Genomic DNA, 72,089 nt, shown 5'->3' with positions numbered 1-72,089 from the left:
CACAAACACTATATACATATCTGCATATTTGATTCTTAAACTCACATATATCATTACAGAACTAACAAGCCTTAAACAGAATGGATCAAGCAGATATCTAAACACATGTTTATAACCTCTCTCAGAGAGTAGATCAACTCTCAAAGGGGTTAAGAGAGCTACAATTGGAGAATCAGACACTTAAAGATATAATTAAAGATACAGCTGCCCCCAAGCAATTTAGTCTTGACTCAGTAAATGAGCCTGTTGTTTCACCACCTGAAATTTTTTATGGTGACAGAGGTCAGTTCACGGACTTTAAAAACTCTTGCTATTTGTTATTTCTTAAGAGCAGAACCTAGAACCTGGGCTAATGTTTACTTTGATCAAAATTATCCAATATTAGAACATTTAGAAGCATTTTTCCATGCAATGGGCCTATTATATGATGATCCTTGTAAACAGCTGACTTCTGAGAATATAATAAGAGCTCTCAAGCAAGGTAAAATGCCCGTTGAGGACTATATTGCTGAATTTAAAAGGGTTTCAAAAGATGCTCAATGGAATGAAATATCTCTGCACAATCAGTTCAGACTTGAACTCTCTGAAGCTGTAAAGGATGAGCTGTCAAGAACTAATTTGCCTACTAGCTTGGATAACTTAATGTCTCTCTCAATCAACATTGACAGACGGTTAAGAGAACTTAAAAAAGAAAAAATTGGAATAGAAACCTACTCTAGGAAAATATCACCAACAGTCTCTTATCCAATAAAAACTACTGAAGAACCAATGGAAATTGGAGTTCTTAGAGGACCTTTAAGCCTAGAAGAAAAGAAAAGAAGAAAAGATAGTAACTTATGTCTATATTGTACAGCAAAGGACTACGTGGTAAAAGATTGTCCTAACTTACTTAAAAACAAAAAAAGGTAAGATTTACAAAACAAATGTCAATAATCACCTTACCTCAAAAAATGTTGCTCATTGTTTACTTTCTATTTCCCTACAGTGGGCTACAAGAGAGATAACTATGAGGGCACTTATTGATTCTGGGGATTCAAGCAACTTCATTGACTCAACAGTTGTAAGAGTGAATAAAATAGCAATTATAAAAAACAAACTCCTTATGTGTTGCATGTCTTTGATGGTTCAGAAATAATTAACGGTCCGATCACTCACCAAACAATTCCATTATTGATAGTTACACCAGAGGGACATAGTGAATACCTTAGTTTCGATGTCACACCTTCACCATTGTTCCCAGTTATATTAGGTATAAGATGGTTACAACTACATCAACCACACATTGATTGGTCATCATTAACAACACAATTCACTTCTAAATACTGTAAGGACACATGTTTCCACACTATATCAATCACACAAACTACTTTTGAAGCAGGCAACACACTATCCAAGGTACCCAAGGAATATTTAAGTTTTTTAGATGTATTCGATAAAAAGGAAGCAAATACCTTACCGCCACATAGGACTTTCGATTGTCCTATTGACATATTGCCAGGTTCACCTATCCCTTTCGGTCATATGTACCCATTATCACAATCCTGCACATGTTCTGGCAGTGCCCCAGGATTGGACAATTCTAGAAGAGGGTTGTCTTTTGGATTAATAGAATCGATGTGGAAGACATATTGTTTCTTTCTGACCGCTCCAGTCAAGGAGCAGTTTTACAAAGTAAGATTTCAAATACAATTATATTACTGGTTAGACATTTAATATTAAAAAACTGGAAGACCAAAAAGATGCCAGGTTTCCCAGTGTTCATTAAAGCGATTCAGATGCAGATAATTTTTGAGTCTTTTCATCTCAGAGAGGCAAATGAACGAGAAATCGAAAGGTTCTTACTGGTATGGTTACCTATAATCAAGACATATTCAGAAGATATACAAAAGACAATACTATACTCATTCTTAAGTTCTGAATGTTTTTATGATCTGGTATTATTAGGTGATTTCCCATCTGAGTGGGTTTCAAGTTATAGGTAGATATATTAGAATGGTCATGAGAAGCATGGTAAGGAAATGGTTACGGCAGACAAGCCAGTGTTATAGAGGATTGTCAGCGGGGCAGGGCGGAGAGCAGGAGTGGGAGTGCTCAGAGTGCCAATTTATGTTTCTTTCTTTTTCTCTTTTCTTTTTTTTTTTTTTTCTTGTGCTTTTCCTTCTCTTCTTTCTTTTTTTTTTATTATCTTCTCGCATAAAATGAGCTGCCAAGGCCAAAAAGATGATATAATTTTTGGCATGATATTTCCATGGCAAAAGGGATAATATAGATATGTGATGTTCATATATTATTTCATTTTTGCACGTTGTATATTGGATTTTTCGAATTTTGTTTTCTGCTGTCAAAGACATATTATGTTTTCACCCGGCATGGTGTTTTTACTTTGTAACATATCTAAATTGTATGATTCTTTTCTTGGCAGCGTCAAATAAATAAATATTTAAAAAAAAAAAAAACTTCCTCTCCCATTGTGAATGACTTAGTGAACACTCTCACAGAATTTTCAAAACTTGCAGGAAAATATTAAGCAGGCTCAGGCTCAACAACAACATTTTTATAATCTAAGACGATGTCCAGCACCAGAATACAAGATTAGTGATCTGGTTTGATTGTCCACTCGTAATCTAAGAATACCTGCATCCACCAGAAAAATCTACCAATTATTCATAGGTCCATTTCCTATAATCAAGATTATCAACACTAACGCTGTGAAGCTCAAGTTATCCGACTCCTACAAAATACATGATTCCTTTCATGTCTCATTGCACAAACCGTATCGGCCAGTTAGAGCTGAACCTACAAGAGTTTTGAATCCTCCTGAGAACCCTCAGCCCCAATTGGATTATGAGGTATCTGACATTCTTGACTCACAACGTTCTCATGGGGAATTACAGTATTTAATACGTTGGAAAGGGTATCCGCCTGATGAGGACTCTTGGAAACCAGCATCTAACTTGATTGCACCACGTTTGGTGTCTTTGTTCCATAGAAGATATCCGGATCGACCCTCGCCTTGAAAACCTGGAGGTTTTCTTTGAGGTGGGGACCTGTCATATATTTATATTAGGTACTTTTGTTGTGCTTCTGTACTGTCCCTTTAAGACTTACTTTATGCTCCCTTTATAAGCTGCTCAGTTCTGCAGCACATTGCTTGTTATTCACACTCCTCCTCTGGGACTAGTGATTTCTTCTATCAAGCCTTCCTGTGTATTCCCTGTAACTCTGATCTCACATCCTCCAGCTGAGTTGCTCTCCGGTCAGGTATTGGAACCACTCCCTTGCCTCTTCAGCTGTTCGCGGTCAAACACTGTGCAGCTTCAAACTTGACTGACTTCTCATTCAGCTGCTGGATTTTTCAGTAAGTACTTACTGCAACATTTATTTTGCAATTGCAAACGTTTGCCATTTATGTTTTAGTTCTCACCAACCTCTTATGACATTATTCTCTAAGCACTCTGATATCTTGTTTTATTTAACAGTGACTAAACTTAAGTTGTGCTCTGGAACAAGCTAGATTTAGAGTTTGGCGTTAGTCGTCAAAACCAGTGTTAGGGGCTCCTAACGCTGGTTTTGGGCTACAGCTTATGTTTAGAGTCGTGTAGGTAAAGGTCTAACGCTCACTTTGCAGCCGCGACTTTTCCATACCGCAGATCCCCCTATGCCATTTGCGTATCCTATCTTTTCAATGGGATCTTTCTAATGCCGGTATTTAGAGTCTTGGCTGAAGTGAGCGTTAGAAATCTAACGACAAGACTTCAGCCGCAGCAAAAAGTCACGAGTTAAGAGCTTTATGGGCTAACGCCGGTTCATAAAACTCTTAACTACTGTGCTCTAAAGTACACTAACACCCATAAACTACCTATGTACCCCTAAACCGAGGCCCCCCCACATCGCCGCCACTCTATTAAAGTTTTTTAACCCCTAATCGGCCCACCACACACCGCCGCAACCTACGTTATCCTTATGTACCCCTAATCTGCTGCCCCTAACACCGCTGACCCCATATTATATTTATTAACCCCTAATCTGCTGCCCCCAACATCGCCGCCACCTACCTACACTTATTAACCCCTAATCTGCCGACCGGACCTCACCGCTACTATAATAAAGTTATTAACCCCTAATCTGCCTCACTCCCGCCTCAATAACCCTATAATAAATAGTATTAACCCCTAATCTGCCCTCCCTAACATCACCGACACCTAACTTCAAGTATTAACCCCTAATCTGCTGACCGGACCTCACCGCTACTCTATTAAATTTATTAACCCCTAAAGCTAATTCTAACCCTAACACCCCCCTAAGTTAAATATAATTTTTTATCTAACTAAATAAATTAACTCTTATTAAATAAATTATTCCTATTTAAAGCTAAATACTTACCTGTAAAATAAACCCTAATATAGCTACAATATACATTATAATTATATTGTAGCTATTTCAGGATTTATATTTATTTTACAGGTAACTTTGTATTTATTTTAACCAGGTACAATAGCTATTAAATAGTTAATAACTATTTAAAAGCTACCTAGTTAAAATAATTACAAAATTACTTGTAAAATAAATCCTAATCTAAGTTACAATTAAACCTAACACTACACTATCAATAAATTAATTAAATAAAATACCTACAATTATCTACAATTAAACCTAACACTACACTATCAATAAATGAATTACATAAAATACCTACAATTATCTACAATTAAATCTAACACTACACTATCAATAAATGAATTACATAAAATACATACAAATAAATACAATTAAATAAACTAACTAAAGTACAAAAAATAAAAAAGAACTAAATTACAAAAAATAATAAAATAATTTACAAACATTAGAAAAATATTACAACAATTTTAAGCTAATTACACCTACTCTAAGCCCCCTAATAAAATAAAAAAGCCCCCCAAAATAAAAAAATTCCCTACCCTATTCTAAAATAAAAATAGAAAAGCTCTTTTACCTTACCAGCCCTTAAAAGGGCCTTTTGCGGGGCATGCCCCAAAGAATTCAGCTCTTTTGCCTGAAAAAAAACATACAATACCCCCCCCAACATTAGAACCCACCACCCACATACCCCTAATCTAACCCAAACCCCCCTTAAATAAACCTAACACTAAGCCCCTGAAGATCTTCCTACCTTTTCTTCACCACGCCGGGTATCACCGATCGGTCCAGAAGAGACTCCGAAGTCTTCATCCAAGCCCAAGCGGGGGCTGAAGAAGTCCATCATCGGGCTGAAGAGGTCCATCATCGGGCTGAAGAGGTCCATCATCGGGCAGAAGTCTTCATCCTATCCGGGCAGAAGAGGACATCCAGACCGGTAGACATCTTCATCCAAGCCGCATCTTCTATCTTCATCCCTCCGGAGCGGAGCGGAGCTATCTTCTTCCAGCTGCAACAGATCCATCCTCTTCTACCGACGCCTACTCGCCGAATGACAGTTCCTTTAAATGACGTCATCCAAGATGGCTTCCCACGAATTCTGATTGGCTGATAGGATTCTATCAGCCAATCGGAATTAAGGAAGGAAAATTCTGATTGGCTGATGGAATCAGCCAATCAGATTCAAGTTCAATCCGATTGGCTGATCCAATCAGCCAATCAGATTGAGCTTGCATTCTATTGGCTGATCGGAACAGCCAATAGAATGCGAGCTCAATCTGATTGGCTGATTCCATCAGCCAATCAGAATTTTCCTACCTTAATTCTTAAGGATTCTATCAGCCAATCGGAATTCGAGGGACGCCATCTTGGATGACGTCATTTAAAGGAACTCTCATTCGGTGAGTAGGCGTCGTAGAAGAGGATGGATCCACGTCAGCTGGAAGAAGATGGCTCCTCTCCGCTCCGGATGGATGAAGATAGAAGATGCGGCTTGGATGAAGATGTCTACAGGTCCGGATGTCCTCTTCTGCCCGGATAGGATGAAGACTTCAGCCCGATGATGGACCTCTTCAGCCCGATGATGGATCTCTTCAGCCCGATGATGGACTTCTTCAGCCCCCGCTTGGGCTTGGATGAAGACTTCGGAGGCTCTTCTGGACTGATCGGTGATACCCGGCGTGGTGAAGATAAGGTAGGAAGATCTTCAGGGGCTTAGTGTTAGGTTTATTTAAGAGGGGTTTGGGTTATATTAGGGGTATGTGGGTGGTGGGTTGTAATGTTGGAGGGGGGTATTGTATGTTTTTTTTTCAGACAAAACTCTAAATCTAGCCGTATGTTTGCAACATGTTTGTAACACTGTGAAAACCTGTGTATCTAATCTGAAACTTAATCATCCTGCTACATTATATATTTCTAATATTTTGCTACACCTTAGTTCTGGCATACATTTTATTCAGTAGTAGTGTTTCAGCTAAGACATTATATTTATACTACCTTCATCAAGTATATATATATATATATATATATATATATATATATATATATATATATATATTTCTGTGATCACTGATCCACAGCCAAGGTTGTTGCAGCATGAGTTCAGCTGTTCAGCCAAGCAGTGGTATATTAACTATACATGGTTACCTCCACACACAAGTACTTGTTCTGGAGAATACTAATGTTGCACATAAATATATTTAATGCACAGATAAAACCAAACACAAACACAATATACATATCTGCATATTTGATTCTTAAACTCACATATATCATTACAACCGGTCATCTGGCCATCTAGGTGGGCATCATCACTCACTCATTTTCCTGAGTGGTGCAGTGGAGAGTGCAGAGTCCAGACTCAGTGAGTCACATGGCACGACAGGCATCCCACACTCAGTAGTCTTAGGTGGCAGACAAGCCCAGCACAAGTGAGCTCCACACCACACACCCACATTTGTTCCCAAACAAAATAGCCGCCCGGGCCTGCCCTTCTGGATCATCATCTAAGCAGCAGCCAATAAGTTATCATGTAGCAGGAAATAAGTTGCAGTGAGCTAGCTACGCCAGGCGATAAAAAAAACCCCAGCTGCCTATACTGCCTTATACAAGCGCCGGCCCTGAATTGCAAACAACCAATGGGAACCACACTATGAATGGCTCACGGTGGATGTGGTGTCTCTGTATTCCACCATTCCCTATGAATATGGTATTATGGCTATCGATAGCTATTTAAGTACGGCCACTAGTCTTTCATATGGCCAAAAGGAATTTGTGCGATTGATCATACGTTACCTTCTTGAACACATTTTTTTCTGCTTCAAGGGAAATGTTTTATCTACAGAGATGTGGCACGGTGATGGGGGCAAAGTTCGTCCCGTCATATGCCAACCTATTTTTAGGTTGGTGGGAGGCCGTGCACATCTTTGGAGATAAAAATCTGTATAGGATATTCATTAAAATTTATAAAATTTTATTGATGATTTGATTTTTATATGGACAGGCAGTAGAGAAGAGGCTGCATTATTTTTAAAATATTTGTATGACAATTCTGTAGGCTTAAAGTTTACCATAGAATTTGACCAGAAGAAGATAAATTATCTAGACGTATCCCTCATTGGTGAGAATAATAATACAATTGAGAGTCAGTTATACAGAAAGCCAATTTTAAAAAATACCCTGTTACATGCAACTAGCAATCATCCAACACATGTTCCCTTTGCGAGGGTAAAGAGAAACTGCAGTAATGTTGACGTATATAAAAGGGTGTGAATTACTCACTCAGCAATTAAGAGACAGAGGGTACTCAAACAGAGTGATAAAGAATGGTAGAACACAAGCAGACCTTTGTACCAGAAATACCCTGCTAACTGATAAACTAAAAGTGATGGATAAAGATGAAACCAAAACTACTATTGTGACGAGCTATAGCAATCAATATTCTAAGGTGTGTGAAATTGTTAGGAAACATCTCCCAATTCTTTTGGCAGATAAACTGAAAAAACATGTCAAACTGGGCTGTAGATTTTCATATAGGCAAGGAGTCACATTAGGGAACATCCTTTCTGCTACACAACTCCTACAAATTACTGGAGGAATAGCAAGCTCATTGTTAACACACAATGGAACCTTTAGATGCAGCAGTTCCATTTGTAAGGCCTGTGACTTTATCCAGGTCATAAATAAATTTGTCTCTTATTCTACGGGAAAAAAATATACCACATTACAATGTGTTAATTGCTCTATGAGCTATGTGGTATACTTAGTTTTCTGCACATGCTATAAGATGCAATACGTGGGCCTCACCTCTAGGGAGGTGAGGTATCAGATTAGAGAGCACCTCAAGAATATTGACAATGGGAAGGAATGTTCAGCACTAGCTATCCACTTTATAAAACGAGCATGAAAAAAAGTGTGAACTCCGAGTGGCAAGCCATTGAGAGGGTGTTTTCCCCAAAAAGAGGGGGAGATAAGACAAATATCCTATATCTTAGGGAGGCTTTTTGGATCTTTACATTAAAGACACGCCTCCCAAATGGTTTTAACTCCACATTTGACCTTATTAACCATTGGGAATGAGTATTTCACTCCTAAGTTCTTTTTGGTATTGCTTATTCCTCAGGAACTAATACTATAATGGATATTGTATTTTCTGTGATATTATTCCTTATTTGTTTCATAGGACTAGAGTAATTACATGAAATGTCCTAAGCAGTTGAAATGATGATGATGTTGTTATCTGGACTTCTAAAGGTTGAAACATAGTGTGGTATATCTTCTGTTACTGTTAAAATGGGTAAAATTGTTAAAACTGTGATAAAATATACCATATGTAGCATATTGAATACCCCAAATATGTCCCATAGGAGAGTTTATATAAGGATCTGTATTAAGAGTTAGGAATAGGTCCTAAAACAACAATATAATGTAAAAACGCAAAATTGTTAATTTGTATATTGTGCAATTGATTTGCGATGTTTTTCATATATATATATATAAATATGTTCAAAAGCTATATTTGATTATTATTGTCTTAAGTTTTGACTTTTGAATGACCGTTTTGCTAATTAGTTAATGCTGTTCCAAATTTTTGTGATTCTAAGATCGTTTAATGTTTATAGATTTTGAACGATTACTTTAAGATTAAGGTGTGAATAGTTTAGTGTAGGCTACCAATCAGTTCTTGTAGTTTTGGAAGTAATCGATTGAACAGCCTTAAAGGGTGCCTGAACAGATCCCCAGCTAAGCAGTGAACAAGTGTGCATGCACACGAAATGTGTCTGTGTTAGGACCTGTTCAGTGACTGGTTGGATTAGTCACTGCTGGCTTTTTCGTATTTTCCTTAGAAAATTATTTGTTCTTTATTGGAACATTTTAACTTATGAATAAATATTGGATGTTTTATATTTACACATGCTTTGGAAGTGTTTATGTGTCCTGGATATAGAGCACTACTACTTTGGATATAGAGCGCTACTACTTTGAGAACTATATGTTTATACATATGCTCTGCTGGGTTCCTAATCTTAATTTATATAGGGTAAAAGGCATTTTGGAAATTAGGATCAAGTTTGTAATTTTGCCATAAGAGTGTATCTTTCCTTAATATCCATGTGACAGCCGCACCTTTGATTATAGGTATACCATTAAAATGAGGCTAACAACTATATACTCACCTTTAAAAGGAAGAGGGAGGCTTAGTGGTGTCATCTATGATTACGGGGAAACCCTAAACGCGTCAGTGACATCACACGGACCGAGGTCATAGCCTCAGTTTTTTTAGCATAGCAGTCGTTTGCTTACTTGTTATGGTCTTTTGTATATTTTTTACGTCTTCTTAAATAAAGTATCCCCTTTTTTACACTTTAGTTTGAGACGGTCTGGGATTTTTTTTATGTATATCCCATATACAGTGCTAGCACAAGATCTATTTATATAATTTTCAAATATATAGTTGGTAAGACCACATGATTGGTTGTATATGAGACTATTTGCAGCAACTCTGTTCACTATGATTGCAGTCATCTATGCCAGAGGATGTATGGCTATATAAACAAAACCCTTTTGTTCCCATTTCATCAAAAGAAATTGCTGTCAGAGCTATCTTTGGAGAGATCATTTTAAAAGGAATACATTCTTGCTGGGGTGTGAAGCTGAAGTTCCTATCAGATGGTGACTAAACTTTTATCATGGCCCTAAACATTTGGTGATCAAAGAGATGGTCATTTACACTATGTATTACAAATTCTTAATTCAGACATGGCAGACATTGCTGAGATACATCAAGATCCAGCCGGAACTTTTCCTAAACACTCAATATGCTAAATTATGCAATTGTATAATCACAAAGAACTGAAAAATTAACACAGATTTGTAAAATGATTCATGCTGTGCAGGGAGACACATTCTGGGTCTATGAACTGGATAAACAGGTAAAATTCTGAATACACAGTGATTAGCATAGAGGTGTTAATTGCCCCTGAAAATCAGATACACATCTGTGCTGGCTAAGCAGAAAGCATGTTAAGATGTAACTTTGAAATGTACAAATAAAATATTTTTTTTAATGGATGCCTCAGAATGTATTAAATATAGAAATTTGGGAAATTGTCTAATTCTCTATTATTACATGGGTATTTACTAAACGTGGTAGGTAACTATTTTAGTCGGTCTAAAATGTTTAATAACCTCTGTATTGTTTTTATTTTTCAGACATATAATTTCAGATCTGCATAGAAATGATTAATGACATTTATTATTTTTATTTCAGATGGACCATAGGCAAAAATTCCTGCATCCAAGAATTGTTGGAGACATAGAACATACTATATTATGTGAAAACATATATAACAGAATGTATAAATGCCATTAATTTCAGAATAGTTAGCAGTATATATTGCTTTGATATAATATAATGGTGTTTGATATAGAAATGATCAGAAAATTCACAATATACTACCCTATCTAAAATTAATATTGTGAGTGATTGATGCAGGAAGTTATGATCAAATGAATAACAATTTCATAGAAATACTGAATTGTTTTAAAAATGTTGCTTAGGTGAATCTGTTTTGTGTTTGTCTGCTGCCCCCCGGTGCTGCGATGCGAGAACTACAGGCAGAAGGCTTTTTGGCTGTTTAAAAATGAAATTTCAAAGGGCCAATCCGAGACAAGGTTTCCGTTTGGGTGTTTCCAATCTTACCTATGATGGAAAAGCTTATATAAGTAATGCAAGAGAAACAGAAGGGACAGATTGTGCTGAGCTGATATAACTGGTGTGCTGGGCGTGAGATACCAATTTTTACTTTGGCAAAGCTGATCTACTCTTTTCTCATTGATTGCAATATATACTTAGTGGTGATTCTGAGGTGATATAATTCCTATTAAGAAACATTGGAAACTGGATATCGATTTGTTGATTTGGTAAAGTATACAAAGGTTATTGGTAAGACCATTTTTAAATTATAATTAGAAGATTTAAAGGAGCACTCAGTGTTTTTAAACCGTATTGCATAACCTTAAATAGCTTTTAGCTTGCCTGTTTGTATGCAAATATTTAAAGTAAACATTTATTATTGCTGTATGTAGCAGATTTAAATAAATAGTTTGTAGTTCAAGTTATTATTTCATAGCCTGTATATTGTTAAACATATATCTTGTAGGCTAAGTAATTTATCTGTAAAATTTCTGATGTTTTAAATTAGAATTGTGTTAGATTAAAGTGTGGGTAAATAGCTGAGTATATTACTTGGAATCTCAGTGTGTTAATTGAATGAAAGGCCATTGTAAATCAGGCTAGTTTTAAAGGTAAACTGTTATAAGCTTTTTAAGAAGTATAGCATATCTTAATAGTTGTTTTTAATGTGTATAATATTGTTTCATATCCTGGTATTACAAATATATTCCAATATGTTCATAGATATTAACTAAATAAAAAGTTTTCAGATATTTATATTAATTTTATGGTTTTTAAGTAGATGCATATTGATTGAGGGTTGATAAATTTAAAGGATAATTATTAAATGTATTGTATTATAACCCTGCCATACACTGATAGATTATTTGGAGAGCACTACTAAAGATTTTTATAAATATACTGACATATTGTATGGAGGCACTTGCATGAGATTTATTAATATTAACATAGTGATATCATATATTTGTAGTAAATAGAAATTATTATAAAAGAGAGAAAACATTTCATATTTCAAAATTAATATTTTGAAAATGAAAAGTTTTTTTTTGAAGATTGAAATATTGATGTTCATATTTCGAGATTGATATTGATATTTTGAAATATTGTTAAAGATTAATTTTTGAAAAATTGATAAAAATATTAATTTTTCATATTTCAAAATTAATAAAAAATATTAATTTTTCATATTTCAAGATTCATCAAAAATATAAATCTTTCATATTTCAAAATTCATCAAAAATATTAATTTTTCATATTTCAAAATTCATACAAATATATTTTTTTTCATATTTAAAAATTCATAAAAATATTTTAAAAAATTAATATTTCAAAATTAATATTATTATTTTTTTTAAAATATAATTTTTTTTTCTTCTCTCTTTTTATTGGTAAAAATTGTATTAGCGTTTTAATTTAACTAAATACTAAGCCAATATAATAATGTCTGTAGCCAGAAGTGACTCATTTAATTCTATACATAGCATGGAAAATGGTCCCATCACAATACCCCTTACTAAAGTTCAGGTCCTTAAAAAAGACATTATAGGCCACATTAGAGAGAAGTTTAATATTGTGGGTGAATTAAATGATTTTATGGATATGCTTGAAATTAGGGCTAAAAATATTACCGTTAATAATAATATGTGGAATGAAAAAAATGAATTTTTCCAAGAATTATTAATGATTAATCAATGCAAGACTCTCAAAAAGCGAGACAAACTAATACTGAAATCTTGGCCCCTTATAATATGCATTATTGACGAAATGTCGCTTTGTGTCATAGACAAACAATTGCAGATACTTGAGCCAGAAAGTAGTATTCATTCCTCACGCAGATGCGAAGAGGATGTAAAAATAGCCAAAAATAAAATGGATGAATTTGCCCAAAACCTAACCGCCTTAGATAAGCATAACATAGACTTACTCGAACAGATACAAGAATTAAATAAACAGCTTGCGCAAAGCCAGAGAGAATTAAGTGATTTAAATAGGTCATATGACCATAATGAAAACCCCTATATTAACAGTGAGAATAATGCAGATAATGCTAACTCCCTTAGAGAATGCTTCAGGGACGAGGTACAGAAATATATGGAAGAGTGTAGACAAATGACCCCTAATGGGTCAGAAATAGATTTCCCAAATAGACAATCACCTCATGATGTAAATCCAGAGAACTGCTGTAACTCAGCTGGTGCTGGTGAGGGAAACTCTAATAGAGAATCCCAAAGTAAGTCTAATAAGGTCTATGATTCCCATAAAATAGTTACTTTCATACAGGGTGCAGTACCTATATTCTCCAATAAGGGAACAAAATCTGTAATTGATCACTTAGAGGCTTTTGAAAAAGGATTAGCTATAATGAATGTTACAAGTGAGAAATTAAAAATTGAATTTCTGCCCTGGGTATTTGACAGTAAACATCACAAATTCTTTACTTCACTAAAGGATATGAACATTCACTCCTGGGGTGAAATAAAACGACAATGCAGAAAAGAATTCGGGCAACATCGCACTAAAACTGCTGCGAAAATAGCGGTATATGGTTTAAAATGTAGTGCGAATCAGAGTCCCATCAAATTCCTTTCTGAATTGAAAAATGCGTACAGTATGGCTGAAGATAATCCCAGATTTGATTGCTCAGAATTTGTAAATTTATTTTTTGAAGCACTGCCTACACCCATCAAAATTAACTTAGCTAGAGATTTTGATGAGGACTGCTCATTGGAATGGCTGATCAAAGAGAATACAAAATTATACTCTATTCAGCAGTCCAGTGAGCAGGGGGCTAAAAAGGAATCAAAACCCAAAATTGTAGCAGAAACTAGGGTGTCACCTAGCCCCCTCAATTTGGAGTCTAAAAAGAAAACCTACGCGGAGGTGGCCAGTCAAAACGGGCCATCTCCACAGAGGTTTAACTCTGCCCTTTCCCTACAAGGGCTGAGGCGCAGAGAGACTATAACCACAGTGGGGGATATAATCAGGTGAATAATTGCTCACAAAGAGAATACTCACCAAATAATTGGTACCCACGCAAAGGTAGATACAATAGACGGCGAAGATATTCTCAGGGTAACCAGACACCCCAAATATATACTGCTCCCCAAAGTCATAACGCTGAACAAGCTGAACCCCAGGAGCAACTATGCCAGAATAGAAATAGTGGCCCTGATCCTGAGGGAACCCAATGGTCCAGGAATCACTATTATGGGGCATCAAGAGATAGGCCCAGGGGTAGATGTAACTTGTACAATCAGGTAGATATGCTTTTTACCCAGTTAAATCGGTTGAGCGAACAATTCGCTAATATGAGTCAACTTTCTACGGCTCAGCAACCAAACTATACTTTTTTAGGGGTACAGCCAGTGGTCAGCAGTGGACCACAGGCACAGTCATAAATACTGCAGTATCACCTGAAAGGGAGGGGAGAGATAAACAAAATGTAATAATAAATATCAATGATACTAATCATGTTCTCTCCCCACAGACCGGAAATAGACGATTTAGCCGTGATGACAAGCAACCTCATCCGGGAAAAATTAACAAATCTCTTCTTTTGCAGCACTCTCTTAACCTTATTTCCACAGATGCGGTACACAAAAATCCAGCCAACCCTATCATAGAGGGAACCGGTAGGTACGAAGTTCCTTCTGCATGGGAGAACATGGCGGATTCAGGTAACATGTGGCGAAGCCCACAGATGTATGATAACGCAAATTTTATGTATGAAATGGTAGAAACTGCAAGGAGATATTATGTATTAGCTGAGCTGCAAGATTCAGTCTCCAACCCTATCAATGGGATTAATTGATACTGGGTCTCAGGCAACTATTTTATCCCACAGGTACTACACACAGCTAAATGAGCTAACACCCCACAAACCTAAAATAAAAGAATTTGATGATTCTCTAATAGGAGTTGGGGGTGACTCCCTAAAAGTTTACGGTACTGCTTGGTAAAAATTTAAATTGGGGAACAGGTTCATAAGACACCCTGTCATTATAGTGGATATGCCTACTGATCGTTTAATTATTGGTAGTGATCTCCTGAAGCGATTAAGCACCATAATTGATTGCATAAATAATGTAATTTGGTCACAAGTTAAGAGGCCTATCAATTATGAGAAATCTGGTATATCTCACTCCCGGCATAACTGTCACGTGGTGGAAGAGAAACCAGATGCTGTGGAGATTCATTTCAGGAATAACTCTATACCTGAAATCACTATTTTACAAATAGATGATCAGACTCCTTTAAGTGGTTCTGATGGTAATACTTTTAAAATTTCGCCTGGAAAGATAGCGAACATTTCCTTAGATGGCAATGTATTAAACATATCACTCCACAATGGGGATCATAAAATCCCTAAGGGGGGGGGGCACGCTCAATACCTCACAGGGATTGAGAGAGTTAAAGAGGATCTATTTATCCCTATACAAATGCATGACCTTGGTACAACAAAATATGCCAAGTTGAGTTTAAAACAGGAAGCTAGCTTTTTAGCGCAGATAGCTGGACCTAAAGTGATTAAATATCTTTCTCCCCAAGACCACTGTGTTCACAACCTGGATGACAGGTTTGAAAGCTATAACGTCACAGCTAAGTGCTTATTATTTGTCTCTATAGGTAATAAGTCAGTGAAGCACCTGTTTTTAGTTTTAAATACTCCCCATAATCAAATATACATTGGCAATGATATCTTACATAGATATGCCATACAAATAGATTTGATTAACTTTTGCCTCTGGAGCAGGTTAAAGGGGGGACCCTGAAGTATTTCAGGATGAATGTGCAGCCCTGAAATCAAACCAGCAATTGCCATATGCTGTGAATATACAGGTGTCTAACAATGTTGTAATTCCTGCAGGGGCTGATAAATTTATTTTACCATTACAGGTAAAGAGAGGTCAGAAATTAAAAACTTCTAAAACACTAATTTGCCTCTCCCATAGAATACAAAATCTAGGTGTTACTAGAGCCCACACTCCTTTGGTGAATATTGGAACTATTCCAATACATGTTATTGTGCATAACATGACCCCACAGGATATAAAATTATCTAAGGGAACTACTATAGGATATGCGCTGGAATCAAGATATTACACTTTTGGATTCCAGAATAATGTAATTGGGCTAATACCTGAAGGATACTTAACTGAAGAACAATTAATAGAACAATCCTTTACATCTATGCCAGAGGGTCTATTTAATATTCAGTCTATTTATCCCTTCAGCTCAGAGGAAGGCATCTGTAAAATTGAAAAAGCCTCTCTAGTGTTTGATCAGCCGATCAAACAGCAAGATTACCCCAATACCCAGAGTCATGGGGGCAATATAAATTATAATCAAGGGGATCTCACCTCTAGATTGGAAGAGGCCTATGAGATAGGACAGACGGAAATCTTTCCAGGATTTCAGCAAATAGTCAAACAGCAAATATCCTTAGCTAATGGCTGTTCCAGCGATGATGAACGCCAACAGCTGCGAGAACTCCTGATGGAGTACAAGGATATTTTTGCTAGGGATTCTTATAACTGTGGTACTACAGACTTGCACATTGCAAGAATACAAACAGACCCCGATGCACCACCTGTCTTTGTTAAACAATACAGACTTCCTTTAGCCTCATATGATTCTCTTGCAGAAATCATAAGGAACTTGGAAGAAAGGGGTATCATACGACAGGTGCACAGCTCTTATAACAATCCTATTCTAGGTGTTGTTAAGCCCAATGTACAATGGCGTTTATGTGCTGATTTAAGACACATGTCTGGCTGGCCTGTACCTTACATTGACCAGTGCCTTGCACAGATGCATGGATCCAAAATATTCACTGCCATTGATTGTGCGCAGGGATATTGGACCATAAAGGTACATGAGGAGGACCAGTATAAGCTGGCATTCTCATTCCAAAAGGTCCAGTATGCATTTCAAAGACTTCCTTTTGGATACATAAATTCTGGACATGAATTTGCTGTATTCATGCATAAGGCTATGCCTGATGCACTGGAAAGGGGGACCTTATCTTATGTTGATGATGTTTTGATCAAAAGCACAGACTTTGAAAAACACATTGCAGAGCTTAAACACGTCCACAGCCAACTTAAAAGGGCAGGTGTCAAATTATCCCTACAGAAAGCTCAATGGTGCCGCACTCGTGTAAACTTCTTGGGACATGAAGTTACTTCTGAAGGGCTAAATCCTCAGACAAAAAAGGTGGAAGCTATAGTAAATTCTAAAAACCCAACTAACTTAAAGGAATTGAGATCCTTCCTGGGTATGACAAATTATTCTCGCAAATTCATTGATAATTATGCAGAATTAGCTAAACACTACTACTTCTTCTAAAGAAGGATGTGAAATGGCACTGGAGTGAGTCTCAAGAGACAGCCATAAAAGAGCTGAAGAGAAAACTCACACAAGCACCTTGCTTAGCATACCCTGAAAGAGGTAAACCTTTCTTCTTAGAGACAGATTACACAGATGTAAGCATGAGTGCTGTTTATATACCAGAAGCATGATAATTTAAGCAAAGCCATTGCTTATGCGAGCAAAACTCTATCCCCAGTAGAAATAAAATTTAGCGATTGTGAAAAAGCCCTCTTATATACTGTATGGGCTCTACAAAATTTCTGCAGCTATATACAGGGCGAGAAAATTATTGTAGAAACGGCCCACCAGCCTTTACTATATTTGCAAGTGAGAGAATAAGAGATGGGAATTTGTCCAATAGCCGCATTACAGCATGGACTCTTTCCTTACAAGGCTGGCCCTTAGAAATTCTCTACAAGCAGAATAAAAAGAATCCAGTTGCACAGGGGCTTGCTGAACTCCACAACTGTACTGCTAGAGATCCTGGGGAAGAATTATCCTAAGATGATTTCCTGGAGGAACAATTGCTTTCCCCATATAAAATGAACAATAAGGACCATTGTCAAACATTACCTTGGGTATATGTTGATGGTTGTTCTTACCATGCCACTATTGATAATGAGCGCAGATTAGTCACTGGCATTGGTATAACTTGGGCAAATGGATTCTCAAATATATCTATAGGTTTTAACATTGGACCAAGATCAAGTCAAGTTGCAGAACTCACTGCTGTTCTCAAAACCATTGAAATGGCTATTGAACATGGTATTCATGAATTTGTGATCATAACTGACTCAAATTATGTGCGTGACAGTTTTGTTGAATACCTGCCAACTTGGAAAAGAAATGGTATGCAGAAAAGCAATAACAAACCAGTCAAGATTGCAAGTTGTTCTGTGAGATTGATAATCTGGTGGTATCCAATGATTTAACCATATACTGGAAAAAGACCAAGGGTCATTCCAGGGTTCTAGGCCCAGATAAGGAAGGCAATGATCTTGCGGATTCATTAGCCAAACAAGGAGCCATAACTGGAGAACTCCTTAATATTGACCACTTAATGTGTGCAATTCAGGTAGAAGCCATTACCAGAAACCAGGCAAAACAACAGAGTGAGCCTAATTTGGTACAATGGAGTCAGGATTCTCCTAGCGTGGACCTGATCACTAGACAAAAAGAAGACCCCATTGTAGGCATCTTCTATAAACACATAGAAGATCCTGAAAATAACCCCATATCAAAAGATGATTGTATTAGCAAAGAAGATCTTAGAATCTTAATGAAATCCAGAACACAATTCAAGTTACAGGATGGTTTGTTAATTAAAACCTCCAAAACTGTCATTCAGCAATGGGTAGTACCCACCCAGTTCAGAGGTCTAATACTTCAACATACCCATGATGCTCCCACATCTGGTCATTGTGGTGCCAAACTCACGTATGAAATATTGCATGATTATGCTTTTTGGCCACACATGTTGAAAGATGTTCAAACCTACTGTCAAGGGTGTTTAATCTGTCCACAGTTCCAACCCACTGCACCAACGCATAGAGCGCCAGTGCAGAAAAGGGGGATGGTAATGCCATGGTCATATATACAAATTGATTTTATTGGTCCAGTAACTAGGTCATCAAGAGGTAACAAATACATGTTAGCAGTGACATGTCTGTTCACTAAATGGGTAGAGTGCATTAGTGCACCTAACAATAGTGCTGAAACTTGTGCCGCATTGCTTATCAACCACGTATTTTCCAGATTTGGTTTACTCCGAAGAATCAAATCAGATCAGGGAACCCACTTCACTAGCAAAGTGATGACAAAAATGTGGAAAATACTAGGGGTAAAAAGAAAGCTCCATATTGCTTATAGAGCTGCCTCAAGTGGTGGTGTAGAGCGTTACAACCAGTCCATTGTTAAAATCCTCAAAAAGTTTGTGAGTGAAACAGGTAAAGACTGGGATGTAAAACTACCCCTAATCCTAATGGCATTAAGAGCAACTCCAAGTAGTGCTACCAAGATATCACCTTTTGAACTGATGACTGGTAGAAGAATGGTTCTACCTCAGCATCTGCTGTACCGTACATCAGACCAAAACTTGATAAACGCTGCCAATACACATCAATATGTGGAGAACCTAAGAAAGCATCTGCAAAATTCCTTTGCATTTGCTCAAAGGAATTTAGAGAAAGCTGCAACTGCAACTAAAACCTATTATGATCTCAAGACGTCCAAAAAGGAATATGAAATAAATTATAAAGTTTATCTTTATAACTTTGGAAGAGATCAGGTTAGGGAGAGGAAATTTCTTCCCTCATAGAAAGGTCCTTTTGTCATTACTGACAAAATATCGCCAGTGGCCTATAAAATACGGATCCCCAAAAATGAAAGTTTTATAGTTAAATGGGTCCATATCAATCAGCTGCGAGCATGCCATCCTAGGTCCCAACTACAAGTCATAGAGGGGGAATGAAGTGTCATACCCTAAATGCACTAAAGAAATACTGTAGTTTAAAGATGCCTAACTGATGAGGACAAGGGCTCAAAAATGACAAACTTTCTCCATAGAAGACTGTCTATGAGGCATACTGTTGACGCTCACACAGTACCACTGACTTTAAGCCAATTCAAATACATGTGTCCCACATCTATTTGAACTTGGAAGGGGGATTTATGTCAGGGTATATGAATATTATAAATGAAAATTTTATATATATATATATATATATATATATATATATATATATATATATATATATATATATAATTTTCCTATATATAGTTGGTAAGACCACATGATTGGTTGTATATGAGACTATTTGCAGCAACTCTGTTCACTATGATGGCAGTCATCTATGCCAGAGGATGTTTGGCTATATAAACAAAACCCTTTTTTTTATAGAAATTGCTGTCAGAGCTATCTTTGGAGAGATAATTTTAAAAGGAACACTTTCTTGCTGGGGTGTGAAGCTAAAGTTCCTATCAGATGGTGACTAAACTTTTATCATTGCCCTAAACATTTGGTGATCAAAGAGATGGTCATTTACACTATGTATTACAAATTCTTAATTCAGACATGGGAGACATTGCTGAGATACATCAAGATCCAGCCAGAACTTTTCCTAAACACTCAATATGCTAAATTATGCAATTGTATAATCACAAGGAACTGAAAAATTAACACAGATTTGTAAAATGATTCATGCTGTGCAAGGAGACAAATTCTGGGTCTATGAACTGGATAAACAGGTAAAATTCTGAAAACACAGTGATTAGCATAGAGGTGTTAATTGCCCCTGAAAATCAGATACACATCTGTGCTGGCTAAGCAGAAAGCATGTAAAGATGTAACTTTGAAATGTACAAATAATTTTTTTTTATGGATGCCTCAGAATGTATTAAATATAGAAATTTGGGAAATTGTCTAATTCTCTATTATTACATGGGTATTTGCTAAACTTGGTAGGTAACTATTTTAGTCGGTCTAAAATGTTTAATAACCTTTGTATTGTTTTTATTTTTCAGACATATAATTTCAGATCTGCCTAGAAATGATTAATGACATTTATTATTTTTATTTCAGATGGACCATAGGCAAAAATTTCTGCATCCAAGAATTGTTGGAGACATAGAACATACTATATTATGTGAAAACATATATAACAGAATGTATAAATGCCATTAATTTCAGAATAGTTAGCAGTATAAATTGCTTTGATATAATATAATGGTGTTTGATATAGAAATGATCAGAAAATTCATATTATACTACCCTATCTAAAATTAATATTGTGAGTGATTGATGCAGGAAGTTATGATCAAATGAATAACCATTTCATAGAAATACTGAATTGTTTTAAAAATGTTGGTTAGGTGAATCTGTTTTGTGTTTGTCTGCTGCCCCCCGGTGCTGTGACGCGAGAACTACAGCCAGAAGGCTTTTTGGATGTTTAAAAATGAAATTTCAAAGGGCCAATCCGAGACAAGGTTTCCGTTTGGGCATTTCCAATCTTACCTATGATGGAAAAGCTTATATAAGTAATGCAAGCGAAACAGAAGGGACAGATTGTGCTTAGCTGATATAACTGGTGTGCTGGGCATGAGATACCAATTTTTACTTTGGCAAAGCTGATCTACTCTTTTCTCATTGATTGCAATATATACTTATTGGTGATTCTGAGGTGACATAATTCCTATTAAGAAACATTGGAAACTGGATATCGATTTTTTTATTTGGTAAAGTATACAAAGGTTATTGTTAAGACCATATTTAAATTATAATTAGAAGATTTAAAGGAGCACTCAGTGTTTTTAAACCGTATTGCATAACCTTAAATAGCTCTTAGCTTGCCTGTTTGTATGCAAATATTTAGTAAACATTTATTATTGCTGTATGTAGCAGATTTAAAGAAATAGTTTGTAGTTCAAGTTATTATTTCATAGCCTGTATATTGTTAAACATATATCTTGTAGGCTAAGTAATTTATCTGTAAAATTTCTGATGTTTTAAATTAGAATTGTGTTAGATTAAAGTGTGGGTAAATAGCTGAGTATATTACTTGGAATCTCATTGTGAATCTCATTGTGTTAATTGAATGAAAGGCCATTGTAAATCAGGCTAGTTTTAAAGGTAAACTGTTTTAAGCTTTATAAGAAGTATAGCATATCTTAATAGTTGTTTTTAACGTGTATAATATTGTTTCATATCCTGGTATTACAAATATATTCCAATATGTTCATAGATATTAACTAAATAAAAAGAATTCAGATATTTATATTAATTTTATGGTTTTTAAGTAGATGCATATTGATTGAGGGTTGATATTTTTAAAGGATAATCATTAAATGTATTGTATTATAACCCTGCCATAGACTGATAGATTATTTGGAGAGCACTACTAAGGATTTTTATAAATATACTGACATGTTTAACCTGAATGCTAGTGTGTCTAGTTATTTGGGTTGGCTCCAGCTAAAATCATTTTCCTGGGGTACATAGCAGCCTGTTGCAGTCAAAGGAAGGACCCTCTGGCAGAGCTACTCAGTCGGGGTAGCTGGAGTCTGCCACAGGTTGGGACCCTGAGTACTGGTGCTGTCGGGCATCAGGAGTGGCTACAGGCTGTGGTCACTTGCCAGCTACATAGCTGCAGTCGGCAGGAAGGAAGCAGGACCCGTTTGGTGGAGTTACCCAGTCGGGGTAGCCAGGGTATCCGTCACATTGGCTGGCAGCGGTGGGATCTGCTTCTTTTACAAGGTTCCTGCTGACAGAGGAGACGTACCACAGTAGTCGGTTAATATGGAGGCAGAGATCCTAGGGAGAGTACAAAAGATGCTGACCTGAACAAAGGATCCTTGTTCGGAACAGGACATTCTGACATGGAGGAACCTTGCCTCCAATACCTTTGGTGGGAGGCTCTGCAACAGGAGCAGGAAAATGGAAAGGTCCTCCCCACGAATGACACGAGATTCTGGGTAAGGTGGACCGTGAGACTGCCGTTCCTGGGAGAACAGCCAAAGAATGAATGGCTAGCTGTTCTACATAGACTGATCCAGCAACAGATGTGGGTGGAGGACGGCTATCGGGCCCTCTAATGGCTTCCTATGCAAGCGCAGCCATGTCTGGAGGAGGAATCCCCCACAGAGGGCTTTGGCTTCAGCGGCCCTGGATTGCTGTTTACAAAAAGGACAGAGGACCCACAGTTTGCGAGCGAGACAGACGAGGGTCTGGAGGATATCTCTGGGCTCCAAGAGGAAGTGCTGGATCTCTTGGAGGAGACCTGGCTGCTGGACGATCTGGATTTTATAATTGACCAGGAAGAGACACTGGTCAATGAATACAAGAGGCTGCTGGATCTCGCTAAGCAGCGTGCCTGGGCATACAGATCTGGGGTGCAGCCCTATGGGATTCATGGAGCTCGACTGTGGAGGAGTGGCAGCAAAGTAAAAGGGAACCAGGGCTGCTGGATCCTGATCAGCAGTCTGGCTCTGAGCTTATAGACTTGGACAAGGGAGCCACCCCAGCAGAAGTGCTGACAACAGGGCAGAGAGCTGCCGGCCTCTGCCCAGCACCTGTAACAGCTCCAGGAAACCTTGTAGTGGAGGTAGTTGTCCTCCCTCCCCTTAAGAGAACCCCTTGCAGGTAGAGATGGATGTCAATAACTGTCCCCAGCAGCAGAAGCCCTTCCTGGGAGAGGAGACAGTCGGTATCTCTCCCCAGAGGCAGAACCATCCCCTGGGAGTGGAGGTAGTCGTCCTCCCTCCCTGTAAACAGAACACCTTCCCGGGAGAGGAGACAGTCGGTCTCTCTCCCCAGCGGCAGAGCCAGGAGCCAGGAGAGGAGACAGTCGATCCTCTCTCCCCAGCGGCAGAGCCATCCCCTGGGAGCAGAGGTAGTCGTCCTCCCTCCCCATAAACTGAACCCCTTCCCGGGAGAGGAGATAGTCAGTCTCTCTCCCCAGCGGCAGAGCCAGGAGCCGGGAGACAGTCGGTCTCTCTCCCCAGCGGCAGAGCCATCTCCTGGGAGCGGAGGTAGTCGTCCTCCCTCCCCATACACAGAAACCCTTCCTGGGAGAGGAGACCGTTGGTCTCTCTCCCCAGCTTCAGAGCCAGGAGCCGGGAGAGAAGACAGTCAGTCTCTCTCCCCAGCGGCAGAGCCATCCCATGGGAGTGGAGGTAGTCATCCTCCCTCCCCATAAACAGAACCCCTTCCTGGGAGAGGAGACAGTCGGTCTCTCTCCCCAGTGGCAGAGCCATCAACCCGAGAGCGGAGGTAGTCGTCCTCCCTCCCCTTACAGAGAAACCCTTGCAGGGAGAGACAGGTATCGATATCTCTCCCCAGTGGCTGAATCCCTTTCTGGGAGAGGAGGCAGTTGGTCCCTCTCCCCAGCGGCAGCACAGTTTCCCATGGAGCAGAAGTAGCAGACCTCCCTCCCCAGCGGTAGATCTCCTTCTCGACAGACAGACTCTCCCCTCAGTAGCTTGGCAGGGTCTCTACCCTTTTCTTGTCCCTGAGTATTTCTCACCGAGGGCAGGCGTTGCATTGGGCAAGGAGGATAAAAGTGTATACAGTTGGTGCCACATGTTTGGGCACCCGAGTTTTATCTGCCCCACCAAGGAGCAACCTCCCCCTATGATCTGGGGTGGGAATACAGCTGGGAAACCGGCACTGGCTTTGTTTGTGGGTGAGTCAGCCGGTACTCAACAGAGTGTCACAAAGGGAGACAGTTTGGCCATGGAACTTAAGGACACTGGAACTTATGGAGCAGCAATTGTTTGGGAGCCGACCTTAGCAAGCATGTTTGGGACTTTGCATTATGTGACTATCCCTGCGCCCAGGGCGCAGGGTTTAAACACCAGCAGGAACCCCCCAGGATGCCCCAAGCTCTGGAGAGATGGGATTACCTCTCCCAGCAACCGAAAAGGGGAGGGCCACCCAGAAAGCCTCAGGCTGACCTGTTAAGGGTCTAGCCTGGTCTGCCGAACTGGAGGGGGGGAGATGTCATGGATACCAGACAGCTAAGGCTACCCCCCACCCCCCTACAACCTCACCCCTGTTGTTTCTCAGTGGTTTTTGGGCTCCTCAGAGCAACCACAATCTCTGGAAGCTTTTGGTTACATGGTTTTGTGTTCCAAACTTGTTTAGAAAAGAGCTGGTGTATGACTAGGAAAACCCTTCTAGGTTGGCTGGGCTCCTGGAACTCCCGGTCGGCCGCCTCACAACGGACAACCGCCTAACCCCTCTCAGGCTGTCCAGGCTCCTGGAACTCCCGGTCAGCCACAGGACAGCAGGACAGCCGCTAACTTTACCCCTAGACGCTCCAGCAACCATGTGCCCCAGAGCTCCGCTCTTTTGGAGATTAGTAGCCCCTAGGGAGGACAAGAGGTGGGGGACTTACCGGAGGGGAGCTCCTTTGGGAACTGGGGGTTTTGGACACCCCTATCCCCATAACTTCAACGGACTGTAACTCTGGTCCCCAGAAACAAATCATGCTGATTTTTGGACTGTGGCATCTGGGGACCAAGAGCTTTAAAATGATTCCCTGTAAGCCACTCCACCGGGATCATCCGAAACCAACAACACTAGGTATTGGGATTATGTGAGACTGTGGCTCCTATGGAGGTGCTGGGCTGGAATGGCGGGGAAATTGTGGGATTGTCCTTTGTGTTATCAAGATGAGCTCTGTGTATAAAAGGAGTGTATGTTTTACAATAAAATTAGTTCCTGTTTAACCTGAATGCTAGTGTGTCTAGTTATTTGAGTTGGCTCCAGCTAAAATCACTTTCCTGGGCTACATAGCAGCCTGTTGCAGGCAAAGGAAGGACCCTCTGGCAGAGCTACTCAGTCGGGGTAGCTGGAGTCTGCCACAGGGTGGGACCTTGAATACTGGTGCTGTTGGGCATCAGGGGTGGCTACAGGCTGTGGTCACTTGCCAGCTACATAGCTGCAGTTGGCAGGAAGGAAGCAGGACCCGTTTGGCAGAGCTACCCAGTCGGGGTAGCCGGGTTATCCGTCACACTTTTTGTTTCAAGGTAATTGTTTGTGACAAGAGAAAACAATTTATGGCTGGAAGAAAGGAGATTTAAACTCAAGCAGTGTAAATGTTTTTTCACTGTAAGAACAATCAAATTGTGGATCTCGTTGCATTATGGATAGAAACAGAATTCAGGGATATCAATATTTTTGTTAATTGGGTCAGCTTTATAATGGTATTAATGTTAGCTCTATTGGAGCTTCTTTATTGTAAAGCAAGAAGATCTGTATAGGTTGAACTCAATGGACTTATGTCTTCTTTTAACCTCATTTTTTATTATTATTATTATCAGTTACATGTAGAACGACAACAGATTACGCAGTGCTAAAAACATGAGTCTAATATGCAATTTAACAATTATAGGAGACAAAGGGTTAGAGGGCCCTGGCAAGAGTTCCACTGTTGTAAATCAGGTCTCATGAAGGTGAGCTACTAAGCAGCTAAGAGGGTTCCAGGGGATAACTAAAGGAGAGAAACTAAGATAAGAAAAGGTTAGTGATTATTATATGCATCCCTGAACAGTAGAGTCTTTAAGGCAAGCTTGAAAGTTTGAAAATTATGGGAAAGTCTTGTGGAGTGAGGCAGAGAGTTTCACAGAACAGGAGCCAGTCTGGAGAAGTATTGTAGACTTGAATGTGAGGAGGTAACTAGGGAGGAGGAGAGAAGGAGGTCATGAGCAGAGTGAAGGGGACATGACGGAGAGTACAGGAGGCGAGGTCAGTGATAGGGTTGAGCAGTATTATTGGGAGCATTATTGGGAGTGTTTTGTTCTGGAGTTTAGACGTTTTTTTATTTTGGTATCTTTTGGTAGTTAGCTGACTGCATTTGTCTATATTTAAATCATGAAAGAAAAAAACTGGGTTTCATGTCCCTTTAATACTGCAAAATGTAAGGTTCTACATTGGTTTCTAGGGCTAATAATATACTAGCATGTATTAAAAGAGTCATTGTTGCAAGGTAGGAAAGCATAATTCTGTCACTATATAAATCCCTGGTGAGACCTCACCTTGAGTATGGCATGCAGTTCTAGGGACTCTTTTTTTATTTTTTATTTTTTTTAAATAAGCCATTGCAGAGTTAGAAATAGTTCAGAGAATGGCCACAAAACTAATAAGGGGAATGGAGAATTTATACTATAAGGAGAGATTTGTTTTCCTTAGATAAAAAGGCGCTTGATAGGTGATATGATTACTTTATGTTAATATATTTAAAGCCCATATACAGTGCTGGCACAAGATCTATTTATTTCAAGGTAATTGTTTGTGACAAGAGAAAACAATTTATGGCTGGAAGAAAGGAGATTGTTCTTACAGTGAAAAAACATTTACACTGCTTGAGTTTAAATCAAATTGTGGAACTCATTGCCTAAAGAGGTAGAGAAAGTCAATATATTAGAAACATTTAAAAATGGCTTAGATAAATTTCTGGATAGAAACAGAATTCAGGGATATCATTGCTTGTGTTAAATGGGTCAGATTTTTAATGGTACTATTGTAAGCTCTGTTGTAGCTTCTTTATTGTAAATCAAGAAGATCTGTATAGGTTGAACTCGATGGACTTCTGTCTTATTTTAACCTCAACTTTTATTATTATTATTATTATTATTATTATTATTATTATTATTATTATCATTATTATCAGTTACATGTAGAGCGCCAACAGATTGCACAGTGCTATAAACATGAGTCTAATATGCAGTGTAACATTTATATGAGACAAAGGGTTAAAGGGCCCTGCCAAGAGTTTCACTGTTGTAAATAAGGTCTCATGAAGGTGATCTACAAATCAGCTAAGAGGGTTCCAGGGGATAACTAAAACAGTGAAACTAAGATAAGAAAAGGTTAGTGAATATTATATGCATCCCTGAACAGTAGAGTCTTTTAGGAGAGTTTGAAAGTTTGAAAATTATGGGAAAGTCTTGTGGAGCGAGGCAGAGAGTTTCACAGAATAGGAGCAAGTCTGGAGAAGTCTTGTAGATGGCAATGTGAGGAGGTAACAAGGGAGAGAAGGAGGTCATGAGCAGAGTAAAGGGGACGGGCGGGAGAGTATCTGGAGGCGAGAATGGTGATATAGCGTTGAGCAGTGTTATTGGGAGAATTTTGTTCTGGAGCTTAGAAAAAGCCAGTGAAGAGACTGTCAGAGCACTGCAGCAGATAAGGAGCATAAGGAAGATCAGCCTGGCAGAGGCATTTATTATGGATTATAGGTTACTATGTTGTTATTATTATAATCATTACTATACTTATTAGATTGTGATGACTTAGATGGGAAAATAGCTTAATGACCCATATTAAACCATGAGATAATCAGCAATGAAAACACCTCAACATTTTACTTTCTATAAAGTAATTTAACTTTATTTTCCCAATAAAACTATGCAGTCTCGCTCATTGCTAAATTGTGTGTCCTTCAGTTTGGGCCAATAGCAATAATGAGGAGATCTGTGCAACTTACACTGCTGTCCTTTATGTAATTTGTATTTCTCTTTCTTGGATTTATACAAAAGAGTTTAACACTAAGACATAGGGGCCTATTTATTAAAGGTCTTGCGGACCTGATCCGACAGTGCGAATCAGGTCCGCAAGACCTCGCTGAATGCGGAGAGCAATACGCTCTCCGCATTTAACATTGCACCAGCAGCTCACAAGAGCTGCTGGTGCAACGCCGGCCCTGCTGACTCGCAGCCAATGAGCCGCCAGCAGGGAGCTGTCAATCAACCTGATCGTACTCGATCGGGTTGATTTCCGGCGATTTCTGTCCGCCTGCTCAGAGCAGGCGGACAGGGTTATGGAGCAGCGGTCTTTAGACCCCTGCTTCATAACTTGTGTTTCTGGCGAGTCTGAAGACTCTCCAGAAACACGGGCCTACAAGCTCTGTACGGAGATTGATAAATGGGCCCCATAGAATTTGTTTTTCAGTTGAAGCCTCAAAGAAAAAACATAATTTACTTAACGAGATAGAGAGCGAGAGAAAGAGAAAACGAGAAAGACAGACGTAGATTAAAGTGACAGTAAAGTCAAAATGAAACTTTCATGATTGAGACAGAGCATACAATTAGAAACATAGGATTTGACGGTAGATAAGTCCAAAAAGGCCCATCAAGTCTACCCATATTACGTTATTTTTTTCTTAGAATAGCCTTATGCTTGTACCAGGCATTTTTAAATTCCTTTACAGTCTTTGTGTTTACCACCTCAATTGGACGTTTGTTCCATGAACCCACCACCCTTTCTGTAAAAAAAAATTTCCTCACATTTCCTCTGAAACTGCTACCTTCTAACTTAAGCTTGTGACCCCTTATCTTGGCTTTTTTTTTTTTGTGGAAAATGCTTTCAGCTTCCACTTTATTAAGTCCCTTCATATATTTGAAGGTTTCTTTTATGTCACCTCTTTCCCTTCTCTCCTCTAAACTATACATATTTAGTCTTTGTTTGTATGTTTTATATTTTAGACCATGTACCATTTTAGTAGCCCTCCTTTGGACAGTTCCTCATTTATTAAGATCTTACCAAATATGTTCAGCTAGCTGCCAAGAGTGAATTGCTGCTCCTTCAACAAAGGATACCAAGAGATTGAATTTGATAATAGAAGTAAGTAGGAAGGTGTTTAAAATTGTATTATGAAACAAAAAATGTTTTAATTTAATGTCCCTTTAAAGGGACAGAAAACCCAATTTTTTTCTTTCATGCATCAGGTAGAGCAGGCAATTTTAAGCAACTTTCTAATTTACATCTATTATAAATTTTTCTTCATTCTCTTGGAATCTTTATTTGAAATGGCAGCATTAGCTGATTAGTGTCTGAAAGTTGCTTAAAATTGAATACTCTATCTGAATCATGAAAGAAAAAAATTGGGTTTCTTATTCCTTTAAAGGGATACTAAGCCCTCATTTTTTTCTTTCATGATTCAGATAGAGCATGCAATTTTAAGCAACTTTCTAATTTACTCCTATTATCAATTTTTCTTTGTTATCTTGATTTGAAAAAGCAGTAATAAAAGGTTAGGAGCCGGCCCATTTTTTAGTTCAGCACCTTGGTAGAGCTGCTGATTGGTTTGCTACATTTAGCCACAAATCAGCAAGTGCTACCCATGTGCTGAGCAAAAAATGGTCTGGCTCTAAAGCTTACAGTACTGCTTTTTCAAATCAAGATAGCATGTGAACAAAGAAAATTTGATAATAGGAGTAAATTAGAAAGGTGCTTAAAATCTCATGCTCTATCTGAATCATGAAATAAAAAAAATGGGTTTAGTATCCCATTAAAGATTATTATAGCTGTAAGATGAGATTTTATTTATTAAATGTGATAGGGGCAAGTAGTCGGTACTGTGAAGCAGGGTGGATTTGATTAGATTTGAAGCATGATTTAAATCACAATTTAAATCACTAGTTAGTAAGATCGATTTTTAAATCATTGTTTTCATTTTTAGAATAATGACTTTTCAGATTATTTTTCCAGCTATATCAGACAATTACTGATTTGAATATATAGACCGATAGATAGATAGATCATTGAAATTAATGAAATTATTGGCATTTGAACCACCTCCAATTTAATAGCTTAATCATTCATATTTGATCGACTTTTCAACTGTACTTTATTGGAAGGAGAAAAATATTGATGACCTTAAAAACAATCTAAATCATTTTTCTTTAGTTAAAGTGACATGAAACCCAATTTTTTTTTCTTTCATGATTTAGAAAGAGCATGTCATTTTAAACAACTTTCTAATTTACTTATATTATCTAATTTGCTTCATTCTCTTGATATCACTTGCTGAAAAGCATATCTAGATATGCTCAGTAGCTGCTGATTGGTTGCTGCACATAGAAGCCTTGTGTGATTGTCTCACACATGTGCATTGCTTTTTCTTCAACAAAGGATATCTAAAGAATTGAGCAAATTAGATAATAGAAGTAAATTGGAAAGTTGTTTAAAATTGCATGCCCTATCTGAATCATGAAAGTTTAATTTTGACTAGACTGTCCCTTTAAGAAATATTCACTCAACCAACAAGCTAAGTACGGAAAATGCCGGGCAGGCTAATCTGAAGATTTAAATGTGTCTATAAAAATGGGGCCTCTGTCCAAGAAGAAATACATTGGGACACATTACTTTTTTACTGAACCAGAATATATATACTGTATATATATATTTATATATATATATATATACACACACACATATATATATGTATATATTGAGTGTGACGGATCCCGGCTACCCCAACTGGGTAGCTCCGCCGCCAGTGCTCTCAATACCTGGAACCAGCTGCTATGTATCAGAGAAAGTGATTACAGCAATCCCCACCCAAATAATTAGACAGACGAGCAATCAGGCGAAACAACAAAGTACACTTTATTGGAAAACACACACGACATTTATACACAAACTGATCTTGATAAGAGCCTTATCAGTCCCTAACATCTCCCGCCATTCCCGCCCCTCCAGACAGGCTAATGCCTCCATAGAATACTATGTCCCCCAGTGTCCAGTGATATAGGAATGGTGCGTTCGGGGTGATCCCGGGGGAGCCGCGGCACTTCCAGGGTGTCGTTGGAAAGCCCTTGGTCCCAAACTGTTACAGTCCAAACAGCAACTTGATCGCTTGGCTGGGGGCCGGAGCTATGGGTGACCAACCATACACCGGGAAGGCCGCTGGAGAGTAGGTGAAGATAGGGGGTTCGAAGCCCCCGGTTCCCATTAAAGCTCCCCCTGGAAATCACCCAACCAAAAGAGTGGAGCTCTGGGACAAAGGACCACTGGAGCGACCTGGGTCAAAGAGGTCCAGGGATCCGAGCTGATGCGGCCAGCCTGCAATCCCATGGGACCGGGCCAGCCGAAGGGTGGTTTGTTAAATAGGGCTCGGTAACCCCGGTTCCCAATGGGGCTCACCTCCGGCACTTGGCCCACATCTTGCACTCCCCACAGGGTCACAATCCCCAAGAGAGCGGAGCTCTGGGGCAAGGGGCCTCGGAAGAGATCAGAGGTAAAGTATCTCGGAGGGTACTGGATGAGGTGGCTGGCCAGTAGTTCCAGGGGACCGGCCAGAGAGGGATCGGTCATTAGAGACCAGCTCTTTCAAGATCAGGTTCACATACAAATTCTCCCAAAAGAAAGGTCTGGGAGATCGTGGTTGCTCTGAGGAGCATAAAAACCACCAAGAAACGAGACGGGGTGAGGTAGTAGGGGGTAGGGGTTTAACTCTTGCAGCTTGGTATCCGTTACATTGAGCAAAATAGCCAATTCATATATATATATATATATATATATATATATATATATATATATATATATATATATATGTATATATATATATATATATATATTAGAAAATACCTGGCAGATAAAGTGGTAGCAAATTAATCCTTAGTTTGCAGGATGCAGTGGGTAAATGGGGATGGTAATATCTATACTATAATTGCGTTTGTAACACATCCGTTTCCGTCGACAGTTGCACACGCATCCTCAAAGGAATGTTGGCTGCACGAGGCAGCCAAAAGAATGTTGGCTGCACGCACAGCCAAAAGAATCCACCTGGATGCAGCTTCGCTGCATCCAGGGGGATTCTGAAAATGGCAGGGTGGAGAAAGAATCCACTGAAGGTGGATTCTTTCACCACCCTGACATTTTTGGAATTCACCTGCATGCAACGTAGGCAAACCCAAAGCCTTAAAAAAAAAACATGCAACCGCGCGCACAAAGTAAATAAATAACACGTAACCGCCCACATGAAATAAATAAAAAACATGCAACCGCCCGCACGAAGTATAACAAAAAAAACTAACCTCCCGCAGGAAGTATTAACAAACACCTAAACCGCAAACCCCCACATCGCAAAATAATGAAGTAATTAACCCCTAATCTGCAAATAACATAATTAAAATATTAACCCCTTAACCGCCAACCACCCACATCGCAATAAACCTAGTTAACCTATTAATCCCTACACCGACAAACCCCCACATCGCAATAAACCTAATTAACTTATTAACACCTAAACTTACAAACCCCCATATTGCAATAAACCTAATTAACCTATTAACTCCTAAACCGACAAACCCCCACATCGCAATAAACCTAATTAACCTATTACCCCTAAACCGACAAATCCCCACATCGCAATAAACCTAATTAGCCTATTAACTCCTAAACCGCCAACCCCCACAACGTAAATAACTAATTACTAAGCCCCTTAACATAACACCCCCTAAATGAACCCCAATACTAAGTTACACTTAAATAAAATCTAACATTAAATTACAACAAAAATTACAACAACAAAAAAATTCTAAAATTACAGAAAAAAATAAACAAAATTATCAAAAATAAAAAAAAAGAAACCTAATCCCTATGAAAATAAAAAAGCCCCCAAAATTAAAACACCCCCTAAACTAAACTACCAATATCCCTTAAAATTGACTTTTGTAGGGCATTGCCCTAAGTTAAACAGCTCTGTTACCTTAAAAAATACTGTCCCCCATAACAGTAAACCCCCACACACACCAAACCCCCCAAAATAAAAAACCTAACACTAAAAAAAAACTAAATTACCAATTGCCCCTTAATGGGCATTTGTATGGGAATTGCCCTTAAATGGGCATTCAGCTCTTTTACTGCCCTTTAAAGGGAAGTCAGCCAATAGGAATTTAAGTACTCCAAATTGATTGCGGTACCTTGCATTCAATCTTTAGTGTACGACGGAAATCGGATGAAGAGGAGCCTCCATGCTGCCAAGGACTTCCGCCGCTGAGGACTGCCGACGTTAAGGACCACCGCTGAAGATCCCCGCGTCGGGGAAGACAGCTCCGCACCTCTGCTCCGCGCCACCGGTGAGGACCGCCGCTAAGGATCCACAGCTCCGCACCACCGCTCCATGTCCCCTTCTCTCCGGATGAAGATAGAAGATGATGGAGCCGCCTGAAAGAAGACCTTCTCCGTCGGATTTCAGGAACGGTGAATAACTATTTGGGTCTTAGTGTTAGGATTTTATTTTTTATTTTTTTATTTTTTTAAGATTAGGGATTTAATGGGCTGTAAAAGAGCTAATTGTCCTTTTAAGGGCAGTAAAAGAGCTGAATGCCCTTTTAAAGGCAATGCCCATATAAATGCCCCTTTAGGGGCAATGGGTATTTAGGTTTTTTTAGTGTTAGTTTTTATTTTTATTTTGGGGGGGGTTTGGTGGGTTTTAACTGTTAGGGGGTAATTGGTAATTTGTTTATATAAAATAGCTGTTTAACCTAGGGCAATGCCCTACAAAAGTCCTTTTAAGGGCTATTGGTAGTTTAGTATTAGATTAGGGGGTGTTTTTATTTTGGGGGGAATTTTTAATTTTATAGGGGTATTAGTTTAGGTTTACATTTTTTATTTTGGATAGTTTTGTTTATTTTTTTCTGTAATTTTACATTTTCTATTTTTTGTAATTTTAGCTTTGGGGGGTTGTAGTTTTTTTTTTTTTTTAAATAGACTGCCCTCTGGACAGGCTTATCGCCTAGTAAATAATAAAAGAATATTGCAAAGATTTTACTAGAGATACTGCATGATATGAGAGTTTAACACTTACACTTTGTGCATTGCATTTTATATTACTTTGTACTTCGGTTTGGGTGCTTTCAGTATTATAACATTTAAGCTTTGCACTTTCTATATATTTTTTTAAAACATTTGGATTACGATTTAGATCCAGCAGGGGTTTTAAAAATTTTGATTGCTATTTAAGTTTATGTGTTACTTTAACAAATTACGATCATAATTTGTATATGTCTGTGTATCTTTTACAACTTACATTCAGCTAGATTATGAGTTTTGAGCGCTATAGAGAAATTAACGAATGCAACAAAAGTTACGTTGTTTAATTTCCTATAGCACTGCTATTACAAATTTTCAAACATACGCCTTTTGCGTGCGATATGGTTGCGTTGAGCTCCATGCCGCACACAATCAGAGCGCTGCTGAGATGTGCTCGTGCACTATTTCCCCATAGACATAAATGGGGAGAGCCGGCAAAAAAAAACCTAACACCTGCAATTGTGGAAACAAAAGTTCCGTAACGCAGCCCCATTGATGTCTATGGGGAAATTAAAATACTGTTTAAACCTAACACCCTAACATAAACCCTATGTCTAAACACCCCTAATATGCTGCCCCCAACATCGCTGATGCCTGCCTACAGTTATTAACCCCCGATATCGCCGACACATAAATACAATTAATAACCCCTAATCTGCCGCTCCCAATATCGCTGCCACTATACTACATTTATTAACCCCTAAACCGCCAGCCCCCCACATCGCAACAAGCTAAATAAACCTATTAACCCCTAAATCGCCAGCCACACACATCGCAACAAGCTAAATTAAACTATAATAACCCCTAAAACTAACCCTAACCCTAACTCCCCTAACTTTAACATAATTAAAATTAGATCTAAATAAAATTTACAATTATTAACTAAATAATTACCTTTAAAACTAAATACTTACCTGTAAAATAAAACCTAAGCTAGCTACAATATAACTAATAGCTAGCTTAGGTTTTCTTTTTATTTCACAGGTAAGTTTGTATTTATTTTAACTAGGTAGACTAGTTAGTAAATAGTTATTAACTATTTACTAACTACCTAGTTAAAATAAATACAAACTTACCTGTGAAATAAAACAAAGGGTAGGGAACAGCAGCCAAACAATTAGGCACGGGAGCCAGGAGGCAGCCACTTCATCCACATCAATGAAACTCCAAAAGAAAGGGTGCTCCAGCCTTGGCAATTTGATATAAAAGACCTTTATTGTGCCATGGTCCACAAAAAACACAACATTTCTGACCTACATTAGGTCCGTAGTTATGTCTACCTTAATATACAGAGAGACTGCCTTTATAACAAGTACACAGGTGTGAATCAATTACACAGGTGCACATCAACTACACATTGATTATAAAACAGTGCCATCTAGTGCTGACAATTTTTATAGCATTTAAAGATATTTCACATCTTAAACAAGCACTGTGTGTAGTGACAACGTTACAAAAATGCACAATTAAAACATATACATATACATATAATCCCTATGCATATAATTAAAAAATGAGAAGCTACATTTGCAATAATCAAAAATAATTAAAATAATAAAGCAGAATCCAGAAACAGTACTAGTAACAAAATTGTTAGAAAATAGCAACAATCATGTATGCAGCCATGCAGGTACAAAAAAATGTGAATAACACGAATATATATGCAAAAATATGTTAATACATGTGGTTCATGCTAATATCATAGGTACCTCTATATCAATTATAAATCTGTATAGGCATCATAATCAGCATATGTTACATACAGATAGAGTATTTATTTATCTGAAGAGTGACCAATCAAAGTCCTTGTTAAGGCCCTTTGGTTTCAGAGTTTGTAACTTATTGATCCAAAACATTTCCCTGACCTTAAGGGAAAATTCTCTTTCACCACCCCTCCTGGGGATATCTACTCTCTCTATAATCTGGAAGCGTAATTGACTGATGTTATGGTCAGCTTCTATAAAATGTGACGAGAGTGATTGGTCACTCTTCAGATAAATTAATACTCTATCTGTATGTAACATATGCTGACTTAGGTTAGGTTTTATTTTACAGGTAAATTTGTCTTTATTTTAGCTAGGTAGTTTATTAAATAGTTAATAACTATTTAGTAACTATTCTACCTAGTTAAAATAAATACAAACTTGCCTGTAAAATAAAAAAATAAACCCTAAGCTAGCTACAATGTAACTATTAGTTATATTGTAGCTAAATTAGGGTTTATTTTATAGGTAAGTATTTAGGTTTAAATAGGAATAATTTAGTTAATGATAGTAATTTTATTTAGATTTATTTAATTTATTATGTTTAAGTTAGGGGGGTTAGGGTTAGGGTTAGACTTAGGTTTAGGGGTCAATAAATTTAGAATAGTGGCGGCGACGTTGGGGGCAGCAGATTAGGTGTTAATAAATGTAGGTAGGTGGCGGCGATGTTAGGGACGGCAGATTAAGGGTTAATAAATATAATGTAGGTTGCGGCGACATTTGGGGGCGGCAGATTAGTGGTTCATAAGTATAATATAGGTGGCGGCGGAGTCCAGAGAGGCAGATTATGGGTTAATAATATAATGTAGGTGTCGGCGATGTCGGGGGCGGCAGATTAGGGGTTAATAAGTGTAAGATTAGGGGTGTTTAGACTCGGGGTTCATGTTAGGGTGTTAGGTGTAGACATAAATGTTATTTCCCCATAGGAATCAAAGGAGCTGCGTTAGGAGCTAAACGCTGCTTTTTTGCAGGTGTTAGACTTTTTTTCAGCCGGCTCTCCCCGTTGATTCCTATGGGGAAATCGTGCACGAGCACGTTACACCAGCTCACCGCTAACGTAAGCAGCGCTGGTATTGGAGTGAGATGTTGAGCAAAATTTTGCTCAACGCTCACTTCTTGTCTTTTAACGCCGGGTTTGTAAAAACCCGTAATACCAGCACTGTAGGTAAGTGAGCGGTGAGCATAAGCTGCTCGTTAGCACCGCATAGCCTCTAACACAAAACTCGTAATCTAGCCGTATGTTTGCACAACAATCTGACATTCATTTTTCATAATAGTATTTCTAATGCTTTCTTTAAATGTTATTTTCTATTCCAATTTTTCTAATAATTCGATTCTAATTATGCAATATTCCAAATTGAATCTATATATTTAGAATAGTATTTCTATTGCTCTCTTTGAATGTAATATTCGAATTATGCAATATTCGAATTTGAAAAATTAGAATCTATAATTTTTAATAGTATTTCTATTGCTCTCTTTGAATGTAATATTGGAATTATGCAAATGTCACAGATATGCCCAGATTTGAACCTGGAACTTCTGGTTTGCAGCCTGCTTCCATGTTCCTGCACCACCAGAGGGAATTGTGTTTGCTTGAAGTTTTTGGAGATCTGTTACCTGCAGTGGAATGCTCTCTGGCTTCACCTGCTTGTAAGCTGCAGGCAGTTTTGCAGTCAGATCTCCTATAAAAGGCTGCTTCACAGTCCCCTTCCTGCCCTGACATTGTGGTTGATCCCATGGTTTGTGCCTCTGTTCTGCTTCCTGAATTAGTGTCTTGTTGGTGTATTCCTGGCTTCTGAACTTGACCGTATGTAGAGGATGCTCCGCGCCGAATGTCTTCAGAATAACCCCCGCTCTGCACCGGCTGGATGAAGATCGAAGAGGCCGTCTGGATGAAGACTTCTTGCCGCATGGATGAGGACTTCGCCGGCTGGATGAAATTAGAAGAGGCCACCTGGATGAGGACTTTGCCGGCTGGATGAAGATAGAAGAGGCCGTCTGGATAAAGACTTCTTGCCAGTTGCCACATGGATGAGGACTTCGGCGGCTGGATGGATCCTTCAAGCGGGACTTCAACAACTGTAAGTGGATCATCTTGGGGTTAGTGTCAGGTTTTTTTTAAGGTTTTTTTGGAAGGGATTTCTTTTTAGTTTATGGTCTGCACAGTAAAGGAGCTAAATGCCCTTTTAAGGGCAATGCCAATACAAATGCCCTTTTCAGGGCAATGGTTAGCTGAGGTTATTTTAGAGTTAGGGTTTTTATTTAGGGGGTTGGTTGGGTGGTGGGTTTTACTGTTGGGAGGGTTGTATTTTTTTTACAGGTAAAAGAGCTGATATCTTTGGGGCAATGCCCCATAAAGGCCCTTTTAAGGGCCATTGGTAGTTTATTGTAGGCTAGGGTTTTTTTTTTTTTTCATTTTTGGTGGGCTTTTTAATTTTGATAGGGTTATTAGATTAGGTGTAATTCATTTTTATTTTTGATAATTTGTTTGTTATTTTTCATAATTTAGTGGAGGTTGTTTTGTAATTTAGCTAGTTTTTATCTTCTGTAATCAGATACTTTTTGTAATTTTTTAGTGTTAGGATTTATTGGTAGTTTAGTTTTATTTAATTGGTAGTTAGTTTAATTTTAGTTTAATAATTATAATAGTTTAATTGCTAGTTTAAAATTATTTTTTTTAATTTAATTTAAGATAGGCAAATTGTAATTTTAATATAAAGTTAGGTGGTCGTTAGGTTTAGGGGTTACTAGTTTAAATTAGTTTATTTTGTTGTGGGGGGCTTTCGGTTTAGGGGTTAATAGTTTTATTTAGTATATTCCAATGTGGTGGCTTACGGTTTAGGTTTGATGCGGGAGGGCGGCCGTTTAGGGGTTAATCACTTTAGTATAGTGGTGATGATGTCGGGGAGCGGCGGAATAGGGTTTAATAAATTTATTATAAATTCATTCTATTGGCTAATTCGAATTATGTTTGCACAACAATTTGACATTCATTTTTCATAATAGTATTTCTAATGCTTTCTTTAATTATTTTCAATTCCAATTTTCTAATAATTCGATTCAAATTATGCAATATTCAAATTTGAATCTATATATTTAGAATAGTATTTCTATTGCTCTCTTTGATTGTAATATTCGAATTATGCAATATTCGAATTCGAAAAATTAGAATCTATAATTTGTAATAGTATTTCTATCGCTCTCTTTAAATGTAATATTGGAATTATGCAATTGTCACAGCTATGCCCAGATTTGAACCTGGAACTCCTGGTTTGCAGCCTGCTTCCATGTTCCTGCACCACCAGAGGGAATTGTGCTTGCTTGAAGTTTTTTGAGATCTGTTACCTGCAGTAGATTGCTCTCTGGCTCCACCTACTTGTCAACTGGACGTAGTTTTGCAATCAGGTCTCCTATAAAAGGCTGCTTCACAATCCCCTTCCTGCCCTGACATTGTGGTTGATCCCATGGTTTGCACCTCTGTTCTGCTTCCTGAATTCCTGTCTTGTTGGTGTATTCCTGGCTTCTGAACATGGCTTGCTGATTGACCATTTTTCTGGATTTTCCCTGAGCTTGATAAAAGATTAGACTGCTTTCCTGGTATACAGACCCTTGGCTTGAATTCTGACGATTCTCTTGCTTCCAGTCCCCAGCCTGTTACAGCAGTACCTTTGTATCCTGAGTCTCCAGCCTGTCACAGCAGTACCTGTGTATCCTGTGTCTGCAGCCTGTCACAGCAGTACCTGTGTATCCTGTGTCTCCTGCCTGTCACAGCAGTACCTGTGTATCCTGTGTCTCCTGTCTATCGCAGCAGTACCAGTGTATCCTGTGTCTCCTGTCTGTCACAGCAGTACCAGTGTATCCTGTGTCTCCTGCCTGTCACAGCAGTACCAGCCTCAGCCTCCAGTGGGCACCTCCTGTCTGGACCTCAATTGGGCACTTCCTGCCTCGGCCTCCATTGCGCACCTAATGCCTTGGCCTCCATTTGGGCACCTCCTGCCTTGGCCTCCATTTGGGCACCTCCTGCCTTGGCCTCCATTGGGCACCTCCTGCCTCAGCCTCCATTGGGCACCTCCTGCCTCGGCCTCCATTTGGTTCCTCCTGCCTCAGGCCTCCATTGGGCACCTCCTGCCTCAAGCCTCCATTAAGTGCCTCAGGCCTCCATTGGACACCTCCTGTCTTCAGCCTAAGTTTGTACTCCTGTTCCTGGCCCTATCGTTGGCATTACCTCAGACTCCAGTTCTGGTGCGGGCACGCCTGCTCACTTATCCTGCTTCCAGCCTCCAAGTCTCCAGTTCCAGTGCAATAAACTTCCAGAAAGAAGCACATACCGTTGGCCCCTTTCAGTATTTAAGACAGTCCTAAGCCTGCCACCACCTTGCATAAGCTCCATACCCCAGAAGCTGCTCAGTCAAGCGTGACAGCAATATAATAGAATTCAAAAAATTCGAAGCTATATATTTGTAATTGTATTTCTAATGTTCTCTTTAAATGTAATATTCAAATAATGCAATATTCAAAATAGAAATATTCATATTGATATATTTGTATCTATTATGTATCAATTTACTAAATTCCCTACCACATGAACTATTGAACTGCTGAATAGTATTTGTTAAATCAAATACATAGTTGCCAACAGTCCCGCTTTTGCCAGGACAGTCCCGGAATTTGGGACCCTGTCCCTGCCATTTAAGTGTCCCGGACTGTCCCTGCACTCTTCCTCATGTTATTTCAAAAAAGATAATGGTTTTGCTGTGAGTTCCGCCAGCAGGTGTCACTGTCAATAATGTGAAGAAGCATAGCAGGAAACTGAATGGTAGCTGCAGCCTGTTTGTTTACAGAGGTGTTTGCCGTGGGGATTAAAGTGATAACTTTCCTGCTTCTGATTCAGCTCTAATACATGCATCACACAGATGATCTTGTGGTAAGCCTGATAGAGAATGATCAATTACTATAGAAACCTAATGTGAAATTGCTAGGTAGAATCTGTGTAGGATACAAATATTTAGCAGCTGTAGTGAGGTGAGTGAATTACTGTTATGGTTGAACTCAGTTAGTTTAGAGGACAGTGATATTATCTGATCTTTGGGGGTTAAGGGGTTACATTTTTTAGTTGAATCCAGTCAAGCTAATACCAACCCCCAACTTTAACCACATATAAATTCAATAAAGACACTCAGGGTTGGGAGAAAAACCAACCTCCCCCAATGGGAGGAGGGGTTGTTTTATTAATAAATACATAAATTACTTTAAATAACAAACTGCTACCAACTGGCAAGAGGATCTTGTCCTATCAACCCTATAAGGGGTGTGGCTGCCTTGGAAATGAGGATGCCCTCATTCCGCCTACCTATCCGCTCAAGGAAGATCAACCAGCGAGCTGACCTATCCCTAGCACCTCAGCAACTAGGGTCTTTAACGCCCACTGTACCTTCCTTCTATGATTGTTATGGTAAATTTGAATGTATTGCCACACCCCTTTCCCCCGCCCTAAAAAAGCATGATGCCATGCAAGCCCACAAAACCTGCTTAAGGGTTGAGAGGTCTCCAACACTGGATAGTCAAGGGTCACCCAGTCAAAAGTCTGTTAGTCCCGAACGGAGACCCCATACAACCAATTAACGCCCTTGGGCTTACCAAGGTCCACATGACTATGTAGCCCCCTGCCAAGGGAAGACTAAGCCAGCTGTAATCAGGAACCAAACTCCTCCATCCATTTCAGAACCTGTAATAGTAATAATAACATAAAAAACAGGGAGGGCTGGGAGGGAAGACAAGAAACAGGTTAGTGATTTACTTTCTGTTCTGCAGTTCTTTTTATCACCTCTGAATCTCTGCCTCCTAAACTACTGCTATCCAGCAGACCCAACCTCTTTTAACCCTTTCCTATCTCTCCTTTCTTCCAAAGAAATTACCCCTTAAATTGTTTTGTCCCTAAATAGGTCCTTCACTTTCCTAAGGGGTTAAAATTTTTAGTTGAATCCAGTCAAGCTAATACCAATCCCCAACTTTAACCACATATAAATTCAATAAAAAACACTCAGGTTGGGAGAAAACACAACCTCCCCCAACGGGAGGAGGGGTTGTTTTATTAATTAATACATAAATAACTTTAAATAACGAACTGCTACCAGCTGGTAAGATGATCTTGTCCTATTAATCCTATAAGGGGTGTGGCCACCCTGGAAATGAGGACACCCTCATTCCGCCTACATATCCGCTCAAGGAATATCGACCAGCAAGCCGACCTATCCCTAGCCCCTCGGCGACTAGGGTCCTAAATGCCCACTGTTCCTTCTATGATTGTTATGGTAAATTTGAACTTGTTGCCACACCCCTTTCCCCACCAAAAGAGGACAAGGTACTCTTGCCCCACTAACTATAACAGAAAGCCAGGACCTGCCTGATATTATCGAAGAACAAATCCGTACCCCTGCCCGTCAGGTGTACTTGGTCTCTCCTGAACAAACCCACATAATCGATTCTGATATTGTCATGCAAGACAACCTTCCCACCTGAAGCCAGCACCACCCTACTCACCTCTCTATTGAGTTTCCTTTTCACCGGAAACCCGCCTTCCTTGTGGCCATATGCCTCCATTCATTCCTTGATATAATATTTGACCATATAATGGCCACTCCCTGAAACTGTGTCTTAACCATCTAATGTCCGACACCATGACATCCGTCAAATCCCCCATTGGCATCGTCCCCACATCATTCCCTCCCAGATGAAGGAGAATAACATGGGGTCTACCCCATCTCCTCCTGGCTTCAGCAACCTGCTCCGGCAAATGTGTCCACATCATGCCCTTCCTGCCTAACCACCTAATAGAAACCATCTCTGACGGCAATCCCAGCTGCTAGCCTCCTGGCTGCAATGCAGCCCGAACAGTTGCCCAATGTATGTATGAGTGACCCACAATCCAAATCCTCCTGCGGCCTGACCTGAAAAGAACAGCAACACACTATAAGGTCCTGGCTTCCACCAACTAACACTCCCAAACTCCAGAACTACTTAACTGTCAGGGATTTGGCTTGCTTGCTCTGTACCTTTAATTATCTGCCATGAGTCATCAAGCCCTGCCTACCAAGGTGATAAATCAGCTGTGTGTACAACGATCAGTGCTTAGTATTTTGTTAGCTAAACAGTATAGCAGCAGCACCACTGAGCTTTATTACTAAACCTCTACTTGATTTATTGCCTAAATCTACAACGTGTGAACTTCCTAACTAAGTCTGTTTTTGGAAAACTTGCAACATTGTTTCCATTGAAGGGATTCAGTTTGTTTCAACCACGCTGAGCTATTTCAGCTACTACCAGGAGACAGCTGATTGAACTGTGACTTTCTAACCTCTTTCTCTGCAATCAACCGTTACCTCCTGCTTCACAATCTCACTGTATATATTTGCACCGCAATGTTATTTGACCTTTGGAAGGTTATCTCATATCCGTAGAAGCCGATTCAGCCATCTGGAGAACTCCTCCCTCAAATTCCTCTGATTTTCAGCAGCGTGTCATTTTTTCTCTGCAGCAGTGAAAACAGCACAGAAGCATTCAGGGTAAAAGTAACATCACTCGTTCTGTCCTGAATTTCTTAGTTAACATATTTGTGCTCTGACCTCAGTCACCTGTAGCTTGTATAAAATCCTGCTGTGTGTTAATTACTGCTTACAAGGAATTTGAATTAGCTTTACCTCTCAGCTAAACTTTGCAATTACTAATAATATCATACAAGTGAATCTTTTCAGACACTGATACCTTTACAGAGACATTCTCTCAGTAGCATACTGTCTTCTACATAATTGGTTTCTCAGAATAAATTCACTCTCACAATCCTGATTGTACTTCAACATCTCTGTGCAATCACATACTGAAGTGATACAAGTCAATATCTGCAGTTGAGCTTCGAACAGAAGTCCTATTCCAATACATAATACTAAGCCTTCAACCATGGAGCCAGCGGATATACCTCAACTTGTCTACAACCTGACACAGAGAGTTGATCAGATTGCTCAGGCAGTGAGAGATCTACAAGTGGAGAACCAATCACTTAGAGAGATTATAAAAGATTCTATCGCCGTAAAGGCTACTCATGAGACACCACCTGAGCCTCTGGTGTCATTACCTGAACCATTTACCGGGAATAGAAAATTGTATAGGCAATTTAAAAACGCTTGCCATCTACTTTTCAACTTGAAACCCCGCAGTTACCCCACAGATAGAATCAAAGTTCTTACGGTCATCTCTTTCCTTAGAGGAGAACCTAGAGGATGGGCTGATAACCTCTGTGAACATCAGGATCCTATTATATCTTCTTTAGGGATTTTTTTTGATAATATGGATGAGTTATACCTCGATAAGGACATTCAATTATCATCAGAAGCCAAAATGAGAGACCTTAAACAAGGCAAGAGACCGGTAGAGGACTATATTACCGAGTTTAAACTCTATGCAACAGATTCATTATGGAGCCAAATTGCACTCCGAAATCAGTTCCGACTTGGCTTGGCTGAATCGTTGAAGGACGAACTAGCCAGAATCGATCTTCCTCCAACCCTAGAGGCCTTAATGAGAGTTGCCATGCAGATAGATAGAAGACTCCGAGAAAGGAGATCTGAACGTACTCATACTGAATCATTCTCAAGATCTACTACCTATAACCGGAGTCCCTCTACAACTGCTAGTCAACCTACACCTATGGAGATAGGAGTACTTAGAGGTCCCTTAACGGCAGAAGAGCGGTTCAGGAGAAAGGCAAAGAGTTTGTGTATGTACTGCGCAGATCCATCCCATACTGTCTCAGACTGTCCCATCCTCTCAAGGAATAAGAAACGTAAGTGTTCTTTTATTCATTCTACTCATCTATTTCAAGAAACAATAACTTACTGTAAACTATCTCTCTTATTACAGTGGGATCACAAAAGGATACACACTGAAGCCATAATTGACTCAGGAGCTTTCGGGAACTTCATTGATTCTGAAATTGTATCCACCAATAAAATTCCACTTGTGTTGAAAACAAAACCCTTGGTCATTAGAGTTATTGATGGGTCTACCATATCTAACGGACCTATCACACATCATACAGTACCACTTATGGTTGTTTCAGAAAAAGGCCATACTGAGTATATATCTTTTGATGTGTTGCCTTCACCACACTTTTCAGTTGTGCTAGGCATTTCCTGGCTTCAGCAACATGAACCTTCTATTAATTGGTCTACCTCACAGGTATGTTTTAATTCAGCATATTGTCAAAGCACTTGTTTTCCACAGCAGTTTCTACTTCACTCTCTTACAGATTCATTGCCTATACCAGAAACTTATAAGGATTTTGAAGATGTCTTTAGCAAGACCGAAGCAGACTGTCTACCACCACATCGTCCATACGACTGCCCTATCCAGTTACAACCAGGTGCCACTATTCCCGTTGGACATGTTTACCCTCTCAGCCAACCTGAATTGGAACATCTCAAGACCTACTTGGAGGAGAATTTGAAAAAAGGTTTTATCAGGGTATCTACTTCTCCAGCAGGTGCGGGTATGTTCTTTGTGAAGAACAAAGATGATTCTCTCCGTCCCATAATCGACTATAGGGAGCTCAATAAAAGAACTATAAAGAACCGCTACCCTTTACCATTGATACCAGAGATGATAGAACGACTGTCTGATGCAACCATTTATACCAAACTCGATCTCAGAGGGGCGTACAATCTGGTACGTATTCGTGAGGGAGACGAATGGCTCACTGCTTTTCGGACGAGATATGGCTTATTTGAATACCTGGTAATGCCATTTGGGCTATGCAATGCACCTGCCACCTTCCAACATTTTGTCAATGACATTTTCCGGGACTTGCTTGATATCTGTTTAGTAGTCTATCTTGATGACATCCTTATATACTCCAAAACACTAGAAGAACATGAGAAGCATGTCCGCTGGGTCCTCTCCAGACTACGAGTACATAAACTGTACGCAAAATTGGAAAAATGTCAATTTCATTGTAACCATATATCCTTTCTGGGGTATGAGATCTCTCCAACTGGTATTAGTATGCAACATAAAAAAGTAGAGACTGTTTTGGATTGGCCTGAACCGACTACTAAAAAGGAGCTACAGAGATTCCTTGGTTTCTCGAACTATTACCGGAAGTTTATCAAAGATTTCTCTAAAGTAGCTAAACCCCTTACACAACTCACCAGTGCTTCAAAGCCTTTCTCCTGGACCAAGGAAGCTTCTTCAGCTTTTAACTTCCTAAAGTTCAGCTTTTCTACAGCTCCCATTTTACGTTTTAATAATCCGGATATCCAATTTATACTTGAAGTCGATTCCTCTGATTTCGCCATCGGAGCTGTTCTTTCACAAAGACAATCCCTTACTGAACCCCTCCATCCGGTTTCGTTCTATTCAAAGATTATGACTTCAGCTGAAATGAACTACAGTATTGGTGACAAGGAGCTTCTGGCCATCCGAAGAGCACTTGAGAACTGGAGACATCTTTTGGAAGGAGCAAAATACCCCATAACTATATATACGGATCATAAAAATCTCCAATACTTGCAGAACAACAAAACCTTATCAGCAAGACAGGTTCGATGGTGTCTCTTCTTTGCCAGATTCGATTTCCATATAATTTATCGTCCCGCTAGCAAAAATGGGAAGGCTGACGCTTTATCAAGGTTATATACAAAACCTCCACAGATGAACCAGTCAACTCCTATAATACCCTCTGATCGATTCATTGGATTCACCTCAAAACTCCTAACCGATATAAAAAGATCTACACTGGATGACAAAGAGATACCCCAAACCCACTTAACAGAGAAAGATGGTATTTACTACCACAACAATCAGATATATATACCGTACAGCCTAAGATCTTTACTTCTTAAATACCATCATGATTCCCCAATGTCAGGACATCCAGGGGTAAATCACACGATAGAACTCCTACAAAGGAATTACTGGTGGCCTAAAATGAAACAAACGGTTCAGAGATACATAAAATCCTGCATAGTATGCACCACTGCAAAATCAGAAAGACACCGACCATACGGCCTCCTCATGCCACTCCCAATTGCAAACAGACCATGGGAACAAGTCTCAATGGATTTTATCGTTGAATTACCATCATCTCAAAGACATAATACTATTTTGGTTGTAGTTGATACCTTCACCAAAATGGGACATTTCATTCCCTTTCAAAAACTGCCTACTTCCTCAGAGACTGCCAAACTTTTCTTAGACAATGTCGTAAGATTACATGGAACACCAAAACGGATCATCAGTGATAGAGGTACCCAATTTACCTCTCGCTTCTGGACAAAACTTTGCATGCTATTAAAGATTGACCACCGATACAGCACCTCTTTCCACCCTCAGACCAACGGTCAAACCGAGAGGGTAAATCAGTGGTTGGAGGAATATTTACGTTGTTTTTGTAGTCAACAGCAGGATCAGTGGTTAGAATTTCTACCCATGGCAGAATATGCCTACAATAGCTTAGCAAACTCTTCCATCAAAACTTCACCGTTTTATGCAAACTATGGTTATCATCCATCATTTTTTCTAAACTCAGATCTTGCAAGCGACTCTCCACCTTTGGAAGATTTCATTAGGAAGTTAACCGACAATTTCTCCGGGATCAAACAAAACATCCAAAGAGCACAAGACAACCATAAACGGTTTTATGATCTAAGGAGAAGAACTCCTCCATGTTATTCTGTGGGCGATAAGGTCTGGCTCTCTACTAAGAATCTACGGCTACAAGTACCGTCTAAAAAATTCACTCATCGTTACATTGGACCTTTTCCAATCCTTAAAGTGATTAATGATAATGCAATCACTTTGGAACTACCCCCAACCTTACGGGTACATCCAACATTCCACGTTTCTCTCGTAAAACCTTACCTGTTCACTAGGGTAACTGATCCTGTTCTTCCACCTATCTTATCTAGTGGTGATACTGAAGATTACGAAGTGGAATCAATACTGGATTCACGTTGGCGTGCATCTAATCTGGAATATCTAATCAGATGGAAAAATTACCCCCCTGAAGACGATTCATGGGAACCAGCTTCTAACATCACTGCACCCAGATTCATTTCGCTATTTCATCGCCGTAATCCTGAAAGACCTAAGCCTCGAGCTGTGGGACAGCTCGCTTGAGGAGGGGGTTATGTCAGGGATTTGGCTTGCTTGCTCTGTACCTTTAATTATCTGCCATGAGTCATCAAGCCCTGCCTACCAAGGTGATAAATCAGCTGTGTGTACAACGATCAGTGCTTAGTATTTTGTTAGCTAAACAGTATAGCAGCAGCACCACTGAGCTTTATTACTAAACCTCTACTTGATTTATTGCCTAAATCTACAACGTGTGAACTTCCTAACTAAGTCTGTTTTTGGAAAACTTGCAACATTGTTTCCATTGAAGGGATTCAGTTTGTTTCAACCACGCTGAGCTATTTCAGCTACTACCAGGAGACAGCTGATTGAACTGTGACTTTCTAACCTCTTTCTCTGCAATCAACCGTTACCTCCTGCTTCACAATCTCACTGTATATATTTGCACCGCAATGTTATTTGACCTTTGGAAGGTTATCTCAGATCCGTAGAAGCCGATTCAGCCATCTGGAGAACTCCTCCCTCAAATTCCTCTGATTTTCAGCAGCGTGTCATTTTTTCTCTGCAGCAGTGAAAACAGCACAGAAGCATTCAGGGTAAAAGTAACATCACTCGTTCTGTCCTGAATTTCTTAGTTAACATATTTGTGCTCTGACCTCAGTCACCTGTAGCTTGTATAAAACCCTGCTGTGTGTTAATTACTGCTTACAAGGAATTTGAATTAGCTTTACCTCTCAGCTAAACTTTGCAATTACTAATAATATCATACAAGTGAATCTTTTCAGACACTGATACCTTTACAGAGACATTCTCTCAGTAGCATACTGTCTTCTACATAATTGGTTTCTCAGAATAAATTCACTCTCACAATCCTGATTGTACTTCAACATCTCTGTGCAATCACATACTGAAGTGATACAAGTCAATATCTGCAGTTGAGCTTCGAACAGAAGTCCTATTCCAATACATTAACAAAACAACTGACAAGGAAACTCCCATCACCTAACACTGATTCAGGGGCCCAATATATTTTCTATATTGCCCCGATGAGCACCGCCCTAGTGGCAGACCCAATGCGGAACGAATGAGGAGCCACTACTGCCGGGTCCCACCCCAAGCTGCGCACTACCCTCTTCAAAACTGTTCTGAACTGAAATTGAGATAAACATGACCCGTCCTCATGCACTAGAAACGGCCCGCCTACATTCGGCCTGATCGCAGCTAAATTCTTGCAAAGAACAACTGGACAGATAGATGGCTCCACCTGTGAAAGCAAATTGAGCCATCTACCCCTCCCAGCATGATCTGTCTTAGACCTTGTCACAAACACTAAAACTGCCTGATCTTCCAATCTCACATGTTCCCTTAATAAGCATGTACCCGGTGAGGTCTTGAATCTTGCTACTAAGTCACTGCTTATAAGGGCTGCAAAGTATGCCAAGGAAAATGCAACAGAGAACAACAATGTTTCAAAACCAGAGACACAAATACCTTCTAATTGACCCATTAACTGTGCTAGCCTGACCTTAGTAATAGGCTCCCTCACATCCTTCCATCTGCCCCCTAACCTACGAACTCCATTCAAGGCTGCCCTAGCTAAAAAACTCTGAGTCAGATCTTCCACCCTGTACAGTTTAGAGAAGAAAGCTACTGCTGCAGCCTTTCCCCCTATAGCCCGAGGAGAGAACCCCACTATATCTAGGGAACCTAACCAGCTAATGAATAATTGAGCTGAAGGTGTCCACCATGTGGTATTGAAAACATTCGGAAATTTACCCCACTCACTCCAAGCAACACTGTATGCCTGCCAAGTCCTAGGTGCCAGCGAACCTTTTAACAGTCTTAACAGAGCTCCCCAGAACTCACCACCCTCATTCCGCCTACCTATCCGCTCAAGGAAGATCGACCAGCAAGCCGACCTATACCTAGCCCCTCAGCAACAAGGGTCCTAAATGCCCACTGTACCTTCCTTCCATGATTGTTACGGGAAATTTGAATTTGTTGCCACACCGCTTTCCGCCACCAAAAGAGGATAAGGTACTCTTGCCCCACTAACTATAGCAGGAAGCCAGGACCTGCCTTATATTATCGAAGAACAAATCCATACCCCTGCCCGTCAGGTGTACTTGGTCTCTCCTGAACAAACCTGCATAATCGATTCTGATATTGTCATGCAAGGCAACCTTCCCACCTGAAGCCAGCACAACCCTACTCACATCTCTATTGAGTTTCCTTTTAACCAGAAACCCGCCTTCCTTGTGGCCATATGCCTCCATACATTCCTTGATATAATATTTGACCATATAATGGCCACTCCCTGAAACTGTGTCTTAACCATATAATGTCCGACACCATGACATCCATCAAATCCCCCATTGGCATTGTCCCCACGTCATTCCCTCCCAGATGAAGGAGAATAACATGGGGTCTACCCCATCTCCTCCTGGCTTCAGCAACCTGCTCTGGCACATGTGTCCACATCATGCCCCTCCTGCCTAACCACCTAATAGAAACCATCTCTGATGGCAATCCCAGCTGTTGGCCTCCTGACTGCGATGCATCCTGAACAGCTGCCCAATGTATGTATGAGTGACCCACAATCCAAATCCTCCTGCATCCTGTGGCCTGACTTGAAAAGAACAGCAACACACTATAATGTCCTGGCTTCCACCAACTAACACTCCCAAACCCCAGAACTAACGAACAACTGAACAAAACAACTGACAAGGAAACTCCCATCACCTAACACTAATTCAGGGGCCTAATATATTTGTTATATTGCCTCGATGACCACCTCCCTAGTGGCCGACCCAATGCGGAACGAATGAGGAGCCACTACCACCGGGTCCCACCCCAAGCTGCATACTACCCTCTTCAAAACTGTTCTGAACTGAAATTGAGATAAACACGACCCGTCCTCATGCACTAGAAATGGCCCACCTACGTTCGGCCTGATCGCAACAAAATTCTTGCAAAGAACAACTGGACAGATAGATGGCTCCACCTGTGAAAGCAATTTGAGCCATCTACCCCTCCCCGCATGATCTGTCTTAGACCTTGTCACAAACACTAAAACTGCCTGATCTTCCAATCTCACATGTTCCCTTAATAAGCCTGTACCCGTTGAGGTCTTGAACCTTGCTACTAAGTCACTGATTGTAAGGGCTGCAAAGTATGCCAAGGAAAATGCAACAGAGAACAACAATGTTTAAAAACCAGAGACACAAATACCTTCTAATTGACCCATTAACTGTGCTAGCCTGACCTTAGTAATAGGCTCCCTCACATCCTTCCATCTGCCCCCTAACCTACGAACTCCATTCAAGGCTGCCCTAGCTAAAAAACTCTTAGTCACATCTTCCACCCTGTACAGTTTAGAGAAGAAAGCTACTGCTGCAGCCTTGCCCCCTATAGCCCGAGGAGAGAACCCCACTACCTCTATGGAACCTAACCAGCTAATGAATAATTGAACTGAAGGTGTCCACCATGTGGTATTGAAAACATTCAGAAATGTACCCCACTCACTCCAAGCAACACTGTATGCCTGCCAAGTCCTAGGAGCCAGCAAACCTTTTAACTGTCTTAACGGAGTTCCCCAGAACTCACCACCCTCATTCCGCCTACCTATCCGCTCAAGGAAGATCGACCAGCAAGCCGACCTATCCCTAGCCCCTTAGCAACTAGGGTCCTAAATGCCCACTGTACCTTCCTTCTATGATTGTTACGGGAAATTTGAGTTTGCTGCCACAGCCCTTTCTGCCGCCAGGACCTGCCTGATATTATCGAAGAACAAATCCGTACCCCTGCCCATCAGGTGTACTTGGTCTCTCCTGAACAATCTCGCATAATCGATTCTGATATTGTCATGAAAGACAACCTTCCCACCTGAAGCCAGCACCATCCTACTCACATCTCTATTGAGTTTCCTTTTTACCGGAAACCCGCCTTCCTTGTGGCCATATGCCTCCATACATTCCTTGATATAATATTTGACCATATAATGGCCTCTCCCTGAAACTGTGTCTTGAGCATCTAATGTCCGATACCATGACATCCATCAAATCCTCCATTGGCATCGTCCCCACATCATTCCCTCCCAGATGAAGGAGAATAACATGGGGTCTACCCCATCTTCTCCTGGCTTCAGCAACCTGCTCTGCCACATGTGTCCATGTCATGCCCCTCCTGCCTAACCCCCTAATAGAAACCATCTCTGATGGCAATCCCAGCTGTTGGCCTCCTGACTGTGATGCAGCCTGAACAGCTGCCCAATGTATGTATGAGTGACCCACAATCCAAATCATCCTGCGGCCTGACCTGAAAAGAACAGCAACACACTATAATGTCCTGGCTTCCACCAACTAACACTCCCAAACCCCAGAACTAACGAACAACTGAACAAAACAACTGACAAGGAAACTCCCATGACCTAACACTGATTCAGGGGCCTAATATATTTGTTATATTGCCTCGATGACCACCGCCCTAGTGGCCGACCCAATGCGGAACGAATGAGGAGCCACTACCGCCGGGTCCCACCCCAAGCTGCGCACTACCCTCTTCAAAACTGTTCTGAACTGAAATTGAGATAAACACGATCCATCCTCATGCACTAGAAACGGCCCGCCTACGTTCGGCCTGATCGTAACAAAATTCTTGCAAAGAACAACTGGACAGATAGATGGCTCCACCTGTGAAAGCAAATTGAGTCATCTACCCCTCCCCGCATGATCTGTCTTAGACATTGTCACAAACACTAAAACTGCCTGATCTTCCAATCTCACATGTTCCCTTAATAAACCTATACCCGGTGAGGTCTTGAATCTTGCTACTAAGTCACTGATTGTAAGGGCTGCAAAGTATGCCAAGGAAAATGCAACAGAGAACAACAATGTTTCAAAATCAGAGACACAAATACCTTCTAATTGACCCATTAACTGCGCTAGCCTGACCTTAGTAATAGTCTCCCTCACATCATTCCGTCTGCCCCCTAACCTACGAACTCCTTTCAAGGCTGCCCTAGCTAAAAAACTCTTAGTCACATCTTCCACCCCGTACAGTTTAGAGAATAAAGCTACTGCTGCAGCCTTGCCCCCAATAGCCCGAGGAGAGAACCCCGCTACCTCTAGGGAACCTAACCAGCTAATGAATAATTGAACTCAAGGTGTCCACCATGTGGTATTGAAAGCATTCAGAAATTTTCCCCACTCACTCCAAGCAACACTGTATGCCTGCCAACTTTTTGGTGCCAGCAAACCTTTTACCAGCCTTAACGCAGCTCCCCAGAACTCACCACCTGCCAGAGATATGTTGGACACATGTTACCCTTGCTGACTGCGTCTGGCACCAACTCCCTAAACATAGCCCACTGAAACCATGATAGAGCATCGGCAATCCCATTATGAACCCCAGGAACATGCCTAGCGCTAAAAGCGCCGCAAGCATCTAAGCACTAACTGCCTCACTATGTTCACTACAGGTGGAGAACTAGGGGAAAGCTTGTTGATAGCATAAACAACACTTTGATTATCACACTAGAAAACTATTGCCCTATTCTGCAACCTATCCCATCACAGCTCAATGGCTACTAAGATCGGGAACAACTCCAAGAGGGTCAGATTCCTAACCAGGCCAATGCTGTACAATTCTGACGGCCAAGATGATGCACACCACAGACCATTAAAATACGCCCAAATCCTGTGCTACCAGCCGCATCCATGAAACTTGTGAATCCCTCCAAATCCTAACCCCATTAAACTCTTTCAAGAAAAGAAGCAACATTCGCAGATCAACTATAATAGCCCTTGACAGCCTAATGCGTGACCTAGGGTTGTTCACAGCCCTTGTGGTGGCCTCCATCCTCCGGTTAAATATTCTCCCCATGGGAATGACTCTTGTCGCAAAATTTAGAGGCCCCAGCAAGGGCTGAATTTCCCTAAGGGTAGCATGACCAGTATCCAAGATGATGGAGATGGATGCAGTGGCCCAAAAACTTGGCTATCAAGGATATCATCACCCCCAAAAGGTATGCACACTCACCCAACCCCGCTAGTCCCAGAAACTAAAAATCATTCAGGTAATGAGCCACCTGACCAAGGCTGGACCCGCACACCACTGACCAATGGAGAAAGGAACTAAAACATTCAAAATATGCGTAAGAAATGGCACACCCCTTCGGCAGGCAGCGGTCCACGTAGTACCGGCCCTGAAACCTGCAGCCCATCAAGTGGAAACTATCTGGGTGTATTGACAACAAACGGAAAGCCGACTCGATGTCCACCTTAGCCTTTTCTGCCCCCGCCCCTAATCCCTGTACTATAGCCAGCGCGGATTTGAACAACTGATAAGCCACTGAAGTATCAGACTCATCCAGCGCATCATTTACCGAATTCCCATTGGGGTGCGACTGGTGCTGTATGAGTCTGAACTTCCCGGGTTCTTTTTTAGGGACTACACCCAGTAGGGAAACTACTAGATTCTCAAATGGAGGGGAAGAAAAGGAGCCTGCGATTCTACCCAACATGACTTCCATTTAAATTTTTTCTTGCCGTGCCTGTGGAAATTGATACGCTGATTTTAAGTTGCGTATCGTAAACGGGCAAGAAACTAACCTACACACTGGGATTTGAAAACCGTAAGACAAACCTACCCAAATAAACTCCGATCCCTCTCTATCGGGAAAATCCTTAAGTGCCCTAAATATTGCTGCAAGGTTTATTGGTGTATGAGCTCTTTCCCGTAGGACCCTGTCTGAATTGTTGCTTGCCAGTGTAACTATCTCTTTCCTGTTACAATCGTTCACTGGGTGGGCCCCACTACAGTAGATTCACACGTGCCGAAAAAGGCACTTCGCTCCCCTGTCGCATAACTTTTCTTGAAAATGCCAGCATTCTCTGCCCCCTTTCTTACAAAAGGGACGATTCTGCTGACCTACGCTAAACAATTTCACTGGCACTGAAACCATTCCATCCATGAGATCCAGATTGGACCAAAGGTCCATTTCCTTCATCCCAAAAGTCAGAACTGCCAAGCCGTACCCTTAACCCTTTCATGGATGTCATCAATGACTTCCATATATTTGAGTATATAAACTGCCTGACCCGGATTTGCTTCTATGTAGCAAGAAGCAAGGACCCTAAAGCAACAAATCCATTACTGATAAGTTTCAGGCCTCTTCACTTTCTTGTCCACCGTACCATCCTCCGCCATCTCCTTAACCTGATACGCAGCCCTCAACAACTAAAAAATCTTAACATAGCGCCCCTCTCTAATCTTTTTGCTACCCTGGGTTTCAAGTGAGAGTGTAAAGAGTTCACAATACAGGGATAGGTTTCCGCCCTACCAGCCACCCCAGATTTTATCCCCTTGCTAGTTCTTTGCACTGCCGCTATCCCTGTAGACCCAAAAACCTCACTACCTGGCAGGACACTTTGCACCCCTACTGTCCAAGGCTTTTTATCTACCAACCTACGAATCTTCCTAAATAACTTTGATGTCCCTCATCCTTAAGCCCAATGGAACTATCTGAATCCCCTGATGTAGCGGAATCCTCCTCCCTAATGTGTGGTGCAAGTACTGACTCACCACTTCCTGACGCTGCCGATCAAGAGACCGCCACCACTCCTGATGACTCTGTGAACAAGAGAAACAACAACCACAGACAATTGTTTCAGACTTTTGTGGGCCTCATCAGTGAGGTGCAGTTGTATCTCTCTAATGGCATGTGTGCACGAAGTCCACGTCTGGTTTCCCCATTACTCTTAGGGAGACCCAAGAGTAATTTGCATAAATATTAGAAGAGAGGGGGTCTTGAAAGAGGCCTGTGAGAGGCCGAAACTCATTGACTAAGCATCTGGTAAGCCTTATTTCTACATCTATATCTACTTTGAGCATACTACACTATATTGATTATCTTTCACAGATAAATCCAGCTAGGAGCAGAACATCCACTAAAATCTCAGAAACAGATTGCCCAGAGGACCACCCAGCCCCTACCTCAGATGACCTAGACCCTAAAAATTGGCCCCAGAAACATTTCTAGCTAATAACCTCTTCCTAAGACTAGACATAAGATCCATATGCCCTAATCTCATTTTTGAACCTCCCCTTGCATGGGTTATAAATGACCTAACTGGCCCTTTAACTGACCGTTTATTAGTGACAGCGTTTTTATTGCCAGTGGAATTCCTAATATTCATCCCCTTAACAGTTGAACCCCTTTTATTTGCTCCACCTCTCCCCCCACCCAGTCAAGTGAGGGACCCCCTAGGCCCCCTGCCCCCCCGTGATGCTCCACCTACCTCCATGTCCTCCCTCAAGAAATGTTGCCATTGCAGACAAGCCAGGACTGATCACCGCCGAAGAAAACACAGAACTACGCGGATCCAAGATGGTGACCAGGAGGGCGGTGAACTGGGCTAAGTCACGCATGCTCACAGAGTCTCTTGCAAGAGCCGTAACAGCACGCCTGAGGCCATGCGCCTCAAAAGATGGAGCACATGGCCTCCCTTCTATCCCCTACTGCCCAGACACAAAAGTGGGCGATGGGCATCCCCTGGGGCTCCGCTGAGAAAAGCAGAGCTCTGGGGACATCAGAAGCAGTCGGCAGAGAAGGATGCGACCAGGCAGCGAGGGGGAGGGAATTGAGGGACAGTTAAAGAAAAACTAGAGAACAGAGGGGTAAAGAAATGGGTGGGGGGAACCAAAGAGGTAAAATAGACAGATAACAGAGGGAAAGAAGAAACAGATGAAGTAGATACAGTAGATAGAATAGACGGGAAGAAAAAATGGGAGCAGAGAAAGGAGGGGGGAGAGAAATAGAATAGATAGGGAGAAAGACCCAAGTCTGAGAGGGAGCCCCAGCAGCAGATGAAAGTGCAGGAGCAGTCATAGGGACAGATAGAGAAGCCACCGTAGCAGGGGAGGGGGTCACAGACAACCACAATGTCACTAGCTGTTGTGACTGTTGTCCTCTTCTTCCTTGCAGGTAATTCTTCTTTCTAGGTATAGTGTGAACCTTTTTGCAGCGCTGTCTACCTTCTACTTAAAGCATTTCCAGTTTAAACTAAGTTTGCACTGTATTTATACTTTTAGGTTGCTATGGGTTCATTTTTAAGCTTAAAAAAGCAACAGTAGACATTTTCTTTTATCTGGGCAAGGCACCGTTGAAATTTTAAAGTAAAATAAGATATATACAGATCTATTGAAATCTTAGAACTTAAAAATTCCTTTAGCAAAAGAATAAATCAGGTGTAAAGTGATAATGGTCAACATCTTAACTACTTTCTGTTAATAGAGAAATTATTCTTTTGATCAGCAACTATAATAGTGATCTACTAAGTAGCACTAAGAATATAGAAACCTGGCCCAGGTTTAATATTGGCTATAGTGCATATTCCCTCATTTGTTCTATACCTTTTAGTTTCATATTTGAAAATATATATATTCTGCACTATAATAAATAGGCGGGGCAAAATTATGCTAATTATGTGGGTTTGGCAAAGTGGACGGAACTTTAGGGCAGGGGTGTGGTAAAAATTTTCATGCAGGTAATTGATAGCTGGAAAGTGTCCCTGGAAATTTTTTTCAAATGTTGTCAACTATGTGAATATGACATTCGAAATTTCGAATGTGGATATTCGATTTTATTATGAACATTGAAAATGAAAGTAACATTCAATTACTGAATTTTAAAGGATTTGTCATTCTTATCAACATTTGATTGTCCAAAACGAATGTCCACAGTACTATTCGTTCTACCAAACAAATTATACTTTACGTACATTCACCCATCCCTAGTCTCACTGAATTATATGCAGGTGAAGTTTGCTCAAAATTCACAATGCCCTTATTTTAACTGACAGAAATGTAATATATGCTAAACTATAGGCAAAAGCAAGATAAATTGTATCGAAAATATTTCAGCTTAATTTGTATTTTCTCCAAGCTAAGACTCCGATAGAAGTAATCACTTTGCGAGTGTCAGATAGCGCACATATTACAAGTTGAAAGTAAAAAGTGTGTGCGCAAACAAAACCTGAGGCACTAACAAAAGGACTTGGAATATTGTGACCGTGTTAACTTATTCTCCCCTTATACTTTAACCTTTTGAGTGCTAAGCACTTTCCCACCTGGGTGCTAAGGTTTTCTTAAAGGGGCTTTTATTTAATATTTTTAAAAATGTTTTTTTTTTTTACTTTTTTTTTTAAATTATTTCAGATCCCCCGTTGGAAAGGTTAGGCGATTACCTTTCCAACGGTGGGTCTTGGGGGTCTGTAGCTGCTTAGATGCCTGAGATACAGGCTTTTAAGCAGCATGCCCCCTGCTCCTATATTTAACATTGTTAATGTTAAATAAAGTTGCGCGGTGACGTCATCAGGTTTATTGCGCGTGACGTCACCACGCAAAACGGAAGCCCCGGCGATGCCTTTCATTATGCAGCACCGATCGCCGGGGTAGGAGCAGGTGGGAGCCCCCAGATCTCCCTCAATTTGGGAGAGTGCTAGTGACGGCTCTGAGCTGTCATTAGCACCAGAGTGGGAAACTCTGTGACGGCTCAGAGCCGTCATTAGCACTCAAGGGGTTAAAGGAGATTTAAATAATAAATATAAAATATTAAAAAATTATTAAAGGGGCACAAAACCCACATTTTTTCTTTCATAATTCAGATACAGCATGCAATTCTAAGAAACTTTCTAATGTACTCCTATTATTTTTTCTTTATTATCTTGCTATGATCCGGACCATTTTTGGTTCAGCACCTGGGTTGCACTTGCTGATTGGTTGCTAAATGTATCCACGAATCAGCAAGCGCTCCCCAGGTGCTGAACAAAAAAATGGGCCGGCTCCTAAACTTACATTCCTGCTTTTTCAAACAAAGATAGCAAGAGAACAATGAAAAACTGATAATAGGAGAATTAGAAAGTTGCTTAAAATTTGGGTTTGTGTCCCTTTATTAATAATAATTATTAAAAACTATTATAGATACTGTAAAAAATATTTATATATATATTAGAAGAGAGAGAACAGCACTCCTGAGATAGAACAAAAGCTAGAATAACTTCCATACCTGTTCATTTTTATTGCAACTCAGGGTGCGCGTTCATTTAGCACACTATGCTCTTTCACAGATAAAAAATATCCTGTACCATATCAGTCTGACCCTGCCCAATGACAGTCCAGCGCCGAAATACCAGGCAATTCCTCTCTGATCATGAGAAACAACAACCCCCGGGACGATAGTTTCAGCCTTCTGTGGGCCTCATCAGTGAGGTGCAGTTGTATCTCTCTAAGGGCATGTGTGCACGGAGTCCATGTCTGGTTTCCCCATTACTCTTATGGAGACCCAAGAGTAATTTGCATAAATATTAGAAGAGAGAGAACAGCACTCCTGAGATAGAACAAAGGATAGAATAACTTCCATGCCTGTTCATGTTTTATTGTAACTCAGGGTGCGTGTTCATTTAGCACACTATGTCCTTTCACATAGAAAAAAATATCCTGTAACATATGAGTCTGACCCTGCTCAATGACAGACCAGCGCTGAAATACCAGGCAATTCCTCTCTGAACAAGAGAAACAACAACCACAGACAATCGTTTCAGACTTTTGTGGGCCTCATCAGTGAGGTGCAGTTGTATCTCTCTAATGGCATGTGTGCACGTCTGGTTTCCCCATTACTCTTAGGGAGACCCAAGAGTAATTTGCATAAATATTAGAAGAGAGGGGGTCTTGAAAGAGGCCTGTGAGAGGCCGAAACGCATTGACTAAGCATCTGGTAAGCCTTATTTCTACATCTATATCTACTTTGAGCATACTACACTATATTGATTATCTTTCACAGATAAATCCAGCTAGGAGCAGAACATCCACTAAAATCTCTGGATTTCCACCTGTGGTCGCAGCACTAACACTGCAGCACCCAGCTGCACTGATCTCGCAACACCTAACTGAACCTTGAGAATAATTTTTCATTCACTAACTTTCTTCACTTAGACTTATATTGCACCTACAAATGTATTTATCCTAACTTCAACACATTTTTTAATCTTTTTTCATCAATGGCATCTTTTGGCAATTTCTGCTAAAAAAAATTCATTTTTTTTACATTTTTGTATTTTAATCCTTTGTTGAAGGATTATCCCCCCCCACACACTATTTTGCACTATTTTGCACTATTTTTTAAGCTTTCAGTCACATCCCCTTTTTTCTCCTACACCATCACTAATGAGGGATCATCTATAACATAACTATGTTGGACTCTACCTAAGTATACGCTTGTAAATTCTACATCATATTTTCACTGAACATGGGATTACAAATTACACTCAACTGATAAGAACAATTTGTGACTTCTCACTACAACACGGCCAAGACCCAGCTGGGCGCTTAGTGCCCCATTTGTTACCAAGGTGGTGTAGTACTGCTTTAGTGGTACTTTCTTTAGTGGTACTTTTTCCATATATATATATACTGTATAAATATAGTATATATATAGCTTTTATTTGCATATTATTATCAAGATTGTCTACTGTCACATCTTACCAGTCTTTTTGTATGTCGATAAACATGGATCCATGTTAAGGTACTATTTGAATATTCTACATAGGTACCTTTGCATATTGCATATTATTTATTGTTTTAAACGTATGTTTTAATTTATTGTCATTAATAAATACATTTGTACTACCTATTCATATCCTAGTCCAATTCTAGTAGAGGTGCTCAGGCTACATCCATATATAAATATTAGAAGAGAGAGAATATCACTCCTGAGATAGAACAAAAGCTAGAATAACTTTCATGCTTTTTCATTTTTATTGCCACTCAGGGTGAGCATTCTTTTAGCACACTATGCCCTTTCAGAGAGAAAAAATATCCTGTAGTATATCAGTCTGACCCTACCCAATGACAGTCCAGCAATAAAATACCAGGCATTTCCTCTCTGAACAATAGAAATAACAACCCCAGATGATCATTTCGTAATTCTTTTATTAGAAAAATAATCATATATGCATATATACAAAATAAAATCATAATAACAAATGCAAACAAAATATCTCTTGTTACAAAACTGAAATATTGACCCAAATTTTTGTCATCAGAAAAAAATCAAAATGCAAACATTAAACTTAAATAATCACACAAAATAAAATTAAACATATTTCAAATACAGACAAAAACAAACTGGAGGAAAAAAACCGAAATAATCCAATCCTTCCACTTCTTTGTCTTCCAGATGCCTTCAGAATCTAATTCCCCATATCGCCTCCTATCAAAAGAAAAATACAAAAACAACTTCCCACGGATCATACCCACACAATTACCTACAGTAACTACCTATTTCTTAAAAATCTAAATATTACGCACATCCCACAACACCTCCTTCACACAACATGCCAACAACCATATCAATCTTGCTTTCTCCTTTTCCACACCACTTCCACACAAACCATACATCATCATATTAAAAGTAAAAAACTGCACTCCAGTCAAACCCTTAATCATCCTTTTCAAACTTCTCCAAACATCCCTAGCATACTCACAATTCCAAAACAAATGAATAACACTCTCGCTTTGAAAACAACCATCTCTAGGACACACTTCTGAAGCCACTAAACGACGCATTCTCTGAAAATACCTTGTTGGCAAACACTTATGCACACTCATCCAACTAATATCTTTCTGCCTATTCATCAAATACTTATTACACACATTTTTCCATACCAACACACATTCATTTTCATTCAAACCCCCAATCAACTCAAGACCTTCCTTCTTCTCCAACATTTTCAACACCATTCTGTTTGCACACCACATCTCCCTACTAACATTCTCCAAACCATATTTTTTAATCCAACATTCCACCCTTACATAAAACCATGGAACAGCAAAACATACCGGTTTCTTTCTATCAATCTCAAATAAACCATATCGTCTTAAAACATTTCCACAAGCATACTTTACCATATAACCAGCCATGCTATCCTTACCACTCAGAACCACACACCTACTAACATATTTCACAGCCAAAAATCTCTCCACATTTGGAAATCCCTTACCACCAACATTCTTACTCTTAATAACAACATCTCTTTTCAAACGCTCCATGCCAGAACTCCAGAAAAAAGAAAACAACACTCTCAAAATTCTCCGAAAAATCCTCTCAGGTGGCGGAAAAACTAACGCCAAATATAACATAATAGGGATCAAATCTGATTTAATAACTAACATTTTTCCTTCCAAAGATAAAGTCCTTAAAGACCAAAACTGAAGTTTTCTACTCACTTTATCAAAAACATTCTCCCAACTTTCCAAGCCTTTCAAATCCACATCAAATTTCACACCCAACACTCAAATTTCACACCCAACACCTCAATTGCACCTTCAGTCACAGGCCATCCACAGGAATCAATCTCCCTATCATTACCAAAAACTTTAACTTTACACTTATTCCAATTAACTCTGAAACCACTTACCATACAAAAACATTCAACTAAAGTTTTCACCCTCCTTAAACCAGCCTGAGTCTCACATACCACACTCACATCATCCATATACCCAATCACTTTTAAACACCTTCCATTACTACCAGGAACACTCACACCTCTAACTAATTTATCCTTCCTCAAACTAGTTAATAATGGCTCAATGACACATACAAATAACACAGGAGACAAAGGACATCCTTGACGCACTCCAGATTTAACACAAAATTCCTCAGTCAAAAAACCATTAACCTGGACTTGACTCACAATATCACTATACAAACATTTAAACCATCCAATAATCTTACCAGAAAAACCTAAACGTTCTAAAACATGAAACATAAAATCATGCACCACCCTAGCATACGCTTTTTCAAAATCGACAATAGCAACAGCAACAGACCTCATCCTCTCCCTCACATACCACAGTACATCACGTAGTAACAACAAACTTTCAGAAATCTGACGCCCAGGAACAGCACACACTTGCTCTTCACCCACAACCTTACCAATCACTCCACGCATTCTATTTGCCAACACCTTTGCAATAACCTTATAGTCAACATTCAACAACGTAATTGGCCTCCAATTCCTCAAATCTCTCTTATCACCCTTTTTAAATAACAAAACAATCAAACCTTTCCTCATTGAAACAGGCAAAACATTCATTCTAAAAACAAACTTACAAACATCCAACATATCAACCTCAATCAAATTCCAAAAACAAGTATAAAATTCAACAGGCAAACCATCACAACCAGGTACCTTCCCATTCTTAAAACTCCTAACAACCTCTGCAATCTCATCCAAACTTAGATCTCTTTCTAACAAATCATTATCATATTTTTCCAACTTAACCTCAATGTTTTCCAACAACTCATTTTCCAATAAAACATCTCTTGTTTTTTCTTTATACAGCTCACTGTAAAACTCATGAACTTCACGCAAAACACCATCCTTACCATTAACTTCACACTCAACATTATCAAAAACACTAACAAAACCAGTCTTTCCTTCAAAAGCTTTCTTAAAAAAATATTTACTACAAGACTCATCCTTTTCAATTTTCTCCAATCTTGCCATAAAAACAATTTTCTTTCCTTTTTCATGCATACACTTTTTAATTATCTTTCTTGCTTCAGCAATTTCCTCATGCACATCAATACCACAATTTCTCAATTCATACAAATACAACAACCTCAGATAGCATTTATCATACAACTCCCTTTCCTTTCTAGCTCTCTCACAGCCTTTCTTAATAAAAAAAACCTCTTTATTTCCACCTTCAACCATTCCCACCACATAAGCGCATTACTAAAATCACATTTTCTTTCACGCCACCTTTCATACATCCAAACAAACTGACGCTTAAACTTCTCATCTTCTAACAAATCCACATTCAGTTTCCAAACACCCTTACCATACTTGATCTTCAAATCACAATTCACCTTACACATCAAAAGGGCATGATCCGTACAGGGCATCCGCTTTAAAGAAAAATCATCAACACATAAAAATGTAGATAAAAAACAAAAATCAATTCGAGATTTTATCCCACCACTATCACTAAAGAAAGTAAAACTGAAAAAGAAACAGACCCGAAGGCATCCTTAAAACCGAAAGATTTAAGCAAATCAAGTAAAAACTTCCCAGAGCTATCCACCCTACAATCACTCCCACCCTCTCTGTCCCCATTCTTAATAATACAATTAAAATCCCCAACCAAAAAAGTTGGCTCTCGACCTGGCAGGAAAAACTTTAAAGTTTCAAAATTAAGCAAACGTTCTACCCTATTTGGAGAAGCATATACATTAAACAAACGAAAAACAGTCCCACAAAAACAAAAACTAACCAAAAGTACCCGACCTGGGACAATATGAACTACATTAAGGATAGAAAAACTAAACCCCTTAAACAAAACTCCCACCCCCCCATTCCTATCAGAAGAACAAGACCATACTTTAGGACCATATTCCCAGTCAGCACATTTAGGATGTTCAGAGAGACCACATTCCTGCAAACAAAAAATATTAGCAGAACATACAGATAATAATTTAAAAATTGCAGCTCTCCTTGCTATAGTTGTCATACACCTGACATTAAGGGAAGAAATGGTCAGAAACATCACAAAAATAAATTAAAGAAAAACAAAAAAAGAAATAACATCAGGACTTCTTCTTTCCTTTCTTTTTCTTAGGACTCAAAGGAGATCCTTTAAATCTGCCTCTGTGACATTCTGACCTCCTAGGCTCCCCCTTGCCATCATCATAACCAGTAACTTCAGCAAGTTGGTTCACATCTCTTTTATCTAGATAACCAACAGAAGAGGCATCAGAAAAGTCACCTATACACTGGCTTGAGTCAGAAGGAACGTCTTTAGTAGAGACAGAAGGAAACTCTGAAATTAAAGAGTCAGCATCACTTGTAGTATCTGGATCTGCACCCTTAACTACTGGAAGATTCAAATCAGGACTCTCCCATCCATCAGAATCCACATCTATTTTTCGCTTGGAGGCAGATTTTTTCCCTTCAGTGCCCATATCCTCCTCAGAACTAGAGGACACAACAGCAGACCAATCAATGTTCTCCCCTTCACCAAGAACAGCATCAGGAGCAGCATCACAAGATGACTCAGTGAAAGAAAAATTCTCTGTCCCAGGAACAGCAACAGTATCATCAACAGATTTGGGCAACAGGGCTTCAAGAACATCTGAAGCAGCTATCACATTAGATGTAGCAAGATCCACCTCCTGAAGATGAGATTGGTCTTCGTCTACCTTCTCAGCCACAGGAACCACCACAGGAGCATCAGACACCTCTCTGACAGGGACCCCAACTGCAGATTTCTTACACAAAAGAGGTAATATAGAGTTCAATGCCTCATCAGAGACCTCCTCCTCATTCACAGATGGCTTAACTGCAACTGAAGATGTTTTTTTTGCAACATCAGCATAGGAAGGCTTCACTCTTTCAAGCCCCTGAAACATCATCAAAGGACACATCCTGCACAGATGACTTGAAGAACCACACAGGTCACAGGTCCGGCGTTTACTACAGTGGGCAACAAGATGATCCTCCTCACCGCAATTTCGACATCTGGCACCTGGGCAATTTTCAGCAATGTGACCAAACAGGTTGCAACTACGGCAAAAAAGAGGCATGTCATCATAGTATAGGAAACCTCTATTTCCACCAATGGCAAAAGTCTGTGGAGGGTGTTTCTTTCCACCAATACCTAATTCATCTGGCACAAACCGCACCCAGAACCTGCGCTTTCCATTGAAAGTCCCAAACTGATTCTTCAGCTTGCTACCTCCTTGAACATCATCAAAGTAGCGACAAAGAAACAGACGAATTTCCACATCAGTGACCCAAGGGTTGTACATATGTACTGTCACCGGGATTCTTCTCTCCCTCTGCACACAGGCAACAAATTTCATGCCAACCAACTCTGGAGCAGCAGCCATATCAATAGTCCGTTGATAGCAGGTCTGTAAATAATGCTCATCGGTGAAAGCCACATCAAAAATCCCTCGTGAAGGGAATGACTGAACACAATGCAAACTTGCGCTTGGCATCTTCAAAACACCCTCCAAAACCACCTGCTGGACATGAGCCAAACCAATCTTCTCTCGAAAGTCCTCACAAATCAACACCCGAAGTGTATGGGGAACATTTGGCACATTGGTAGCCATATTTGCCCTATTGCCTCTTTAGGCTGAATTTCAGAGCGCCCCCCCAAAAGCAGCATGTGGCTGAAGTCCAGGGACGATGCCACAAGGCCAAGGGGACGGCCCTACTACCCAGTTGCTCTACGCCTAAGGAGTAGCCACCCCCCCAATAGCAGCAGGAGCCCAAACCCCAAAGGGAAAGGACCCCAGGCCGAAGGAGCAGGTCTCCAGGCAGCAAATCTTTCAGCCAAGACCAAGCACAGAAAACTGCACTTGATCCAAGCCAAAGGCCCGAGAAGCAACCTCAGCTGATCATTTCGGCCTTCTGTGTGCCTCATTAGTGAGGTGCAGATGTACCTCTCTAAGGGCATGTGTGCACGGAGTCCACGTCTGGTTTCCCCATTACTCTTAGGGAGACCCAAGAGTAATTTTTATGCAAATCAATTTTTGGGTTTCCCTAAGAGTAATGGGGAAACCAGACGTGGATTTTGTGCACACATGCCCTTAGAGAGATACAACTGCACCTCAGTGACGAGGCCCACAATAGGCCGAAATGATCATCTGAGGTTGCTTCTCGGGCCTTTGGCTTGGATCAAGTGCAGTTTTCTGTGCTTGGTCTTGGTTGAAAGATTTGCTGCCTGGAGACCTGCTCCTTCGGCCTGGGGTCCTTTCCCTTTGGGGTTTGGGCTCCTGCTGCTATTGGGGGGGTGGCTACTCCTTAGGCGTAGAGCAACTGGGTAGTAGGGCCATCCCCTTGGCCTTGTGGCATCATCCCTGGACTTCAGCCACATGCTGCTTTTGGAGGGGTGCTCTGAAATCCAGCCTATAGAGGCAATAGGGCAAATATGGCTACCAATGTGCCAAATGTTCCCCATACACTTCGGGTGTTGATTTCTGAGGATTTTCGAGAGAAGATTGGTTTGGCTCATGTCCAGCAGGTGGTTTTGGAGGGTGTTTTGAAGATGCCAAGAGCAAGTTTGCATTGTGTTCAGTCATTCCCTTCAAGAGGAATTTTTGATGTGGCTTTAACCGATGAGCATTATTTACAGACCTGCTATCAACGGACTATTGATATGGCTGCTGCTCCAGAGTTGGTTGGCATGAAATTTGTTGCCTGTGTGCAGAGGGAGAGAAGAATCCCGGTGACAGTACATATGTACAACCCTTGGGTCACTGATGTGCAAATTCATCTGTTTCTTTGTCGCTACTTTGATGATGTTCAAGGAGGTAGCAAGCTGAAGAATCAGTTTGGGACTTTCAATGGAAAGCGTAGGTTCTGGGTGCGGTTTGTGCCAGATGAATTAGGTATTGGTGGAAAGAAACACCCTCCACAGACTTTCGCCATTGGTGGAAATAGAGGTTTCCTATACTATAATGACATGCCTCTTTTTTGCAATAGTTGCAACCTGTTTGGTCACATTGCTGAAAATTGCCCAGGTGCCAGATGTCGAAATTGTGGTGAGGAGGATCATCTTGTTGCCCACTGTAGTAAACGCCGGACCTGTGACCTGTGTGGTTCTTCAAGTCATCTGTGCAGGATGTGTCCTTTGATGATGTTTCAGGGGCTTGATAGACTGAAGCCTTCCTATGCTGATGTTGCAAAAAAAACATCTTCAGTTGCAGTTGAGCCATCTGTGAATGAGGAGGAGGTCTCTGATGAGGCATTGAACTGTATATTACCTCTTTTGTGTAAGAAATCTGCAGTTGGGGTCCCTGTCAGAGAGGTGTCTGATGTTCCTGTGGTGGTTCCTGTGGCTGAGAAGGTAGAGGAAGCCCAATCTCATCTTCAGGAGGTGGATCTTGCTACATCTAATGTGATAGCTGCTTCAGATTTTCTTGAAGCCCTGTTGCCCAATTCTGTGTATGATACTGTTGCTGTTCCTGGGACAGAGAATTTTTCCTTCACTGAGTCATCTTGTGATGCTGCTCCTGATGCTGTTCTTGGTGAAGGGGAGAACATTGATTGGTCTGCTGTTGTGTCCTCTAGTTCTGAGGAGGATATGGACACTGAAGGGAAAAAATCTGCCTCCAAGCGAAAAATAGATGCAGATTCTGATGGATGGGAGAGTCCTGATTTGAATCTTCCAGTAGTTAAGGGTGCAGATCCAGATACTACAAGTGATGCTGACTCTTTAATTTCAGAGTTTCCTTCTGTCTCTACTAAAGACGTTCCTTCTGACTCAAGCCAGTGTATAGGTGACTTTTCTGATGCCTCTTCTGTTGGTTATCTAGATAAAAGAGATGTGAACCAACTTGCTGACGTTACTGGTTATGAGGCTGGCAATTGGGAGCCTAGGAGGTCGGAAAGTCACAGAGGCAGATTTAAATGATCTCCTTTGAGTCCTAAGAAAAAGAAAGGAAAGAAGAAGTCCTGATGTTATTTCTTTTTTTGTTTTTCTTTCATTTATTTTTGTGTTGTTTCTGACCATTTCTTCCCTTAATGTCAGGTGTATGACAACTATAGCAAGTAGAGCTGCAATTTTTAAATTATTATCTGTATGTTCTGCTAATATTTTTTGTTTGCAGGAATGTGGTCTCTCTGAACATCCTAAGGCCTAGATTTGGAGTTCGGCGGTAAAAGGGCTGTTAACGCTCCGCGGGCTTTTTTCTGGCCGCACCATAAATTTAACTCTGGTATCGAGAGTTTAATCAAATGCTGCGTTAGGCTCCAAAAAAGGAGCGTAGAGCATTTTTACCGCAAATGCAACTCTCGATACCAGAGTTGCTTACGGACGTGGCCGGCCTCAAAAACGTGCTCGTGCACGATTCTCCCATAGGAAACAATGGGGCTATTTGAGCTGTAAAAAAACCTAACACCTGCAAAAAAGCAGCGTTCAGCTCCTAACGCAGCCCCATTGTTTCCTATGGGGAAACACTTCCTACGTCTGCACCTAACACTCTAACATGTACCCCGAGTCTAAACACCCCTACCCTTACACTTATTAACCCCTAATCTGCCAACCCCGCTATCGCTGACCCCTGCATATTTTTTTTAACCCCTAATCTGCCGCTCCGTAAACCGCCGCCACCTACGTTATCCCTATGTACCCCTAATCTGCTGCCCTAACATCGCCGACCCCTATATTATATTAATTAACCCCTAATCTGCCCCCCTCAACGTCGCCGACACCTGCCTACACTTATTAACTCCTAATCTGCCGAGCGGACCTGAGCGCTACTATAATAAAGTTATTAACCCCTAATCCGCCTCACTAACCCTATCATAAATAGTATTAACCCCTAATCTGCCCTCCCTAACATCGCCGACACCTACCTTCAATTATTAACCCCTAATCTTCCGAGCGGAGCTCACCGCTATTCTAATAAATGGATTAACCCCTAACGCTAAGTCTAACCCTAACACTAACACCCCCCTAAGTTAAATATAATTTACATCTAACGAAATAAATTAACTCTTATTAAATAAATGATTCCTATTTAAAGCTAAATACTTACCTGTAAAATAAATCCTAATATAGCTACAATATAAATTATAATTATATTATACCTATTTTAGGATTAATATTTATTTTACAGGCAACTTTGTAATTATTTTAACCAGGTACAATAGCTATTAAATAGTTAAGAACTATTTAATAGTTACCTAGTTAAAATAATAACAAATTTACCTGTAAAATAAATCCTAACCTAAGATATAATTAAACCTAACACTACCTTATCAATAAAATAATTAAATAAACTACCTACAATTAACCTAACACTACACTATCAATAAATTAATTAAACACAATTCCTACAAATAAATACAATTAAATAAACTAGCTAAAGTACAAAAAATAAAAAAGAACTAAGTTACAGAAAATAAAGAAAAATATTACAACAATTTTAAACTAATTACACCTACTCTAAGCCCCCTAATAAAATAACAAAGCCCCCCAAAATAAAAAATTCCCTACCCTATTCTAAATTAAAAAAATTACAAGCTCTTTTACCTTACCAGCCCTGAACAGGGCCCTTTGCGGGGCATGCCCCAAGAATTTCAGCTCTTTTGCCTGTAAAAGAATAAATACAATACCCCCCCCCCAACATTACAACCCACCACCCACATACCCCTAATCTAACCCAAACCCCCCTTAAATAAACCTAACACTAAGCCCCTGAAGATCTTCCTACCTTGTCTTCACCATCCAGGTTCACCGATCCGTCCTGAAGAGCTCCTCCGATGTCCTGATCCAAGCCCAAGCGGGGGCTGAAGAGGTCCATGATCCGGTCAAAGTCTTCATCCAAGCGGGGCAGAAGAGGATCTTCCATCCGATTGAAGTCATCATCCAGGCAGCATCTTCTATGGTCTTCCATCCGGAGCGAAGCGGCAGGATCCTGAAGACCTCCAGCGCGGAACATCCATCCGGACCGACGACTGAACGACGAATGACTGTTCCTTTAAGGGACGTCATCCAAGATGGCGTCCCTCGAATTCCGATTGGCTGATAGGATTCTATCAGCCAATCGGAATTAAGGTAGGAATTTTCTGATTGGCTGATGGAATCAGCCAATCAGAATCTAGTTCAATCCGATTGGCCGATCCAATCAGCCAATCAGATTGAGCTCGCATTCTATTGGCTGATCGGAACAGCCAATAGAATGCGAGCTCAATCTGACTGGCTAATTGGATCAGCCAATCGGATTGAACTTGATTCTGATTGGCTGATTCCATCAGCCAATCAGAAAATTCCTACCTTAATTCCAATTGGCTGATAGAATCCTATCAGCCAATCGGAATTCGAGGGACGCCATCTTGGATGACGTCCCTTAAAGGAACAGTCATTCGTCGTTCAGTCGTCGGTCCGGATGGATGTTCCGCGCTGGAGGTCTTCAGGATCCTGCCGCTTCGCTCCGGATGGAAGACCATAGAAGATGCCGCCTGGATGATGACTTCAATCGGATGGAAGATCCTCTTCTGCCCCGCTTGGATGAAGACTTTGACCGGATCATGGACCTCTTCAGCCCCCGCTTGGGCTTGGATCAGGACATCGGAGGAGCTCTTCAGGACGGATCGGTGAACCTGGATGGTGAAGACAAGGTAGGAAGATCTTCAGGGGCTTAGTGTTAGGTTTATTTAAGGGGGGTTTGGGTTAGATTAGGGGTATGTGGGTGGTGGGTTGTAATGTTGGGGGGGGGGGTATTGTATTTATTCTTTTACAGGCAAAAGAGCTGAAATTATTGGGGCATGCCCCGCAAAGGGCCCTGTTCAGGGCTGGTAAGGTAAAAGAGCTTGTAATTTTTTTAATTTCGAATAGGGTAGGGAATTTTTTTATTTTGGGGGGCTTTGTTATTTTATTAGGGGGCTTAGAGTAGGTGTAATTAGTTTAAAATTGTTGTAATATTTTTCTTTTGTTTGTAAATATTTTTTTATTTTCTGTAACTTAGTTCTTTTTTATTTTTTGTACTTTAGCTAGTTTATTTAATTGTATTTATTTGTAGGAATTGTGTTTAATTAATTTATTGATAGTGTAGTGTTAGGTTAAT

This window comes from Bombina bombina, chromosome 1 (assembly GCF_027579735.1).
Source record: "Bombina bombina isolate aBomBom1 chromosome 1, aBomBom1.pri, whole genome shotgun sequence".
Lineage (NCBI taxonomy): Eukaryota > Metazoa > Chordata > Amphibia > Anura > Bombinatoridae > Bombina > Bombina bombina.
Note: the sequence above shows the minus strand (reverse complement) of the source record.